At 48.2% G+C, this 66,304-nt stretch overlaps 3 protein-coding genes across 8 annotated transcripts in view; 1 reads left to right on the forward strand and 2 right to left on the reverse strand.

Annotated features, from left to right (window-relative positions):
* Positions 1 to 5,755, reverse strand: part of ADI1 (acireductone dioxygenase 1) — an 11,196-nt gene extending 5,441 nt beyond the window's left edge. The window contains exons 1-2 of the mRNA XM_021697347.1: positions 5,491 to 5,755; positions 2,052 to 2,171 (exon numbers count right to left, since the gene is read on the reverse strand). Of these exons, the coding sequence (XP_021553022.1) occupies positions 2,052 to 2,171; positions 5,491 to 5,610 (240 nt within the window). The 5' untranslated portion in view covers positions 5,611 to 5,755. The remainder of the gene's footprint in view (positions 1 to 2,051; positions 2,172 to 5,490) is intronic.
* Positions 5,756 to 17,987: 12,232 nt separating this feature from the next.
* On the reverse strand, positions 17,988 to 39,568 carry RNASEH1 (ribonuclease H1). 6 transcript variants are annotated; one of them, XM_021697380.2, is made up of 9 exons: positions 39,375 to 39,568; positions 38,353 to 38,468; positions 34,596 to 34,754; positions 32,405 to 32,504; positions 31,418 to 31,472; positions 30,997 to 31,081; positions 30,282 to 30,406; positions 28,211 to 28,329; positions 18,350 to 18,423 (listed from the first exon to the last, which is right to left on the reverse strand). In XM_021697380.2, the coding sequence occupies exons 1-8, from the start codon at positions 39,503 to 39,505 to the stop codon at positions 28,243 to 28,245; spliced, it is 858 nt and encodes a 285-aa protein (XP_021553055.1). In that variant the 5' UTR covers positions 39,506 to 39,568; the 3' UTR covers positions 18,350 to 18,423; positions 28,211 to 28,242. The 6 variants fall into 6 exon arrangements, with proteins under 6 accessions (XP_021553053.1, XP_021553058.1, XP_021553055.1 ...); XM_021697381.1 differs by lacking the exon at positions 18,350 to 18,423 and adding an exon at positions 23,757 to 24,194; XM_044918555.1 differs by lacking the exon at positions 18,350 to 18,423 and adding an exon at positions 27,572 to 27,878.
* A 12,437-nt stretch (positions 39,569 to 52,005) lies between these two features.
* On the forward strand, positions 52,006 to 58,156 carry RPS7 (ribosomal protein S7). The gene is made up of 7 exons (XM_021697317.2): positions 52,006 to 52,111; positions 52,343 to 52,426; positions 52,654 to 52,725; positions 53,512 to 53,655; positions 54,303 to 54,367; positions 57,312 to 57,462; positions 58,048 to 58,156. Exons 2-7 carry the CDS (start codon positions 52,352 to 52,354, stop codon positions 58,123 to 58,125), a joined length of 585 nt encoding a protein of 194 aa, XP_021552992.1. The 5' UTR covers positions 52,006 to 52,111; positions 52,343 to 52,351; the 3' UTR covers positions 58,126 to 58,156.
* Positions 58,157 to 66,304: the final 8,148 nt, after the last annotated feature.

Here is a 66,304-nt window from a genome sequence, read left to right on the forward strand (position 1 = left end):
ATCCTGGCAAACTGCAGCAGGTTGAGTGTGCACCAGCTCGAAAGTGAAAAACTCCTGGGAGCCCAGTATTAAGGGAGCCCCACAGGTCTGTGGCTTTTATATCTAGAAACCCCACCAGGTTCTCTTGATGAAGATCCCAGAAATACCCTTTCACGGTGCAGGCAATGGGAGGGGAAAAGTAGCCATTTTTGAAAACTCAGAGAACATCCTGCATACCAAAGGCCAGTACTCCCAGGGAAACAACTGTACCAGAGCCTTATCTGACTTGCAAGAAGGCCACCTCCAGCCCCCTCCAGCCTAAAGGGAGAATGAAAAGGCCACAACAGAAAAACTAAGCCCACTAAAAACTAGACTGAATCGTGAAATCACAAAGCACTTTTCCTCCCCAACAGCTTACCGCGTGACAAGGCTTCAGAAGAATAATAGTGACTTAAAGCTTTGGAAGAACCATGAGACACAGAATCTATGTGAGGAAGAGTGCTTGGAGAAACAAAGACCTCAGGGGAGAAGAAAAACAAGGAAACTAGAAGAAACCAAACCCCTGGCACCAGCAACAGCAAACAGGACTCCCACCCAGGTAACACAAACCCTCACACTAAAGGCCGTCTTGCCTTGGTTCCTCTTAACAGACACTACACTCTGGCTTTAGCCAAAAATAACAGGGCATGTTAAAAGTTAAGAAAAAATCCGTCTCCAGAGACAAAGCAAGCATGAGAACCAGACAGGGATGTGACACACATTTCGGAAACTGAAGCCCAAGGTTACATAGCTAGTAAGTACTGGAGACAGAATTTAAAGATTTTATTTATTTATTTGACAGAGAGAAAGAGAGCACAAGCAGGGGGAGCAGCAGGAAGAGGGAGAGGGAGAAGCAGGCTCCCCACTGAGCAGGGGGCCCAATGCGGGGCTCGATCCCAGGACCCTGGGATCATGACCTGAGCTGAAGGCAGACGATTAACCGATTGAGCTATCTAGGCGCCCCGAGAATCCCACTTTAAAATAAAGACACAAATAGGTTAAAAGCAAACTTGGAGAAAGATACACCATGTTAACAGTAATCAAAAGACAGCTCAGGGAGCTATATTAATTTCAGACAACACAGACTTCAGAACAAGGAAAATCATCAGGGATAAAGATGGATGTCATGTAATGACAAAACAGTCAAATCTCTAAGAGGACATGACAATCCTGAACATGTATGCGCCCAACAACAAATATCAAAATACACAAGGCAAAACTAACAGAATGAGAAGAACACATGAATCCACTATTTTAGTTGGAGATTTCAACACCACCCATCAATAAACAACAAGTTCAGCTTGCAGAAAATCAGAAAGGAACAGTTGTTGAATAGCACCACCAATTCATAGAATGAGTCAACCAACAACAGCAGAATACACATTCTTCTCAGACTCACATGGTGCATTCACGAAGATAAACTATATTGTGACCCATTAAAACCGCCTCAATATTTTACAAGGACTCAAGTCTTTCAAAATATATTCTCTGATTACAGTGGAATTAAATTGGAAGGCAATAAAAGAAAAGTCTCTGGAAAAGTCCCCATATAATTAGAAACTAACATGTATCAAAAAACCCACATGGGTCAAAGAAGAAATCAAAAAAATTAATTTGGAGGTATTCTGATGAAAATGAAAATCATTTAAAATTTGTGTGATGCCACAAAAGCAGTACTTAGGGGAAATCTACAGTACTAAATACCTACATTAAAAAAGAAGGCTGCAAGTCCATGACCTCAGCAACCATGTTAAGAAATTAGAAAAAGGATGGCTCAGTCAGTTTAATGTCCAACTCTTGATTTCAGCTCAGGTTGTGATCTCAGGGTCCTGAGATGGAGCCCCGTGTCTGGCTTCCTGCTCAGTAGGGAGTCTGCTTGGGATTCTCTCTTCCTTGCCCTCTGCCCTTCCTCCCCCCACTTGCATGCTCTCTCAAATAAATAATTAAATCTTAAAAGAAAAAACAAAGAAGCTTGTGTTTAATAAGAGTGAATATAACGATTCCCCTCTTCAAAGAATTTAGAGTTACCTTACCTTTTCTTCATAATTTGGTAGTTTATCCTTGCATATGGTTATTATGTCCATCCAGGAATAGTTTCTCTCTTTTCGGATCTTTTCTAATTCTGGATCATTCTCATATTTGTCAGCATCCAACTATTAGAGTTTAAACAACAACAAAAAGGAGGTCACAGGAATGCAAGGAAACAAAGAAGTGTTCTCTCTCTGGATCTCCAATATGATTGCACTCCAAATTTATCATCCAGTCCTCTGTCAATTGCAAACTAACCTTCCTTCCCCTCTTTTCCCTATTTCTCTGGAGGGTTTCCCAATTCTCCATTATAGCTAAGGAGAGTGCAGTTGTACTTAATTCTTGCCTCCCTTCTCCCCAGCAGTTCTTCCTGGGGGATTCTACATCCCCATTCTAGTCCCACTGCTAGGAGCCCAGGTGAAACATCCATGGCCAAGCCTGTCCAAGGTCACCAACCCTGTCCAAGGTCACCAACCCCACCTCCTCCCCAGTCCTGTTCCTCCAGCACCAATCCTCTGCAGGTCTAACTGATCCCTCTATGGCATCTCTTTGGTCAGCTGTTTCCCTTGGCTGAAATGACTGATGCTCTGGAAGCCTACAAATAAAACCCAAATTCATTAAACTGGTATGAGAGGCCTTCCATCATGTGGCCCCAGCTGCCTTTTCTACTCCTCTGTCCCTATCACCTGTTTTTTTTTAAAAAATCTACATTCTAAACCAAATAGGATTATTTGCTACTCTCCAAAAGATGCCTCACATCCCCACATCCTTGCTCCTGACAGCTTCCTACATCTAGAAATCTCCTTCATTATTTTCATTTATCACAACCCTATCTCTTCTTCAAGGTCCCATTCTAACACGTTTGTCATGAAGCACTCCCCTAGGACCCCAGCCAGAGTTATCTGCACTCCTACTTCAAACTATTGGCAACGAATTTAGCATACCTTGCATTATGTTGCGATAAAATGCACATTTTATCACAACTACTGAACAGCAAACTCCAGAATATCTTAAAATACTGGTCATCAACACATTAAGTTCTACAAAGATGACTCCCAAAATTATCAAATCCACCTCATGATATGCACAGTACTGCTCCACACTAAAACAATCTAACTTCAAATTATGTGTATGAGACAGAGCTTTTTATCACTCTGCTGTGTCACTGATACCAGATATGAAAAAATGCTCCATTTGTTCCCACTGACCAAGAACAGTTATTACGAAGGAAGTATATAAAAATACACAGGACATGAAAACCACAGAATAAACATTATTTACTTATTTAAGTATACTCCATGCCCAACATAGGGCATGAACTCATGACCCTGAGACCAAGAGTTGGATGCTCTACCGACTGGGCCAGCCGAGCACCCCTAAACATAATTTAATATTGATAGCCCTTTGACTTATCCAGAGCAGAACTAGAAAGTAGGAGGCACTGGGTCTGACCCCATGGAATAACTAAAAGATGCCTTTTAAAATGTGGTATTTTATCCTTTGGATACATTCACAAGTTGACCAGTATCTCATTCTTGCTCTTAAACTGTAAAAAGCAAAATGAAATCCCCAAAGTACAGTAACTTGACTCTTCTAATAGTTTAGATTGCAGATAAATTGATTTTATGATAAAACAAAATTTATTTCCCTGTCATAATAGACATTATATACCATTTGATTGCCTCAAAGACGGTACTTTCCAGTAGGTTAAGTGTTAAATCTTGGGCTAGGAAAAGATAAATAATCTGTAAAAATTAACATAGGCCCAAAATCTAAGTGTTTAGTAGAGAAGTCCTCTTAATGGCAAGAAGGCTAGCCCTGGCTTCATTTCCGCCCACCGTGAACGAAAAGGAACCCTGTTTACAACGGAGCCAGGGGACCAGCAGGGGCAGCCCTTACACCCAGCGCTGTGGGTCAAGGGCAGACCCAACAGGAAAAGCCCCACCTGGCAGGTGGATGCCACTTTACCACAGCAGGAGCAAGGAAGGGTTCCTCTGCCCAGCAACAGCCCAGCTAAGGAGACGCCACTAGTCCAGCGGACTTGTTGTAACAGCCCACCCAATTCCACCCCCCATTTTTTAATGAAAGATTGTTCATTTATTAGGGGGACTTGCCTATGGTTTTTGCTGTGGTTTGCTTATACTGGATTGCAATTCTCTGCTATTCCTAAATAAACCCATTTTTGCTGGTGAAATAACTGGCAGCTTTCTTTCTTTTTTTAAAAGACTTTATTTGAAAGAGAGGGAGAGAGCACAAGCAGGGGCAGCGGGAGAGAGAGAGAGAAGCGGACCCCCCACTGAGCAGGGAGCCCGAGGCGGGGCTCGATTCCAGGACCCCAGGATCATGACCTGAGCCGAAGGCTCACCGCTTCACCACTGAGCCCCCGGGGCCCCGGTGGCAGTTTTATCTAGAAAGTTAACACTAGGGGCGCCCGGCTGGTTCAGTCGGTAGAGCCTGCGGTGAGTTCAAGCCCCACGTTGGCTGTAGAGATTACTTAAAAATAAGGGGGGGGGGGAATCTTTAAAAAAAAAAAAAAAGTTAACACTACTCAACCAGAGGTACCATGGAAAACCGTCTCGCTTCTCCTCTAAGAGAGACCAGACGAGGTCTAAAGAGCTGTTGGGCTGGCACATTCTCTGAGCCTGTCTCATGGGGGAAAAGCGCGGCTCCGCGCACACCGGAGTTCACTCCACTCTGGCCCCAGATGGAGCAAGCGCCTTGGGAGCGGACATCACAGCGGGCTCGGGCAGCGGGGACCCTGCAGCCGGCGGGGGGTGAGGGCGGTCCCACGCGAGGAGACCCTCACCCCGCACCGCTGCGCGCACCTCGCCGGGAGAGCGCACCTGCCGCCTGCGGAGGAGGCCGGCGCACCACGGGGCACCGCACAGGGGTCCTGGGGACGGTCTCCAAGGTCTCCCGCCCCGCTCTCGCCCCGCATAGTCCACTAATAATGTGCCCGGCGCGAACCCATCCGTGTCCTCCCGGCGCACCGCGTCAGACCAAACACCCCGGCCCCGAGGCCATCTCAAGTGCCCGATTCCAGGCCCCGCCTGTCTGCAGAGCACGCGCAGGGAGGCCAGGCCGCCGACCACAATGCTGAGCATGCGCACGGCGCCCGGAACGCCTAAAACCGGGCAAGCGCAGCATGCCCCGGACGCCGACCACCTGGACCCCTACTGAGCATGCGCACCGCTCCCAGGTGGAGGGTCCCGGGCGCCGCCGACCACCCGGCCCCCCTACTGAGCATGCGCACCGCCCCCAGGCGGAGGTTTCCCGGCGCCGCATGTCCCGGGCGCCGCCGACCACCCGGCTCCCCTACTGAGCATGAGCAGCACCACTCCCCACCCCCGGCCCTGTTCCGGCCGCGGTCCCCACCCGCTGCAAGTTGGGGTGTGCGGGGAGCACGGGGGACCCGATGGGGGGACTGCCCTCGGCCCTGCGTACCTTCCAATAAAGAACCCCGAGCCGGCGCAGCTGCTCCAGGCCGACCGGGCGGTTGGGCTCGGCGCGGTGGGGCCGCCTCGGGTCGTCGGCGGACTCGTCCATGTACCAGGCCTCCACCATGGCGGAGCCGGGGCGCCGCGAGCACCCCCTGCACGCCCGCCCGGCCCCCGCCCTGACCCTGGCCCGCGGCTTTGGGAGGCAGCGGGGGAAGAGCGGGCGCGCCGCGCGGGGAGGCCCTTATCCCGGGGAGGCCATGCGGGGCGGGGCCGGCGCGCCCGGAGCGCTCCCGGCGGGGGGAGGGGCGGCGGGACCGGGGGCAGCTGCGAGGAGGAGGGGGCTCAAGGGGGCGGGACGGAGATGGGGGAGCAGCTGCGGGGAGGGGGGTCCAGAGGTCATCTTGACTAGAACAATCTGGTGAAACGAGCAATACTGACATGAAACAATTTATACTTTAGAGGACGGAGATTAAGTGCCACCAAAGAACCCACGCCACCCATGTGGGGCACAGCGTGGCTTCAGGTCAGGTCGCGTCACCACAGAGGACCCAGGTGTCACTCAGGGTGGAATTCCGCGTCCTCTCCATTCCCCCCATCTTTGCAGTATCAACAGTCTGCTCTGCATCTCCCTTCCCCATATGGCGGGTTGTGTTCTAGGGGAAGAAAGACAAGCCTGCCCTTCCCATTCCTTGAATTGATCATCTGTTTAGCAGATTAGGAAAAAAAGGTTCATTTTTTCAAAGCAATCAACCAGAAAAGATCGATCATCCCGCCATCCAGCACAGCCTCTACAGGGAATCAAGTAACTGGGAAGCGCATGGGACTGAAACTAGACCTAAGCCGGCACATCTCCAGAACCTACAGCCCACTCTGAGCTCCAGGAACACTGTACACGAAGCACACGTACACTTTGTGTCGGGTCCGCTGCTGCAGTCCCACCTCTCCCTCTTCACATGCGTGACCAGCTGCTGCTTGTCCCCCAGGGGGACACCTTCCACGTCACTGCCCATCTTCTCCTGTGCTTCATGACAAGGCTTCATGACCTTGTCTCGGATGGGGGTCGCACCCCACCAGTAAAGCTGCAGGGCTCACCCCTCCCTGCAGACTGCTCACACAAGGTGACCCAGGACCCTGAGTTGCCGGATCCGATCACGCACTTCTGGTCTGATCTGCTGTTGCCCACAGCTGCGCCCTCCCTTCCCCAAACGCTTCCTTCTCACTTGCCTCCAGCTCCCTCCTGGTTCTTCTCCTTGGCGTCACCGCAAAGTGGACTGTCCTGTCCTCTGTCCACACACACTCCAGGTGACCTCATGCAGTCCGGGATACGCGTTGACTTCCACAGCTATCTCCAGCCGGGTCCTCTTGGAGACCCGGCTGGGTGTCTAACTCGGCATGGCCACACCTGTGGCGAATCAGCCTGTCAAACCTAACTCAGCCAAAGCAGAGCTCGATTCCCGCACGTCCAGGCAGGTCTCTCCCCAGCCTTTCCCAACCCTGTCAACAGCCGCACCAACCACCCAGTGCCTGAATCCCAAAGTCTAGGGGTTTTGTGTTTCCTCTCTCTTACCCTCAGCATCCAACCAAATCTAGCAGCAGCACAAATCCACTCACTTCATCCCAGCTCCTTCTGCCCTCTTCTCCGGACTGGTAACACTGACTTGAGAGATGGACCCCTGCTCCCACTCGTGCAGCACTGCAGGCCGTTCTCTGCAGAGCATGTATTTTAAAAATACAAATGGGGCTGCCTGGGTGACTCCATCAGGTGGGTGACCAACTCCATCTCAGCTTGTCATGATCTCAGGGTCGTGAGTGCAAGCCCTTCACTGGGCTCTACATGGGGCATGGAGCCTACTTAAAAAAATTAAAAAATAATAAAAAGTAAATAAAAATACAAATGGGATCTTGTCGCTTGTCTGCGTCCCTCTCCTTTCCTGACTGCCATGGCTCCTGACCACCTCTCCAGCCCCTCTCCCTCCCGCCTGTTCTCTGCCCTCCACGCACTTGGGCTTCTCAGCGTCTGACCCTGATGTGCTCCTACGTGCCCTTCTGTTCTCAGCTGAGATCTCCCTTCCTTGCAGAGGTTGTCTAACCCCTCCCTACACCTCTGGGGGGGTCTCCCTGTTACACTCTGGTGCTGGCGTGTACTGCTTTGACTGACGTCAGCCTCCACCTTAGGACTGTCAGCCCCAAGTGAATTTGTACTGCCAATGACAACTTGTGTCTGGGGTCAGCGTGTGTCCTCTTAGTCTTCCAGGGACCTCGTATAGGCAGTAAAAGAAAGTTTGCTGAATGACTGTGGAAAGGATGTGAAGAGAACACCGCAGAGTTTTCACAGCATTACCGCAACTGCCCTCCCGACGCAAACCAGATCTTGTGCCCTAGGACGGAACAGCTCTGTGTGCTGGGTAATCTTACAAAGGCTTCCCGAGTGCGGTCTCATCCAGGCTTACAAGCAAGGTGGGCGAGACTTACCACCGACCTATTAAAGACGAGACAGCTGGGGCACACCCAGCTCCAGTGCCTCGCTGGAGGTCCCGTGACCAGGAAGGAGCAAGGCTGGGATTTGAGCCAGGAGCCAGCCCCAAAGCCTGCAGACGTTACCGCGGCAACCCAGCGAGGGAAGGAGCAAGGCTGCTCTCCTCCAGGTGGGAACGACTGCTTCTTGGAATGGGGACAGTGCTTCCTGCCTGCTGGGGCTGCGGTACAGACAATCACGCGTCACCATTTGGGGGCCTCCGTCTTGAGCAGACTTGTTTTTTCCTATTAGGGAGGAGAGAGGGAGCTGTGTTATATTGTAAAAAAAAAACTTTGGAAAAGCAAGACCATCGGGATGCCCTGAAGAATTGTCACGGAGCCCAGCACTTGCAGCCAGAGCCCATTCAAGCAGGCAGACTCAGATCAGAACAGCACTCATTATATTCCTATGACCGTTGCTGGCCCACGGGATTGCTCCTTTGAAGGGAAGTCTTTTGAAATTGAACTACTCCTTCCAGAAGAATAGCCAGCAGCAGCCAAAAAATACGTTTTGCGACCAGAATTTATCACCCTAAAGTAGGCAACTCGGGAAGAATCTATTTAGATGTTCTGAAAGACAGATGGTCCCCGTCGCTGCAGCCCTGCCCGCGAGCACCGTTCTCCACCCCGGCTCTGTGAAGTGCTCCCAGCCCAGGGGCCCGCCAGCCAGCGGGGCAGGGCAACGGCACAGCAGAAGGCCAGGGGCCCCGAGACGCTGGAACATGAAGGATGTGGACGCTTCCTCTGCGAAGGCCCAGGGAGTAGATCTTTTAGGCTTTGCAGGCCAAGAGGCAAAATCAAGAAAAATAGATCAGTCCTTCGGTAACAACCATTTTAAAGTGTAAAAACCATTCTTAGCTCACAGAACATACAAAAACAGGCAGCAGGCTGGAACCTGCTGACCCCATTCTATCCCATTAATGATATTCACATTTCATCTGGTCACCAAGTACTTTATTCCCCTGGCCTGTGGGGAGAGCTCTGAAGGGTTTGAGATTTCACGCTACTAACGAGCTGTGGAGTGAGGCTGCCGTCAGCTCACCAATGCTGGCAGAAGACGCGAGTTTCCTGGGTCAGAGGCTCAGTGCGGGGATCAACTGCAGGAGTCGTCGTCAGCATGTCTGACGGGTTCCCAAACACCGGTTCCTGCTGGGGACACCAAGAGGCTGAGAGACACCTGCGTGCTCCGCGAGTTGCATTATAGGCAAAGGACCTTGAGCTTAGGACCCAAGACCTTTACGTGCTGGGCAGGAAGTGCAGCTGCCCTTGCTCCAGGAAGATACTGCATCTGTCTCGCAAGGCCATTCACTAAAGAAATCTCCCTGACAGGCCCTTTAGGATCTCATCTGTGGCTGCGCAGAAATGTCAGAGACCCACGGAGAATTGTCTCCTGATGTGCTCCAGGGGCTTCTGTTTTATTTGCATTCAATGGATACAGTCTAAGCCATGTGGCAGAGGGCTCCCAGCCCTGCACGTCGGAAGTGTGGGCACAGCGGCTCTTCCTCTGCTCGGTGTCCCACAGGCTGCACTCAGGGGTCACTGGGGCTGCGTCCTTTCTGGAGCATGGTTGTTGGCAGAACTCGTGTGGTAAATCTGAGATCCCCATTCTCTTCCTGGCTGCTGGCCAGGAGCGGCTCTCCCTGTCCAGAAGATGCCCTCAGTCCTCTGCCCGTAACATGGAAGCTCAGTTCTCTAAGCCAGCAGGAAAGGCTTTAGCCCTTTGAATCTCTTCTTCTAAGAAGACCTCACCTGATTAGTTCAGGCTCACCAAAGATAATCTCCACTTTGATTAGCTCAGAGTCCAGTGGTTTGGGGCCTTAATTACATCTGCCAGTAATCTAACCAGTGGTCAGATGCACCGTTCCACCTGCACTCAAGGGTCTGATACACTGGGGGGTGGAAATCTCAAAATGCTGCCTACCACATTAGTAAGTCTATGAATTGTCCTTATTCACCGTTGCGGTGCCTGAGCAGAGACTGAAAATGGTTAAGACCAGTGGCACCTCTCTACTTTTATTTATTTACCTGAGTCCATGTTTTAGATAGAAGCACAGTGAGTGAATATCACTGTTTCGTTGGAATTAGGTTAAAAGACAGTAAAATGAACTCTACGAAAGCAAGTAGAATCACCTTTAGTCAAGCTTAACACTTGCTGAAGCTTCTAGGTAAACCTTAGAAAATGACCACACATTTTTTTTGTTGGAAGGGAGGGTTGTGCTCACTCCGAAGCCAGTGTAACACTGTCCTTAGCAAGAGTGGCTTGTTTAGTGTCCCATGTCTGGCCCAAGCCCGCATGCCCAGCTACTGCCAAGGCGCTGAGTACGGTCGGACTTTGCCATGGCGGCCTCACACAGTCCGTTCTTGAGATGTCTGCCAGACACCCTCGCTGGAACACCCATGGTCATCTGGTGGCTAGTTGGGCTTGCAAGTCCATCGTACGGCTGTCTCTCCTAGCCACCATCACCCTTTGGTTTACAGTAGAAATGCTTTCTGTATGCCTACCATTTTGTCACAGAGAATATTACAACATGTCCACTCAAAGGTCAAGATTTAATAAAATTAAGTTTTACGGCTTCATCCAGGACATTCTATTTTTTTTTTAGGATTTTATTTATTTGACCGAGGGGTGGGGAGCACAAGCAGGGGGAGTGGCAGGCAGAGAGAGAGGGAGAAGCAGGCTCCCCGTTGAGCGGGGAGCCCGATGCAGGGCTGGATCCCAGGACCCCGGGATCATGACCCGAGCAGAAGGCAGATGCCCAACGGACTGAGCCACCAGGGGCGCCAGGTGGCTCAGTGGGTTAAAGCATCCAGGACATTCTTGAGAACTTGGGCTTCGTGTTTGTTGCTGCACGTGTGTGCAGAGCAGTGACCTCGGGCGGGCCCTCCACGGCCTTTGCGCCCTCACCGCGGGCTCAGCACAGTGAGGCAACACAGCACCCCAGCGTTATCACAGAGCTTGTTTTGAGAAACATGCTTTAGGAAGGCAGCTCTCATCTCTACTGTTCTGGGTATTCGGGCTGCAGGAGACATGAGTCCAGCTTGCTAAGCAAACAAAACAAGGATGTGTTGGCTCAGGAAGTTGAGACTGCTAGGCAACCTTGCCAGAGCCTGGTAACAGCTCCCTCCTTCCCTGCCTCCACTCTCTCCTCTGTGCCCGGCTCAATTTCATCTACTGTAGTGAGCTTTCTGTAAGTACAGGAAACACGGCCACCAGCAGCTCAAAACCATGTAAGTACAGGAAACACGGCCACCAGCAGCTCAAAACCATGCTTGCTTGGAATTCAAGAAAAAGGAGCTCTTTTATGTGGTGTCTGGAGATCCGGTCTCATGGAGGATTCCAGATGGCCCAGTTAGAACCACGTGTCCGCCCCTAGGATCTCTGCAGAGCCCAAGGTCTGCTTGGGTGGCCATGTGGGTGGCCATCAGGGGAGGCCGAGCCTCGCAGCCCCTTGGAGCCCTGTGATGGGTGCAGGGAGAAAGCCAGGTCCCCGAGAGACGTGCTGGGCAGACAATGGGCGGATGTTCACTAACACTGGACTGCCAGGTGTTTCTCCCAAAGAGAGCATGCGGGAGCTCAGCAAACTGCTCTCGACTTAACGCTGCCCCTGTGTCCTCAGGCCCTGGGCCTCGAGGCCCCTCCTCGCTGCTGAGACCCGTCCGTGCCAAGGAGAGCAAACCAGTCCCCAGGGAGCCCGCGTCCGAACTGCTTTCCTGTCAGAGCCAACACTCAGCTAACGTCTTCTAAATGGAAAGCCTGGAGGGCTTTCTGGAAAATAGAGCAAATGTTAAGGGAGAATGGGTGTCATAAATAATGGCAGACATGCCAATAGCTGGAAGCAACGCAGGAGCACCTGGATAGAAATTACTGTTTCAGGGCATTTTGAAAGAAAGAGCTGAAAATAAGAGTTTGCTGTGACACACAAGGGCCCGTCTATAAATAAACAGAGGGTCGACACTAAGACCTTGGAAATGAAAACCAGTGGGACTGTCCCAGATCCTCCACGTCAAGAAAACCTGGCAAGTTCACTGACAGAGACTTGACTACAATGAACCTGGGTGACAGAGACATATGGACATTCATGAAACTATTCTTTTTGTCTGTATATCTGAAAAATTCCAATGATGTTTACAGAAAGTTACGGTATTTTGAATTAAGAAACAAGCCATCTCTGCATGAAATTTTCTTAACTGAAAAAAGGGAGTATGGGCTGCATTTCTTAACCAGAGGAGAAGCACTCAAACATCGCTGCCTGGAGGCCACAGTCAGCAAAATCTCGTTCACACTAATTAAAGGAGAGCATTTCTCTCGGTCTTAATACATCTTTGAAATAAGACAGAAGACATTCATAGGACTCTAGGCTCTCTTTCCCCGGGGACAAATGCAGGCTTATTTACAGCCTTTCAGTGAATTTTCCCACATCTCTGTGCTTCCAGGATGAAAATAAAACCGCATGTTTATTCCAGTGTGTGGGCACCTGGCCCATTCTCCAGTTGTCAGTCACCGTATCTGGGATCATACTGTCCCCCCGAACACTTGCTCCAATAAAACTCTTCCTCAAGCGTGTTCCATGTCACATACATTGAAAGAAATGATTAGCAAAGAGTGTTTTGAGGTCAAAACCTTTGAGGAAACTGGAGCGTCTCGGTGGCTCAGTCCGTTAAGTGTCCAACTCTTGATTTCGGCTCAGGTCAGGATCTCAGGGTCGTGAGATCAAGCCCCATGTCAGGCTCCACATAAGGCATGGAGCCTGCTTGAGATTCTCTCTCCCTCTGCCCCTCCCCCACCCACCCGCATACATGCTCTCTCTCTCTCTCTCTCAAATAAATAAATAAAACATTATTAAAAAAAAAACTTTGAGGAAACTTCCTATGCTGTCTCTCTTCTGAAAAGTGGTAAGGTTCATAATGAAGAAATTGCTTATGGGTAACAAAACTTTTCCCCATGGGGTGGGGGTGCATGCACTAATTCCAAAAGTGTCCCACCCAACAACATTCTTTGGTAAACACTGTCAAAGGTGCAGTGAATCACCGAAGCAGTAATTAGTAGAAGTTTACTGGGCATACACCAAAAAGACCCTTTCCAAACTGTGAGCACTTCACCAAAACAAGGACGGGGCTCAGGGGGTGAGGAGACAACGACTTCCCGACTCACAGGGAGTGGTTACAATATTAGAATTTTACAGAATTGAGTAGTGGTTACCTCATACCAACTTTTGGGAAACAGCGTAATTTTCGCTCACGATTTCCAAGGGCATAAGGGAGAAATTATTCAGGTCAAGCTAGTCTTGCAAAATAAGCTAAATTAATCTTTGTTCGTATGACCAAACTGGTTTTGTCTGCTCAGGGAATGTTCAAGGCTGGTCTCTGTTTGCTTTTGATTTTAACCCCCACCAATGCTGGGGGGCAGGGAAGCAGAAACACGAGAACACCAAGCAACTACAATAAGGGTTAGGACTAAATCTTCTTAGTAATAAAACCCACAAGAATGTATAAATAATAGATACTGAAATTTGGACTATAAGGATAGTTTTTCAGAAAGCCAATCTCACTCTGATGGAAAATAAACTTTGACCAACATCATAGTTTCTCACGGGTCAAATACGGCGCAGCGGGGATCCCTTGACTTTGGCACATTTGAGCCGTTAGACTAATGTCCCAGACACTGGAGCCAATGGTCCCAAGTTACTCCTGGAGGAGTCAGTGGGGGAAACTGGTCTGACCTCAGGGCCTGCCCTGTGTCCCCTCCCCCTGCCCCTCCCAGCCCCCCCTCCATTCTCAGCCTGCTTGCTCTGCCCAGGGTCCCACTTCCCGCGGAGAGCCTAAACCCACTTTTCTCCTATGCTCAGCCCCTTCGGACTGATGCTTTATCAGTCCCTTCAACAAATATTTACTGGGTCCCTGCCCTGTGCCAGGACTTGCTCTAGGCTCTGGGTAAGCAACAGAGAGCAAAGAGAAGAGCCACACACGGTAGGTCAGAGGGTGGTGAAGGATAGGTAGGAGCATAATGCAGGGAAAGAGGAGTAACAAGTGACCGCTGGGGGGGGGGGGGGGCGGAATGATCACACTCTGGATCCGTTTTGCACGAAGGCTAACCAGAGCTGATGATGCAGTGATGGGAGGCATGGCGCGGGATGGTCAGGGGCATTCCCGGGGTGCAGCCTGAGCGCCTGGAAGGATGCCGCGGTGGCGTGCTGAGGCCCAGGAGCCCGTGGGCTGCGCTGATGGGGTGGGGGCGGGGCTGTGAGGTTGGATTTGCAGATGTCTGAGTGGAGATGCTGTGGGATGAGGGCAGAGTCCAGACTGGGTGCCCCTGTCTCGCAGAAGTTGGAACAGTGAGTGGGAGCTCCACCCTGGATGGGTGCAGACGGCATGGTCGAAAGGACTCGTGTGGTCGGATGTTGAATGTGAGCTACCCACGATGGGCATCTGTGCTGTCTCCCTTGGAATCTTAAGCCACCGGGGAGCATGCTGCGAGTTCCCTGCAGCACGCTGGGGTGCCTCGGTGCACACCTCCAGTGGGCTCTGGTTGACCAGGCTTCCTTGGGCAAAGGGGGTCCTCTGGGGCTATGCAGCACGGTGGGCAAGGAAGGTCCCCTGGGTGTGGAAGAGTAGAAAGAGCATTTCAGGAGCAGAGGGGAGGCTGGTGCATGCAGGAAACCAGGTGAAGCCAGATTCAGAGAGGGTGGGGAGGCAGAGGCTGGAGGTGAGGGAGAGGACAGCAGGAGCCCAGGGGCCATGGAGCTTCAGAAAGCCTAGTTACTCTATAGCTGTTCTTTGTGTAATGCAACCACAGAAAAACCCCACAGTGCATTTTTGGATGGTGGGGATATGCCAAAGATGAGCAGGAGACAGCACTAGATTTTACAAGGTTGAGAAGCATACGTAATTGAAAATGTTTTTGCTCTGATGCATTCCATCACCAGTTTGTCACCTGCATGGGGAATGTTCAGGAAGTGCCAGACGAGGCAATTAGACATGGGGCTGTAGTAAGGAATGTAAGGACAGGAAAGAAGAAACGAAATGTTTTTTTCTTAGCAGATGACAGGATCGTAAAACCATGGGAAAGAATGGGAGCAGTTTTAGAAATAGTGGGAGCCCGATAAGTTGGTATTACAAAATTAATGTTAGGTAAGACCAAGGCTTTTCTATATACAAACAATAGTCAGTCTTAATAACTGCATTAAAAGCAGATTAACTTGGAATAAACTTAACAGGAATTTTGAAGATGCCACAGAACACTGTTTTTCTTTTTTTCCATTTATTCATTTAACACATTCTGTTTGCATCCTCTTCCCCTGGCTTTCCTGAGGCATAACTGACAGGTACGACTGTATGTATGTAAATGTATGTGATGTTTAAGAAGACTTTATTTTAGAGCAGTTTTAGGTTAGGAGGAAGGTACAGAGATTGCCCCTCTAGCCCCCTCCCCAGCCAGACTCCCCCGCCAGAGTGTAGATGTGTTACAACTGAGGGAACGTGAACTGAGGCATCATCATTACCCAGAGTCCAGAGCTGACATTAGGATTCACTCTTGGTGTTGCACGTTCTGTGGATCTGGACAAATGGTAACAAAGTGCATCCAACGCTATGGCCTCCCAAAGACTACTTTCACGGCCCTAAAACTCCTGTGTGCCCCACCTATTCATCCCTCCCTCCACCCCCACCCCACCCCCAAAACCACTCATCTTTTACCTGTCTCCATAGGTTTACCTTTTCCAGAATGTCACATAGTTGTAACCATTCAGTACGTGGCTTTTTCAGATAGGCATCTTCTACTTGGTAATGTGCATTTCAGACACTCCGTGTCTTCATGGCTTGATGGCTCACTGCTTTTTAGTGAATATGGATGTCCCACTGTTCACCCAGTCACCTGGTTGCTTCCAGCAGGTTTTGGCAATTACAAACAAAGCTGCTATAAACATCATGTGCAGGTTTTTGTGTGGACCTAAGTTTTCGATTCCTTTGGGTGAAGACCAAGAGAGTTACCACTGATCGTATGGTGAGAGTATGTTTAGTTTTGTAAGAAACCGCCCAACCATCTTCCGAAGCGGCCGCACCACTTTGCGTTCCCGCCGGCGATGAGAGTTCACGTTGCTCCGCATCCTCGCCAGCGTTTGGAGTTGTGAGAGTTCTGGAATGTGGCCCTTCTCCCGGGTGTGCAGTGCTACCTCACTGTGGTTTTAATCTGCATTTCCCCGATGGCATGTGATGCCTGTGCTCACTCTCCATCTTTGTACCTTCTTTTGTGTCTGTGAAGGTCACTAATCTATTTTTTAGTTGGTCGTTTGTGTCTTATCCTGGAGTTTTAAGAGTCCTTCGGATATTTTGGATAACAGTCCTTTTGCAAATATTTTCCCCTGGCCCGTGGGTTGTCTTCTCATTCTCTCCACGTCTTTCACAGAAGTTTTTTATTTTAACAAAGTCCAGCTCGTCAGTCCCTTCCTGGATCGTGTCATTGGCGTTGAAGCTAAGAAGGCACCGCCATGCCCATGGGCATCTGGGCTTTCTGCTACGTTCTCTTCTAGAAAGTTTTATAGTTTTGCATTTTACATTTAGGTCTATGATCCATTTTGAATTAGTTTTTTTTGAATGGTGTCCGGTCTGGGTCTAGATTCATTATTCAGCATGTGGATGCAGTTTTCCAGCAACATTTGTTGAAAAGACTACCTTTGCTCCATTGTAATGCCTTTGCTCTTTTGTCAAAGATCAGGTGACTATACTTATACTTTTGGCCAATTGATGATTTGTGTATACATTGTAAAATGATTATCACGATCAAGTGAATTAACACACGATGATGACTTCGCAGGTAACCTTTTATTTGTATGTGCGTGTGACAATGCTTAAGATTTACTCTTAGCAAGCTTCCAGTATACAACACAGTATTATCAACTGTAGTCACCATGCTATACACCTGTTTCCTTTTCTGAAGAATAAATTGATGGGAAGCCATATATACAAGTGACCAACAGATTTACGGAAAGATGATGCCCAACTTCTCCAGAAATCTCTAATGTAAGTCAGAGCAAGGAGTCTGGTAAGGGCCTTGGCAAAGAGAAAAAGAGTATTTCCAGTGAAGGTCTGGGAAGACTTAATATTAGCAAGGGTGCATCTTTACAGGCACTCTTTTGGAAAAATGCAAACTTGTGTCAAGTTTTCTGAAAAGCAGTATGGACACACATACACACACTGTACACTTGGCCTGGAGCTGCCTCGCTCTCTCTGGGGATCACAGAACAATGTAGGGTGTCTTCCCTTAGAGTAGATGACCCAACAACTGGCCCTCTCACGACATCCTTCTAGACAAACTGTTCTCCTGCCCTCATTGCAGAGGCTAAGGAGACCCTCAACTCTCGTGTCTTGGTGTTACCTTGGTGTGCATTCAAGGGACAGGTACCACGGGGAGTTAGTAGGAAGAGAGACATCACGTCCACCAACCACAAGCTAGTTCATGATGTCGTTCATGGACAGGTCCTGTGTGAAGCCTAGCAAATTCACTGTGACCAGCAGTGAGCCCCAGACGGATGCCCTCCTGAGGGTGGGTCAGCCACATAGCCCTAGGAAAAGACATGGGTCACGTTGAATCATGACAATGTGGTGGCCAAGGAGCCCTAATTGAATGATCCAAGAATCTTTTTCAGAGCCTTTTTAATAAAAACCATAAAGGGAGGGGTGCCTGGGTGGCTCAGTCGTTAAGCGTCTGCCTTCGGTTCAGGTCATGATCCCAGGGTCCTGGGATCGAGCCCCACATGGGGCTCCCTGCTCCGAGGGAAGCCTGCTTCTCCCTCTCCCACTCCCCCTGCTTGTGTTCCCTCTCTCACTGTGTTTCTGTCAAATAAAAACAAAACAGAACAAAACAAAAAAACATAAAGGGGGCGCCTGGGTGGCCTAGTGGTTAGGCGTCTGCCTTTGGCTCAGGTCATGATCTCAGGGTCCTGGGATCAAGTCCCACATTGGGATCTCTGCTCAGTGGGGAGTCTGCTTCTCCCTCTCACTCTCCCTCTGTGCTCTCCCTCTCTCTCTAATAAATAAATAAAATCTTAAAAAAACCAAAACCATAAAGGATGTGCTTCTTTGGGGTATTATGGGGAGAGGAGCCACATAACCTTTTAAATTCTTTAATTCCAATTTCTCTTTTTACATTTCATTCTCTTGCCATCCAATAATCTCCATGCAGGACTTCCCCATCACATTTTAACAAACACACAAAAAAACCTCATTGCAGGAAGTGACAAACGCCCTCAGCGGGGAGACTCTGGATGAAGCCCTCTGCTCCGAGGGGATGGCAGGCTTACTGAGGTTGGGAGGGAGGTTTTTGAGTGAGAAATCCGTTTCCTGACCAACTGAAACTCCTCTTGCAGTCTTCTGTCTTCACAAAGTCCTGCCATCCTCTGTAAGACTCTTCAGATCTGGTGAGCTTCCTCTGGAAAGAAAAGCAGTATTCAGTAATACTGAGGTGATCAGAGAGATTTTTAGCATGTGTAAACATTTAAGAAAGTCCCTGAGAATTTTTTTTGAGAGAGCGAGCACACGTGTGCAACCCGGGGAGAGGGGCAGAGGGGGGTAGAGAGAGAGAATCTTTTTTTTTGTTTAAAGATTTTATTTATTGGGGCGCCTGGGTGGCTCAGTCGTTAAGCGGCTGCCTTCGGCTCAGGTCATGATCCCAGGGTCCTGGGATCGAGCCCCGCATGGGGGTCCCTGCTCTGCAAGGAGTCTGCTTCTTCCTCTCCCTCTGCCCCCGCTTGTGTTCCCTCTCACTGTCTCTGTCAAATAAATAAATAAAATCTTTAAAAAAAAATAAAGATTTTATTTATTTGACAGAGAGAGACACAGCGAGAGAGGGAACCCAAGCAGGGGGAGATCATGACCTGAGCTGAAATCAAGAGTTGGGATGCTTCACCGACTGAGCCACCCAGGCACCCTGAGAATTAACTAAAAATTGAACAAGATTATTTACAGCACGCACCAGAGCCAAGAAAGGTCACTGGCCCCTTGTCAAAAGTGCAGCCATTCAGGGCCGGGCCAGCAGTGCCTTTACCTGCACTAGGGTGCTGGGTCCTGGCTGACAGGGAGGTGCCACAGCCCCTCAAGGGCGCGTCTCAAGAGATGGGCCCCTGGGCCCTCTGGGCAGCTGGGCAGGGCCCCCGGGCCACCAGCAGCTCTGTGCAGAGATCGTGGGAGGGATCAGGCAGCCCCGGAGACCCATGCACGGGGCAGGTCACAGACGGGGTCCCAAGGGCACGGGCGGCCTCTCAGCAGCTGGCCCCAGCGCACATGGTGCCCTCAGTCGCGGGCCTGGGGCTGCTGGACATGAGGGGCCTGGGCGGCCCTAGAGGAGTGATGTCATCTGACGTTGCGGCTGTTGCGTGGCAGGTGGGAGAGGGCAGACCTGTCAGGAGCTCCGGCACTCATGCAGCCGGAGCGGATGTGCCCGCAGTAGGCTCAGAGGGAGGAGCGAGAGGTGCCCAGACTCTCCAAGTGCTCTGAAAGCCTCTGCTGACAGAATGCCGGGGGCGGTCCCCACGTCCGGTCCTCCAAGCCTGACCACAGTCACTCTGGTGGGCCTCAAGACGGGTTTCGTGTGCGGCTCTCAGGTATTTAAAACAAAAAGCGGAAGGTCACCACCAGAGGCCCAGACACCAGGAAGGCTCTTGGTGCTTATCAGTCCCTATCTTCGAAAATGGAAAACAAGGACTTGCTGGAAAGTACTCATTTCACTGATCTCTGCCTCTTAGTTTTCTGAAAGTCTATCTGAATAACTTTAAAAAGATCAAGCAACTAACTAGGGCCTGTCACAGAGAAGGAAGTCCCCACCAATGCTGAGATTCCTGACTCTAAATAAATAGACATTTTTCTGGTTTAAAAAAAAAGTCACAGACCAAACATAGGAGTAATAATTTTGTTTCTCTACAGTTCTATTAATTTTTATTTTTGTTCTTCTGGGCTTCAGCAAAACGATGTGGATGCTATGAGCTTAACAATCCCATTCAGGAAAACCTGTCACCCAACAAGGCAAAGCTGTCTCACTGACACGTTCAGAGCGGAAGCCTGCGCCCCGCCTCCGGAGTGGGGTAACGCAGCCCCGCGGCCAGCAGCGAGGACAGCCAGCACCCGAGGGGCAGACGACCGGACCGCGTCACTGCCTCCCCAAAAACGAGGAGACTGGACTTCGCCAGGCGTCCTTCACTGGGGACCCAGCTCAGACTGCCATTCACAATGCCACCGGTGGGTTGGGGGGGGCCTTAAAGTATTTATTTCTCACAATTCCAGAGGCCAGATCCAAGATCAAGGTGTCAGCTGACTGGGTTTCTGGCTTCACTGTGTCCTCACATGGCCTTTCCTCTGTTCCCAGTGGCAGAGCAGGGAGGGGGTGAGCTCATTTGACCTTAATTACTTCCTCAGAGGCCCCATCTCCAAATACAGCCACACTGGGGGTTAGGGCTTCAACACAGGAACTTGGGGGGGCACGGTCATTCAGCCCATCACAGCTCGGACTCAGGTGTTGGCCTCTGGGTATTCAAATGTTAGGTTAAAGCAGGTTGTGTACCTAGAAGAGGGACTATGCTTGTTCTGTGCCTCCCAGTACAAAGGACGCCAGGGCCTGAGGAGCCTGTGTGGCTCCAGTGGATGTGGATGAGAACACAGAGGCCCGCACTCAAACCCTCAGCGAGCCCCACCCCGCTGGACCAGGCTTTCTGCCAGCAGGAGTCCTTCGGGCGAGCGTACCATTCCCTCCCGTTCCCTAGGAAAACAGACCTCTCCAATTGTTTCATTTTTGAGCAGGCATTCCAACATGATTCAAAATCAAGACAACATGCAGGGGTTTACACGTGGAGAGGTGTCTTCCCGGCACCTGCTCCCGCCCGCCTCGCACCCCCTCAGGGTACCGTCTCGGTCCTCCAGCATGAAGGTCATATCCCACCCTCCTGCACAAAATGCTGCAAGCCCTCCATGCTCTGCTTCTCGAGGGGTCAGGGGACCCACTGTGAGCCGCCCGTGGCCACTTTGGCGAGCCCCAATACCATTTCCTTTTCAGATACTACAAACCTCGTCTTCTATTTGGATGTCTGCAGGTGTATCTGCAGTGCAAATCTCAAAAAGTGGCAAAGGGCGGATGAGAGGTAAGTGCCCTCATCATTTCAGTAGACAGGGCAAACTGTTTTCCATTTTGTGCTCGCCACCACAGCACGGAAGCGCATGGTTTCCCAGCAGCCTCACTGACTTCTGGATTTTTGCTAATAAATCCTACACTACGACGTATTAACAGGATACAGAAAAACGATGTCTCTGTGGTGTCAATTTGCATGCTCTCAGGAGTGAAGCTGCGTATCTTCTCCTTGCTCAAGGGCATGTGCATCTGAGTGATTTATGACTGGCCCGTTCTTCTATAAGGCGTTTTCTCACTTTCCACAAGTTCTTTATGTATCAGAGAAATCAGCCTCCTGTCATAGCAGTTCCAGATTTTTTTCTGAGTTTGTCTATGCTTATGGCTTTTCAAAGTCTTTTCAGTTCAAGGGGCACCTAGGTGGCTCAGTTGGTTAAGCATCCAACTCTTAATTTTGGCTCAGGTCATGATCTCAGGGTCGTGAGACTGAGCTCCACCTTGGGCTTGTGGAGCCTGCTTAAGATTCTCTCCCTCCCTTTACCTCTGCCCCCCTCCTCTGTGTGCATACACACTCTCTCTCTAAAAAAAATAAAAATAATAAATAACAATAAATAAAGCATTTTCAGTTCATAACTTTTTGATTTCTATGTAGTCTTTACTTTTCTTTTATGGTTAATGGTTTTTGAGTCCTAGGTAAAAAGGCTCTGTTTACACCACTGGTGAGTTACTGCCCTTTATGCTAAATTCTTGTGTACCTTTGGGATTAAGAAATAGAGCTTATGGGGCGCCTGGGTGGCTCAGTTGTTAAGCGTCTGCCTTCGGCTCAGGTCATGATCCTAGGGTCCTGGGATCGAGCCCTGCATCGGGCTCCCTGCTCTGCGGGAAGCCTGCTTCTCCCTCTCCCCTCCCCCTGCTTGTGTTCCCTCTCTCACTCTGTCTCTCTCTGTCAAATAAATAAAATATTTAAAAAAAAAAAAGAAATAGAGCTTATAAAATGGGGACGGGGCTGGCACCTGCCAGTCCTCTCTCCCACTTAACTGATCCTGTTTGTGTCTATCTAAGATCCTTCCTTCCACTGTGGCTCCCCAGAAAGCACCAGGGAGGAATCCTAATTTTGAGGCATATTTTGATGAAAGCTGTTCTTTCAAAATCGTAACTCACGTCAGTGTTCAGACCAGAGTGGTCCTGTGCCGATCTCTCTCCCTTCCATCCCCTTGGTGGACAATTAAGAACCACAGCTGTGTCCACAAACTGGCACAGGTTTTCCTCAAGTATCTGAACACCTTCCATGCGCCGGGGACAGGACACCAACAGGAGCACCCTGCCCGCGAGCTCCCCTCCCGTGTGCCCCCCTACTGGAGGCAGCGATGAACGCCAGAGCCGCAGACCGAGGGACAGCGGTGCTACAAGACGCTCCGTGCCGACGGCCTGCTCTCACCCGGTTCTGTGGGTCCGATCAGCACGGTACATGGCAAGGGGCTGTTACTGCGCAGCTCCCGTCCTTGTTCCAGAACTACCAGGACATGAGCATGAGGAAGACATCTAGACATGGAGGCCGAGGTCTTCCTTTGAAGGCCCCAGGCTTGTCTGACTCGGGATAAACATCACTGGAAACGAGAGGTGCCCAACGGCCAGAACTGGGGTTTCGGTTTGGTTGTGTTTAGCTGGTATTTCATGTGCCTGATCTGAGAGACTGCACAGATCCTCTCGATTTTCTCAAACCCCAGCAAGGGAGTCACCTCATCGCTCTGGCGTGGAAGCTACAAATTACAATTCAACAGCCTCCATTTGCAAAGCATTAAGCTCGTATTTTGAGAGGAGCTGCAGCTGAGAAGCTTCTGTATTCCACGACACAGAGCGTATGTTCTATACCGTAGTCCTGAGCTTGACAAAGCTGACAGAGTGACACATTTCTAAAGCTGTTATGTAGCTACTTTTCATTTATTTTTTGAGACAGAGAGAGAGAGAGAGAGAGGGAGAGAGAATCTCAAGCAGGCTCCACGCTCAGTGCGGAGCCTCATGTGAGACTCGATTTCACAACCCTAAGGTCATGACCTGAGCCGAAATCAAGAGGTGGCCGCTGAACCGACTGAGCCACCTGGACGCCCCAATGCTGCTGGTTTTACATAATCAGTAAGATGTTTTCTGTTAGTAAGAAGGAGTTTCCTGTACCTTTATTATTCCCCTTCTCACTAAAAGTGGCTGGGCTTCATCTTACCTCAAGCACCATGCACTTCCTGTTCTGTATGGGTATTACTTGCATTGGTGCAAATCCCCTAGTACACTGGAAAGTTTTGGAAGGCACAATCTTTCAACTCTGTACTTCCAATCTTGGGCACATAAAGAGGAACTGCCCAATTAAAAAAAAATCAGATTTTTGGAGGGTAGTGGCAACAGTAAGAGCACTTTTAGATCCTCCCAAACCTTCACCTGAAACAGAAACGCAGACGTCTGTAACAAACCTAGGTGACAAGTACCACTGACAGGGATGGGGAGCACACTGGAACTCTCCTGCCCTGTTGATGGGAAAGTAAAATGGTAAAAGATGTTGGCTGGTGTTTCTTAAAGTCGAATACACACCTGCCATGTGACCCAGCCACTCCCCTCAAGAGAAATAAAAGCACATGTTCAGGAAAAGACGAGTACATACATGTTCACAGCAGCTTTATTTACAACAGCCCCACATTGGGGACGACCAAATATCCATGAACAGGAGAACGGGCGCACAAACTGTGGTTACCCATACAATGGATACTCCTCAGCAATAAAAAGGAGTGAACTACTGATAGACACAGCACGCGTGAATGCCAAAATAATTACACTGAGTGAAAGAAGCTCCTGACTGAAAAGGAGTTTATACTGTAGGACTCTATTTATATAAAATCCTAGGAAATACAAATTAATCTATAGTGACAGGAAGTAGATCGGTTGTCGTCTGGGGATGGGGTCAGGGAGGGAAGGATTTCAAAGGGGCATGAGAAAACCCCGGCGGGGGGTGACACGCAGTTCTGGCGGGGACTTCACAGGGGAATCCATAGCTCACTTTACACACATGCCATTTGCTGTCCGTCAAGCACACCTCCATAAAGCTGTTAAAAAGCAAAACGGTATGGTGACTCCAAAAAGCTGACACATGGGAATGAAGGACAGGGCCTTCCCACCACAGCCTGCACACCTGTGGGGCAAAGCACAGTGGGGCCCCTGGGCCCCTGACAGACCCCTGAAAGGACACCCCAAAGGGGCCAACAGGTGTCCACTGCCAAGTGTGGCGGGCCAGCCTGAGGCCAGTGGCTGGAGCAGGACAGCTGTCCCTACCCTGGGGGTGAATGGGTGCAAGGGACCCACTGCAAGAGGGTCTGAGGGCTGGAGCCGTAGAGCCCAAGAGCCACCGCAGCTGACCCGCAGGGACCCAGGTGGTGGTGACAGAGCCAGCACCAGCAGGACAGGGACAGTGGAGAGAAAGAAGGACTCGATGCAGGTGCGGTAGGGCCAGAGCTGGGAGAGCTCCGGAAACTAGACACCATATTTCTAGCCATGATTCAAAATTCAATAGGAAAGAGAACTCTGTGAAGTGAGGAAAAACTCTCAACTGAATGTTTAGGAAAATGAGTGACGGTAAAGTATCAATCCCACAGAGAGCTATTCTAAGACAAAAGAAAAAGGAGCAGAACAAACACCCCTACATACAGCGAGGGCATGCCAGAAAGACGTACCCACCAAACAGACCAAAATTAACTGCTTCGAAACATCAAAATATAAGATCCAAGATGGGAGGATGACACATGGGCATGAGAAAATATCAGAAATAAGGTGACAGAATTCAAGGAAACTAGAGAGACAAGAAAATTAATTTCAGAAATGAGAATCAAGAGCAAACAGAGACAAATAATGCCTTTAGAGATGGGACATCAATAGGAGGACAACTTTTAAAAAACAAAATAAACTTAAAAAGAGATGAAAGACAGTCAAGAAAAAGTGGAAAACACAGAGGACGGACAAATCAGATTTCAACACAGAGATACTAAGGTCCCCCAAAACAGAAGGCCAAAGCAAGAAAAACAGAACACTAAGCCGCAGTTCAGGAAACGCTCCTGAAATAGCAGATGTGAACGTACACACACAAAGAGCCTACCGTGCTCCTGCAAACACTGACCCAGGGCGACCAACACACGACACAGTCTAACACAACTTCGGACTGGAGAAGCAGGAAACCAAACCTCGGGACATTGAAGCAAAAAGGGGACATGACTTGTAAGAAAGAAGGAAAGACTCCTTGGGCTTTTCATGCTGGAAAAAAACCGAAATAAATACTTCAGACACTCAAGGAAGGAAAATGTGAGCCAAGGGTTTCATACCCTAGAAAACGGATTTCAAACATAAAACAAGCAAATTAAGGCCAACGTGGGGAGCTCAGGGAGTATGGTTCCAAGATGACACTGACCAAACGCTGGTTGTGTGACCACTGAATACACAGAAGAGAGCTGAGATGAGGGTAAGGGGGGATTTTACTGTGTGACGGCGGACCATGGACATCCAATGCTGTCTCACCATCCCAGCAGAACATTAGTATTAGGACCCACATACTGCACGTTACAGTGGGATGAAGCAAGAGCATAATTAGGGAGCATCTATCCCAGGATTCTCAGTGTAGGACACACAGACGTAACACAGAAGAGTTAAGGACTCTGAAATCCTGAGTTTCTACTGGAAATATCGATATGAGCTCAAATATTTTATCTTTAAATGTGTGTACATGTGTGTATGCTTTATAATTCTGTCCACTGAAAAGCCCTAGAAGCAATGACCAACCCCATAGCGACCAGCACCAAGCATTTGAAACACCTTTTCTGCCATTAAAAGAAATTGGGATTCTAGGGCATCTGGCTGGCTCGGTCAGAGAAGCATGTGACTCTTGATTTTGGGGTCGTGAGTTCAAGCCCCACTTGGGTGTAGAGCTTACTTAACTTAAAAAAAAAAAAAAAAGAAAGAAAGAAACTAGAGATTCTTAGAGAAATAGGCAATTCCAGATCTGGAGCAGGAAAAGTACAAGAAGGGTCTAGAGTACCTTGACACACCAGACTGCAATGCAGCTACTGATGACTGGGTGCACATGCGTGCGTGGTCTGTACACGTATGTGTGTGAGCCTACGGTGTACACCTGTGTACAGGTGTGGTCACTGCATGTGTGTGCATACATGAATATCAAAAGAAAGAAAGAGCCGAGCTGAAGAGCCCCCCCCCCCCACAAGCCCTAGAAGATACAACTTGGGATCAATAAAGATAAAAATTGCAATGCCCTGAAACCTATCCAACAGCCTTAGGTAGATGAGTTCATGACACATAAGTGTTATAAAAACATATAAATAAAAAAACCTTAAGTGGCCACCTTCTAAGGATGACAGGGAACCAATTTACTTTGCATTTATCCTGCCTTTCTTAAATGAACACTACCACTGGGTAACCAAATAGCAGACGAGAGGAAGCGTCTTTTTCTAAAACCATCCCAGCCAATATTTATTTTTATAAGCAAAATCACAGAATATCACCATCTTGGAACCTCCGAATCATTAACAGACCTAGGCACTGAGCTCCTGCAGCCGCCAATTCCAGAAAAATGCAGTCTATGCCTGCTGATGAAAGCACGTGGCCATCTATCATTCGCCGAAGGTGTGGAACCTGATTCTGATCAAGCCTCTGGGACCAGCTGCCAATTTGCAGGAAGTACAGAGGCCAGAAGAAAATGCTGGACTGTGCCAGGAGAATGCATGTGGCAAACCTAGACTCTGGGAACCAACAGGACAAATGGCCCAGATTCCTCAACAGGTAAACCTTACAAGGAGACCAATACATGCAATAAAGAGACTTCAGAAATACCGAGTCTGAAAAAAAGTAGGCGAGGCTCAACTGCCATAAAGAAACACAAAGAAGTCATTTTTATAAAAGTCAGGATTCACTTTGGAGGGAGGGAGGGGCTGGGGTTGGAGGAGCACATGGAGAGCCTTCTGGGGTGTCTGGCAAAGTTCTAGTTCTTGCCCTGAGTGGTGGTCATAAGGGTATTCACCTTATAGTAATGAAACTCAATGAGCTAAACATTCGTGTCATTTTCTGTACCTTTTTATGATAAAGTAGTAAAAAAAAAAATTGGGGCGCCTGTATGGCTCGGTCAAAGTGTCTGCCTTCGGCTCGAGTCATGATCCTAGGGCCCTAGGATCGAGCCCCACATTGGGCTCCCTGCCCAGAGGGGAAGTCTGCTTCTCCCCCCACTCTCACCCCCCCCACCTTGGGTGCTCTCTCGCTCACTGTTTCTCAAATAAATCTTAAAAAAAATGATCATATCAAACTTTAACTTGCATAGTGCTTTTTTTTGTTTTAAGTAGACTCCTCCACACCCAGCATGGAGCCCTATGTGGGGCTTGAACTCATGACCCTGAGATCAAGACCTAAGCTGAGATCAAGAGCTGGACGCTTAACTGACTGAGGCACTCAGGGGCCCCTGCTGGCATAGTGCTTTTAACAAAAACAGCCAAAGAAATTTTAGAAGATTTATTTATGCATCTTGCTCTGTAAGATATTTCTATACAACAGTCAAGCAGCCAGGGCTATGTGCAGGCTTGCCTTGTACACAGGTGCCAGCCTGTGAAGACTCAGCCCACATTCCCTTGGCTGAGGTGTGGGCCCTGGCATGGGCTGTAGCCACCAAGGGAGCACTGCCTTGCTCTAATCCACGGGTACGTACAAGTCAACCTGAACATTCTGAGACTCAATCCTGCCAACTAGAAGATAATGAACACTTTCAGAATGGTTCCAGACCCTGTCTGCATTTTTAAACCACTACTGTATTCATGCCTTATTAAATCAAAGTCCTAAAATTTCTGTCCAGACTACAATAAAACTAATGAGAACAGTGTCAAACCCAATAAAGCATAATGCTGAAATTTCAAATAATGCTCAAATCTCGAAGGATGCTCAATTTATTATAATTTAATGACTTTTTATCACAGGATATCACAGAATGACTGATTTACTTTTGCAAGTTGTATCTGCCCATCTACTGCAAATTTTATTTTTCACACCAGTAAGGAATGGTAAGAAAATAGTCACTCACTCAAGTTTTTCCAAGAACTAAAATTACTTCGTTCAGTCTTCTGATTGCTTAGCTCCTTCTCTTGCTAATCTGTCAGCTTCTTCATTGCCTATAAATCCCGAATGACCAGGAACATGCATCTGTTAAATAAATATTTTTCCCTTTTATCTTTACTGGTTTTTTACACAAGCAACACACAAGCACATCCTCATTAACTTCCCAGTGGGCGGAGTGGGAGAACGCTCCTCCCCCCAAGGCCCCTCCCCCCAACAGTTCTAAATGGCACAACATGTATGCCCAGTGGATTGATGCAACGCAGGCATTTACAAAAATCCCATTTTGATTTTCCACAAACTGTACTGTTTTTATTGATTTTTTCCACCTTAATGATGGGACTTGGAAAGTTTTCCAGGTAAAACATACGTATGTATAGATGGGGACAAATACATATCCAACACACATACTTTATTTTCTTTAAGTGCTGTCAGAAAGAGCAGATATACTTATGTGATTAGTTTTTGTTTTTTTTACTAAGTAGGCTCTACACCCAGTACAGCCCCGACGTGGGGCTTGATCCCACAACCCTGAGATGAAGACCTGAGATCTCAATCCAGGGTCAGACGCTTAACCACTGAGCCACCCAGGCGTGTGCTTCTGTGATTTAACCACTGTTTACATCTACATTGCTGAAGGGCAGATTTAAACCTTACATTACCAAGCTGTTCTCAGTGGTCCTGAGGCGGAAGAGCAATACAGGGTTAAGAAATGGTTGCAGTTTAACTTGCTCTGTATTGTTTGAAAAAAGGTTTTTTTTTTGAAGATTTTATTTATTTGACAGAGACAGAGCGAGAGAGCATGAGCAGGGGGGAGGGGCTGTGGGAGGGAGAGAAGACGACTCCCCGCTCAGCAGGAGCCCAACATAGGGCTCAATCCCAGGACCCTGAGATCATGACCTCAGTCGAAACCGAGAGTCGGACACTCAACTGACTGAGCCCACCCAGGCACCCCCTGAAAAAACAGTTTTAATAAAAACTATCTATTAATAAGAAAAATATTTCCATTTTGGAAAAAAAAGTCATGTTACTAAAGTCTTATCACACTTCATTTTTAACAAAATACCTTATAAATTAGTTTTATTTTGACATTATGGCTGATTCCAAAGAAACCAACAGGTCGACTATTACGAAGTCACTTTAACAGTGATGAGGTTAATGAAGGATAGGGGGAAGAAAGGTGGGCAGGGACAAGCCCCCCGCCCTCCACCAAGAGGAAACAACCATTAAAAGGATTTTACACCACCCTGGAAGGAGCCCTCTACCCTTTCCCACGTGATAGATGACAAAAACCTGACTGGGTGACAGGCTCAAGGAGGGTTGATCAGATTAAAACAGCCCACCAACAAGCCCATTAAAAACCCCTAGACTTAGACACTCTGGTGGCAACCCTCTCAGGTCCCCCCCCACCCTCTTCAGGAGCTTTGTACTATCACTCAATAAACTTTGTTTTGTTTCCCACCACTCTTCATCTGGTCCACCTCTTCATTCTTCAAAGTGGCATGACCACAACCGCGGGCACTAAAGAAAAAGAAATCCTGCAACAAGGTGAGCCCGGACGAGGCACTCCTAAGCACTGCCAAGAGAATGTGAGGAATCCTGAGCACCCCTAAAGTCACACTGCCCCAACAGTGTGTTCTACACACAATCACACCAATGATAAGCAGCATTACTTACACGGTAGTCAAGACTCAAATGAGTTCCAATTTCTAATACGCACTATGATATTAATTTCATGTAAATGGTTACCTTAAGTCATTAAATCACTTACAGAAAGCACTAATCTTTCCAGTTAATTTAGAATATTTGGTCCTGGGCACCTGGCTGGCTCAGTCAGTTAAACGTCCAACTCTTGATTTTGGCTCAGGTCACAATCTCAGGCTGGCTCCACAGAGCCTCACATCAGGCTCCACACCGGGTGTGGGGCCTGCTTGAGATTCTCTCTCTGCTGCCCCCCTCCCCCACCTTCTCTCTCTCCCCCCTCTCAGAGTATTTGGTCCTCACAGCCATGTGACAGGACTGGTTCAGACAACACGCACCCACTGGATGTCCATGCCCTGGATGAGCTGCTCCAGCGCCATGAAGTCCTCCTTGTTGATCACCTCTTTCCCTGTGCTCGTTTTCCACCCATTCTTCTTCCAGCCTTGAACCCAATTAGTGATACCTACAAGAAATGCACACTCACAGCCCACTGAGCTTGAATGTCCTGGTCTCTTCCTCCCTAGCCTTCCCTCTTCTACCCGCTCTACTCATCTTCATGGTGGCGTGTGGACCTGCCACTGGCCCACAAAGGCTGTACTCTGACAGGAGGTACAACCTGGCACACTCCTCTGCTTGTCCCTTTGCTCGGACTGGTGTTGACCCACAGCTCCCAGCCTAAGAGGACGCGTCCTCCGCCTCTTCAACCCCCTCCCCGTGTCCTAAACATGATTATTTCTCAAAGGAGCCATCAGCACGCCACCTTAAGTTACTTACGCGTGTTTACACTCGAAGGACCACGAGAGCAGGGACATATCTATCTTGCTGCCCTATCTTAGGAGCCTGGCAAAGACATGTCTATGTGGCAAACTCCAGAGCAGCAGAACTGAGCTCCAGAATCCCCAGCCTTCTCTTTATACCTGACAAACCCACTGCTGTCCTCATTTACCATTTGGGTCCTGCCCTGATACAATACTTCCTACAGGGAAAGGAAATACCTATTTTCCTTCATGTTTACTAGAAAAACACTAGAAGAAGTAAAATGTAAAAACTTACCATTTATAGTAAACATACTGTCCGTATATAGAACCAACTTCTTGATGTTTTGAGCCTTTGCTTGCTCGATGGCTTTGCAGGCTGCCTTGAAGAAACGACGAGTCAGTCATCATGCTATAGAAACTGTTCAACTTTCAATGTTACTGATGTTCAAAATCACTTCACCATTTAAACATTTTTTTTCTGAGCTAACTGTAATGATTATATGCTCTGTGTGAAATAATGCTACACACATAGTTCTGCTTGCACACCTATTTGAAGTTACTTTTAAAATTTTTCTGGAAAATTCCTATTCATCAGAGTCATTAGTAACCCCAAACCAAGTTTCTTCTGGACTCTGAGTATCTTGTGCACACAGAGAGTACACAGTTCACTGCTATGATGGACTTACTCTCAGTGGGAAATGTGTCTGACAACTTACATGAATTTCTGCTCTTTGGTTGGTCTGCCGCCCAGGAAGCCTAATGCCTACGTTCCTGGGATCGTAAAAAGGAAAATGAAATCAATTAAAAGAGCTAATTCTCAAAGTGATTCCTTAAGCTTCTCAACGGACGATAGGCTTGATACACTTTTTTGACATATGAAAGCATCATACAAAAATACAGCCTTTAAAAATCAAACCAAGAGCACTAACGTTTTATGGAAAAGCACCATGGGATGGTCTTGTGAAGAATACTGGGCCAGAATTCAAAAGCAAACTTTTATTTCTGGCCCTGAAATACATTAGTGTGTGGTCTTGGGTGAGCACTAAGCCCGCAGACACTCAGTGCCACACAAGCTCGCCACTTCTTACAGCGTTTGAAGCTAAAATGAGATATCAAAGGGAAAGAACTTTGTAGACCACAAGTCGAGAGAAACATAATCTTACTGTTACTGAACAGTTTATGTTACATTATGCCCAACAGTGCTGTGGGCACCTGCAAATGCTGGAGACAAAGCTCAGAACTGATGTGGCTACTTCACAGACTCAGATCCCTCTTTTACATTGATTTTTAGGCTGCCCAGTGTATCTGAATGATCACACTTTGCATCACTCTGGCCTTGTGCCTGGTGAAAAACTAGGAGTCGCCTCTAAGCTCACACGTCCTCAGAAGAGTCGTGGGGACATGACGGGTTCCAGGCCTGGTGACCTTGACATCCTTGCCAAAACCATCCCACAGGAGACATGTGACTCTCCTAGGGGGCAGGGAAGTCATTCTGGTAGATGATGTCATCAGCGGGACACAGAGACTCGTCAAGATTCAGGGTAAAGAAAGCAATGCCGGGGTCTTTTAATCCTGAAGAACAAAGCTGTCAGTGTCGACATGACTCGGTCCTGCGCTCCCTCTGCCAAAGCTAACCAAACAGTCAGCAGACCTTGCCTCACTCCTTGACAAGCTTTAGAATGCGATTCACTTCGTTTACTCACAAAGGATGGCCCGGCCCCCAGTAAACGCCGATCCCTGCTCGTGCCCTCCTCCGCCCGTTGCTGGAGCAGCAGCCGTCAGTGTAGACGACGACAAACTCTCCTGGAAAAGGGGACTTCCTGAGTGCCACTGCATCCAAAGCACCCAATTCAGTAAGCCCACATTCACATTTTAAACTGACAAAGTACTGTGCAATGGAAAACATTACCGATTCCTTACACAGGGGCCCTCGACCCTTTCTCATTAGCATGCACTCCTATTTCGGTTCTGCATGACAGGCAAATTAAGGGTAAAGGCAGTCATTTTGTGAACCTAGAACCCCCTGCAGCGAGAGCTGCTGCTGCCTCCCCCACTACAGAGGTCAGAACGGTGCCACTACCCCTCTCCCCGTGGGGGGCAGGGCTCACACTCACTCCCAGGAGCTGTCCTGGCAAACAAGCAGTGCCTTGGCATGATAAGGACCTGTCCGCCAGAAGGTCTAGTTCTCTGACAAATGTTGATCTAATTTTTGTCTTTGCTTCTTTCCGTCAAGACAGAGGGTCAGGGGCACCGTGGTTGCTCAGTCGGTTAAGCGTCTGCCTTTGGCTCAGGTCATGATCCCAGGGTCCTGGGATGGAGCCAGCCGCCCCCCACCCCCACCCCCAGTCGGGCTCCCTGCTGAGCAGGGACCCTGCTTCTCCCTCTCCCTCTGCTGCTCCCCCTGCTTGTACTCTCTCTCTCCCCGTCAAATAAATAAATCTTAAAAAAAAAAAAAAAAAAAAGAGGGTCTGACCAACATAACAATGCTGTAAAGAAGTAGGTAGAAGAGATCTGATAGGAGGCCACTCTAAGGCCACTGATGACTAGAACACTCTTAGCAGGGGGGCAGGAGAAGTCAGGTTGGCAGATCTTGAAGAGTAGGGCCATGGGGGCAAATAGAGGCTTTGCTTTGCACTGTTTCTCAAAAGGATTATAGACTGGACAAGGCAGAGGCAAAGGGAAGAGGAGGGAGGATGTTAAAGGAAGAACATGTTCCTAGCCAGAATGGGGATGGGAGTGTGGAAAAACATGGGTGTTGGGCAAGAATCCTTGGTTCAACCGAAATTGACACCATCCACACAACAGCCTTTCTGGTCACTGAATTCGGTCTCAACCTATCAGGCACTGTGTTAAATGCCACTGTACTTCAAGCCACTGTTAGTACCTTGGAAACGGCTCATCACCCAATCACTCCCCACATATGTGCTCTGATTACTACTGGCAAGTAACCAAATCCAGAACATTTGGTTTTTTTTTTTTTTACACAACTGCAAAATTGATTTATACAGTTTTAATACAGCTTAACAAAAAACATTTTCTATTGGTTTTCCTTGAATTATAAGTTTTCTTGGAGAAAACTTGGAACCTACAAACACACTGATTTATATAAAAATCCTACTTACTAAAAAAAAAAAAGCTACTTACTCCTATTTTCTGTTCATATGTATAAAAAACAAAAAGGAAATTTATATAACATAAGTAATTAAATATAAACCGATCCCTGGAGTTAAAGGTAGAGGAAAAATTCAGACTCTTTTGCTTCTCGGGACTAGGTAAAATCATTTATGTTTTGCAAAGGCTAAATGTAAATGGTATTAAGATACTGGTTCTAAAAAAGAGCTCTGTCCGGCCCTTACTTCTTCTTTTTTAAAGATTTATTTATCCACTTGAGAGAGAGAAAGAGAGCGCTTGAGCACATGTGCAGGGGAGGGGCAGAGGGTGAGGGGGAAGCAGACTCCCTGCTGAGCACAGAGCCTGACATGGGGGCTTGACCCTGAGATCAGGACCTGAGCACAAACCAAGAGCCAGATGCCTAGCCAACTGAGCACCCCAGGCGCCCTCCAGGCCCTTTCTTATTTGAAGAAGCTGAAGCCTCTGCATTTTCTCATAGTGACCTGAAATGCTGTGTGCACGAGAGAATACTAGGGTTTCAAAAGATTACGGTTTTTCATTTGTAGGCCACATAATGCTTTTCTGATGAATGTCCAAAGTTTTAATAATTCTGCAGTTTGATCAACTATAAAATAGTAACCTTAGAAATTTTTAAATAACCTTTTCAGATGAGAATGAAAAGGCTAAACATTAGCTCAACTTTCCCCTATTAAGTGGGAAACGTTCTTACACTTATTTTCACGATTATTATATGGAAAACTTAAAAATCCAAGAGAGATATACCCATATAAGAAAATGAGTCTTTGTTAACTGAAGGCACGGATTCTGTGTTCTGTCTCGCATGCTTCACACAGGGCTCTGCGTTTTCCTCTCCATCCGAGGGTTCACGGAGTCGCTTGTTGACTTTCACCTGTGATTCTTGTTCATGCTTATTTTCTGTCCCTGAAAGATCGAGTCTACTCATAAACCAGGAAAAAACAAACATAACATGAAATGCTTAAGAATCCAGAAACTCAGTAAGTGATTTAGTATCACTAAATCAGACTTACATACACTTTGTCTGTGGCCCTATAGAGGATATGACTTAAGACAGTCCACACCGTGTCAGATTTTGATGTTCTATGAAATTACTCTAAATTTTCCATAAGCTTGATTAAGGGCAATATGAAGACAAAACAACATTTCTATTAAAGTAGAAGTCTGCTTTTGACAGAGATAGTAGAGATACCAAAGGTTTTGAATCCTACAGGGATGGTGGGCAGTTTGACAATCTAAGGGACTCTTAACCCAGAAAGAAAACAAGGACTAGAATTTTGTAGCTACTACTACTCTAGATACTTCAACTCCATCAATGCCAAGTCGAGAACCTCCAGGGAAGTTGAGAGGGCATGGGTAACTGGACCTTAAGTAAACCGACAGTGGGCTACACTGAGAAAGGAAAGTAGAAACCAAAGAGCAGGAGGGACTGGGTTCCTTCAGGGCGGTAGCTGCAGAGCTTTCCTTCAGGAGCTCAGCCAGGGGACGCAGGATTAATCCCAAAGGCTTCTCACACACTCTCTCAGGTTATGTGGGAGCAGCTTTTCCTACATTCTCATTTTATGGAGTGGGAATAGGGGCACAGAAGGAGCAACTAATTGTATTTCCAAAATAACAACAAAGCCCAACACTACAGAGTTCACTTTAACCTCATCCCTGAACCAGGGATGGAGAAATGGGGCTCCAATGTTGACTGAACATCTACCACTTGGGTCCAAGCCAGAATGTCCTGCCTGGAGTAGCTTCTCCACCCACACCTGTCAGAAGACTGCTAAAGGTTATCTAAGCAAAATCTGAGTGAAGCCATTATGGAGAGCAATGTTTGGTTTTCCACTCTGCTGTATTTACCTTTAAAATATTCCTCTAGGGGGGCGCCTGGGTGGCTCAATGGATTAAGCGACTGCCTTTGGCTCAGGTTATGATCCCAGGGTCCTGGGATGGAGTCCTGCATCAGGTTCCCTGATCGGTGGAGAGCCTGCCTCTCCCTCTCCCACTCCCCCTGCTTGTGCTCTCTCTCTCTCTCTCACTCTATCTCAAGTAAATAAATAAAATCTTTAAAAAATATATATTCCTCTAGGGACTTTACATAAGTAAACCCAAAACACAAGTATAAGTCAAAGGGTAATTTTGTAGAAGTTTAATATCAATACAAATATTGATTTCACTTGTAGTAACAGAGAAAGTTAAATTGGAATGAAAGTTTTTAAAGGACAGATAAGACTTGGAAGGAAAAGGAGCCCATAGCTGTCAGATAATTTTCCCTTCACAAAACTTGGTTAAGTTAACCCCAAATCAGTTTTCATAAATCATGATAACTGCCAAATAGCTCAAGAATCACAAAATAAAAATATATGTCACATTAAGAGAAAATTTGGGAAAGGGGCTAACACTTCTGCTTTGACAGAGTTCTTGAACATTAGAGATGTCAAATTCCAGTTTATATATATAAGTCAGTAACTTGGAGGTCTCTGCAAACTTTTAAGAAAGGTGATTCATAGATATTAAGAACTATCTTGCCTTAGGATTTAGAGTATTTAATATACAGAAACATACTTCTATTCTTCTGTTGGAAGAATTGAAGTATAAATAAATTACTATTTGGTTAAAACAAAAGAGCAGTGAAAAGGAAGCATTAAGAACCCAACTAAGACAAGAGCCATACTTGCACATTTGTTTTCTGTCCCAAACTGATTTCTCCATCAGGGCAGAAAATGTAATGGTCACATCACAACTTCCTTAAAAGCTGCTCGGGAGACAGGGTGAAGCAGATGCACAGTGAGTGAGGTTCTGCCCTGCTTCAGAAACTTGTCATGCAGGGTAGATTCCTAAGCGTGATTGCCTCTCCCTGAATTCTGCTTTGACTGCAATTGTTACGGCCTCCCAAAGGAGCAGGTGTTCAAAGCTTGAGCATCTCAGTGGGATTGTAGAGAGCCTGCTCAAAAAAAGTGGACTCAAACTATTGTCTCATCTTAATCCACTAGTAAAAATATTTGTGAGTAAAGCTAATGAGACACAACTTCTTCAAAATAGGTTAAGATATATAGTTTGCCCCCAAACAACGTGGGGGTCTGACGCCCTGCTCAGGTGAAAAATCTGAGTACAATCTCTGATTCCCTAAACACTTAACTACTACTGATAGCCTACTGTTAACTGAAGTCTTACTGATGTGAACAGTTGATTCACACATATTTTATGTATGTCTTTATGTACTGTAGCCTTACAATAAAGTAATAGAGAATAGAAAATGTTATTAAGGGGCACCTGGGTGGCTCAGTTGGTTAAGCGACTGCCTTCGGCTCAGGTCATGATCCTGGAGTCCTGGGATCGAGCCACGTTGGGCTCTCTGCTCAGCAGGGGGTCTGCTTCTCCTTCTCCCTCTGCTCCTCCCCCTACCCCCCCCCCGCTCATGCTTGTGCTCTCTGTCTCTCTCTCAAATAAATAAATAAAACTCTTAAAAAGAAAAGAAAAGAAAAGAAAATGTTAAAATCCTAAGGAAGGACACCTGGGTGGCTCAGTCGGTTGGGCGTCTGCCTTGGGCTCAGGTCATGATCCCAGGGTCCTGGGGTCGAGTCCCACATCAGGCTCCTTGCTTGGCAGGGAGACTGCTTCTCCCTCTGCCTGTCCCTCTCCCCACTTGTGCTCACTCTCTCTCTCCCCGACAAATAAAATCTTAAAAAACAAATCCTAAAGAAAATCTATAATAAATGTATATTATATGATAAATGTAATATAATGAAGTCCACATATAAGTTTACCCACGCAGCTCAAACTCATTGTTGTTCAAGGGTTAACTGTATTTTAAAAATTTTGTGCTCTCAAGCAGTCACCCTTAGTTCTGCATACTTGATGTTCCTTATACTGGGACTTAAGCTTCAATTAATTATACCTTCTGCAACATGTGAAACTGTAGGAAATTCTGATTGTGTGACCCTGTCCTAAAAAAGAAGGAAACACCATACAGGTGCATGCCAGGAAACAAACTACATTCAACACTTTAAAACTGTAGCCCATTCAATTTGATAACAGAACAAGTATTTTTTAAAAGATAGAATTAGGGGCCCCTAGGTGGCTCAGCTGGTTGAGCATCTGCCTTCGGCTCAGGTCATGATCTCAGGGTCTTGGGATGGAGCCCCATGTCTGGCTCCCTGCTCAGCAGGGGGCCTGCTTCTCCCTCTGCCTGCAGCCCCCTGCTTGTGTGCTTGCTCTCTGACAAATAAAATATTAAAAAATAAAAATAAATAAAACAGAATTAAATAGAGTGAGGACTCCAAATGAACATCAGATTGGAGCCCCAGCTTATCTCTAATACTGTTACTAACAGAAACCACTAAGCTAAACCATTAAGCTAAACTACTTCCTGCCTGTTTCCTCATCTGTAAAATAGAAAAGTGGAAACAATCATCACATCTTCTGTTTAGAAGACAGCTATACAGACCAAGTGACGCTGGGGTATGCAAGGTTTTGAGCAGGTTAAAACGCCATAGTGACAAGAGCAGTTGACTACCTTCTGAGCCATCCGGGCTTGCAGGCTTTCTGACAAAGGCCCAGGCCTCCTCCTCCGTGGGAAATTTCTTAAATCTGGCAGCAGGAAACCGGTCCACCTGGGCTCTACATTCGCTCCTGGAATAGAGTGCGGGGTTACTTCCTTCCTCCCTTGCTGGTCCTCTTTTTAACAGATTCCTTTCTTAGGTTGGGAATAGTGTGAAAAGGTTGGGGCTGTCAGCTCCAACTGGACAAACGGTCAGGGCTGTTTGTAATTTTGTCCCCTGCCCAAGCCTTCACCCTGTGGTGCTATGTACCAGCCAGACAGGACACCAGCATGTCAGTTTCCTCAGTCTGAAAACATACTAGAAATTTGGGGTCTTTGAAAAAGGAAATCCTATCAACCATTTCATTACAGCTAAGGTGAGCTTCTGAGATGCTTCTGCCGCAGCACCATAGCTACGAAGGGGAACAAGTGCCCGCCCACACACAGATAACAAACCCTGCTACCGTATGGCGGGGACGGTCCTGCTCGTGGAGTCAGAGCGCGCGGATACAAGTCCTACCTGTGCCACTTACTAACCCCAAGAACGTCCTGACCACAGTAACTACCCCTGAAAATAATAAACCCACCTCAGAGGGCCGTCACAGGGATCCAGATTCAGTTTATAAGAATTTCCCTTTTTAAAAACACAGGGAAGACTGGGTTAGGTATTATCAGAGTTTGACTATGTGTAACCATTTGGAAATTCTTTCCCGGAAACAGAAAGGAAGGATTAAGTTGAGGCCCCGGCCACCCTTAAACTACATGTGGCATTTCTGATACTGCCAACAAAAATGAAACCGAGTTGGAGCCTGCGGACGGGACCAGCAAGCCCACGTCAGCGGAGACCCGCGGCGGCCGGCCCGGGGTCCCCACTGCCCGGCCGGCGGCGGGGCTCCCACGCGCTCCACCCCAGGCCGCCAGCCGCGAGCTCCGGGCCAGTCCGGAGAGCCGCCTGCGGCCGCCCTGCCCTCAGCCTTGGGGAGTAGCAGCCCACTCACCAGGTCTGGAAGACCCCGGCCTTGCGGCCCCTCCTCACGGCATAAAACATGCTGAGGCCGCTGCTGCCGTGGGTGCTGCAGCGCACGGCGGCCAAAGCAACTCTGCGCGCCACGGCCAGAAGCCTGGTCATCGCTCACAGCTGGCCATCGCCCAGCACCTTAATTCCCCGGCTCCCGCCACCACCACCACCACACAGACCCAACTTCCGGCGGCGGCGCGGGGGAAATGACGCGCGTCCCCGCAACGCCTGCGGGGCGGGGCCTAGGGGCCTAGCGCCCAGCGCTTTTCCGGCTCAATTTTCCGGAGGTCAGGGAGAAAGTCGGCCCTGGGCGGTCCCGGGAGGGGCGGCACCTACGGAGGTGGGTGGGGACTAGGGCGGGGCCGGAGGGGAGGGCCCGCCTGAGGGGCGGGAGTCTGGGCGGTCCCCGGGGGCGGGGTCTGGGCGGTGTAGGCAGGGAGGTGCTGCGTGAGGGGCGGGGCCTGGGCGGTATGGGAGGGGAGGTGCCTCGTGAAGGGAGGGGTCTGGGCGGTAGGGTCGGGGTAGGGCGGGGCGAGGGGCGGGGCCAGGGCTATGTGGGCGGGACGGGGGCCGAATGAGGGGCGGGACCGTGCCTGTGGCGGGCGGGGTCTGGGGAGGAGCCGCGCGAGGGGCGGGGTCTGGGCGGTGTGGGCGGGAGGGACCGCTAGAGGCCCCTCCTCTCGCCCCTCCTCGGCCTCGCCCCGGTTTGTGGGGCTGTCCCGGGCCCTTTGTGTGCAGTCGGGGCTGTCCAACCAAAGAAATAGGTGCTTGCGTCCTAACTGTCGTAGAGGCCGGAAGGACTGGCATTCCGCGATGAAAAAGAGAGCTGAGGCCGGAGGGAAGGGGAGCGCTCCACCCACGTGGGTGCGTGACCAGCAGGGTGTCAAAACCTAATGCACTGGGAACCAGGGAGAAAATTTAGTCGTAAAGGCGATTTGTTAGAATTCTGCCCGATATTTGACTTTTTGCTCTGTAAGCAAAACAACTTCTTTGAAAAGTCCTGTCCACTGGCAAGAATTGCTTTTCAAATTAACTTTAAACGACTTTAATTTTCTCTAGGTGTTCAGTTGGGCAAACCTTACCGAACACCTACTGCGCGCTGCCCAAGCCCGGGGTATGCACGGTTGAGTAAGACAGTCTGAGCACCGAGAGGAACCGCCGAGATGGGCACGTGAATGAGGAGACGACAGTGCAAAGCCACCAGTTTGAGAAGTGCGGGGCGGACAGTGAGACTGCGTGGGGGGTCCGGGACACGGTTTTGAAGGACAGAAAGTTCCTTCTCATGCATTAGGCAGAGCGAAGGAAGAAGGAACAGCAAAGGGGAGACAGACCTTGCTGCGGTCCGGTGTGTGCTTGTCTGTGAACTCAAAGAACATCCATTTAAAAAATTTCAACTTTCCTCATTTAAATTTAAATTGGCTAAAGTCCATTCCTCATTCCTATTTTTATTGCACTTCAAGATAGCTTCTTAAAAAAAATTGTCCTGGGGACGGACACCTGGCTGGCTCAGTTGGAAGAGCGTGGGCTTCTTGATCTCTGGGTTATCAGTTCGAGCCCCATGTTGGGTGTAGAGATTACTAAAAAAATAAATAAGCTTAAAAAATAATTTAAAAATTGTCCTTGGGCGCCTGGGTGGCTCAGTTGGTTGGGCGACTGCCTTCGGCTCAGGTCATGATCCTGGAGTTCGGGGATGGAGTCCCGCATCGGGCTCCCTGCTTGGCGGGGAGTCTGCTTCTCCCTCTGACCCTCCTCCCTCTCATGCTCTCTGTCTCTCATTCTCTCTCTCTCTCAAATAAATAAATAAAATCTTTAAAAAATAAAAAAAATAAAAAATAAAATAAAAATTGTCCTTAAAAATCATTAATGATTGATCATGCTATCTCTTCTGGTGTAGCTATGAAACCCAGAGATGCCCTGGCCACTGCTCTCAGGATGACTGCAGCCCCTCTTTCTACTGCAGTTCGTTCTGTCTTTACTCAAGGCCTTGGAGCGCCATGGGCCTCTGAGTGAGCTCAGGCTAGACCTTGGACAATTTATTTCTAGACTTGCTTTCTTCAGAGACATCACTAGCCCATCCTTTCCAGGTGACAACAGGTTCAGTTATGGACACAGATGGCACTGGAAGACCTGGTTGCAGGTTAGGAGGCTGAGTGGAAGTAGATCAGGGTAGTGGGCCAAAAGCAGAAGTCTTCACTCTAAAACTGTGAGCTGGGATGGTCAGTCCACTCTGAAATGTTGACAGTAGTACAGATTATAGACACAGCTGCACTCACAGTGTTCCCCTGAGGAGGAAGGAGGCTGGGCCCCCATCAGAGTTCGGCCCACAGCTGCTGCCCCTCCCACTGGCTTGATGCTGGGCTCAGACCCACTTGGGACTTGCTTTTCCATGTAAAGTGGCTGGCTGTGGTCCTTTAGCACAGGGCGCTCATCATCCCTGTAAAATTGTAGGTTAGAATTATCTGAGTATGGTAAGAAAATCACCCATGCGGCTTTCTGTAATTCCAAAACTGTTTCTTCCGGTGTTTCATTAACCAGTTACTCGTCTGAAAATCTTTTCTATCTTAATCTCTGGCTCCAAGTGTATGTGACTTTACCTATCCTGGCAAACACTGGCCCATTCTCAATACGGTACTGAGCACTGACCCAGAAAGTGAGACTCGACAGCATTCAAAATGAGTGAACTAAGTTTCACTGACACACACAATTATGGATAATTATTAGCAATATGATAGTAAGTGAATAAAGCAAGTCCCCGAGTGGAGATAGGACATCCTTCTTATAAATCTAAAAATGAAAATGAAAACATGTACTCCTTGAGTTACACATGCATGCAGAAAGCAGTAAATCTAAAGGAGAAGAGAGGCATGTCCTCTAGGCCAGACATTACCGACATTTGCAAAAGGTAAATCAATGCTACTCTTCTCACTTTGGGGGCGAGGGATATGGTTATTTTTATTTTTATTTTTAAAGATTTTGTTTATTTATATGACAGAGAGAGACACAGCGAGAGAGAGAACACAAGCAAGGGGAGTGGGAGAGGGAGAAGCAGGCTTCCCACTGAGCAGGGACCCCGATGCGGGGCTCGATCCCAGGACCCTGGGATCATGACCTGAGTGGAAGGCAGCCGCTTAACGACGGAGCCACCCAGGCGCCGGGATATAGTTATTTTTAATAAGATAACTGATATTAACTTGAAATGGGTTTATTGTTTCAATGAGTAATTTAAAAATTTTCTCCATTTTATGTTGCATGCGGTAAATATCAATAGTCATAACCTACAAAAAAATTCCTCAAGGCCTTCAAATAACTTTCAAAAGTCCAAAGAGTCCTGAGGCCAAAATCCTAGGAACTTCTGACCTAGAAGATAATTACAGATCAACACAGGAACACATGAAAAATAATACATTCAAACTGTGTCCTTGTAATTCCAATTTACATTTTTCCTGCAAATTGTATTTTTTGAGTCAAAATTTCTACCAGTCTGCAACATGCTTCTGTAAAACACATTAGGAGTTCCCAAAATGTGTAATTTGGGATAGATAACAGTCTGAAGCCGTCCCTTGCTTCAGAAGTAGCACATTTGTTTATTAGCACGCTGCTGTGTGCAGACACCACGGAATCACTGTACATAGTCAGAACGGACGTTCAGGAGGCCGGCACGATGTCCCAGGCACCGTGCTAAGTACTATATACACACAGCTCTATCTGATCTGCACGTACTAAAGTCATCCCGTTTACCGACAAGAAAGCCGAGATTTCGAGTGATCAAGTACTTTGCCTGCAGCCGTGAGGACAGGCAGGGCTGTGGCCAGGACTCCGACCCCGTCCAGCACCCATCCTGGTAAACCTAAGTCACGGTTCTCACAGTGGGGCCCTCAGACCAGCTGCAAAAACATCACCTGGGAGCTTGTTAGGAATGGGAATTCTGGGTCCTGCCCCACATCAGCAGGATCCAAACTCTGTGAGGAGAGGAGGGAGGGCGGAGCCCAGCAGTGTGTGTTTTAGCAAGCCCCCCCCCCCCCACTGCGCCCCGTGGTTCTGCAGCACACTCAGGTTTGAGGACACCCCTCCCCGCAGTAGCTGGCCACGCTGCTTCATTTCTGTGACTCTGTTCACTTCCCACCTCAGTCCTGTGAGGTCAACAGGCAGACCTCAGGTTTATTTGACAGAGAAACGGGCTCAAGGAGTTTTTGATGACTTGCCCAAAGTCACCTAGTTAGTTGTGGAACTGGAACGTGATCCTCAATATTCTGGCTATCAGTCTGAAGCGGAGATCAGCACCAACGAGGAATCCAGGGCAGTTGGGTGAGAGCAGAAGCCAGCGAGCTCATTTTGCTGCCTTTTGTCAAGGAAGAGAGGTGAGCCCCAGGGCAGGGGTTCCCTCCATGGGCCCGGCCACTCTGATGGCAGCCCACCAGACTCCATCCCCTATAAGCCATGCACGGGGCACAAGGATCACCTGCTGCACTGAGGATCTTACAGCTCACGCCTGAGGTCCTGGGGTTAAGACAGTCACCCCTCGAAGTTCCGTCCATCCAGAATCTGCATGAGGTGTGGTTTGCTGCAAGAGTCAGTTCCTCATCTCATTCCTTCACGTTCCGTCCATCATCCCACAGCCTCCTCCCACCATGATACCAATGGCTGCGTGGTGGGAGCTTGGCCCTGCTGCAGGTAATATGGGGTTGCCTTTTCTGTAGAGAATTTTAAAATAATAATAAAACTAAATCAAAACTTTCTAAATGTTCTAAGTGATAAATGCACCATCCAGAAAAAAACCTTTCTTGTTGGTCTAAGTCTAAACAACCAGTTGTGGTATACTGAGTTTTAATTGTGTGTGTGTGTGTGTGTAGTTACCCATTTTTATTATAATTTTTTTTTTTTAAGATTTATTTTAAGTGTGCATGAGTGGGAGGGGCAGAGGGAGAAGGAGAGAGAATCTCAAGCTGACTCCACACTGAGCGCAGTCTGACTCGGGGCTTGACCTCAAGACCCTGAGATCTGGACCTGAGCCAAAACCAAGAGTCGGGCGCTTAACGCACTGTGCCACCCAGGCACCCCTATTATAAATCTTTAACAACATTACATTTTACGTGGACCTCCCAGTGCCACGGCTGGCTCCAGCCTGCCAGCACTCAGCGACAAGCACGCGGGCTCAGGAGCTCTGGTCTTGCGGCAGGCTCGGCTGCGTGCGGCTCGGGCGCCGGGCTCCCGCGTTTGGACGGTATGTCTGAGGCCAACAGCGGCAGCTCGGTGACTGTGAAGACAGAGAAGTCGGACTGGAACTTGCATTACTTCACAGTGTCATTCCCTGTGATCACTTGTGTTATCAGTTAGACAGTAAGTGGCAGTGACAGCTCCAAGGTGACAGATTAAAGGGGCGCCTGGCCGGCTCCGTCGGAGGAGTGTGCGACTCTTGATCTTGGTTGTGAGTTCCAGCCCCACGCTGGGTGCAGAGATGACTGAAATAAATAAAAATAAAGAGCAGATTTTAGTTTGTATGTTAAATAGTTTACTGAATTTGAACGATGTCTTTAAGATTGAAATTTATTCTTTTTAAATATTAATGATTGATTTTAGAAGCGTGAATTAGGAAGATAATGATGACTATGACATGGTGATAACTGAAAACACTTTTGACTGGAGAAGGATGCTAACAGTAAGCCACTCGGCATCACACAGGCGGGGGATGCCCCTGCCCCCGCTAGCCCCTGACACAGGCACCCAGGTTCCTACTAGTTGTGGGTCGTATTCCCAGTCTCAGTCTGAACAGTTGCAGAAAATGCCCCCATGTAAGCCCCAGGAGCACGATTACCGAGCTAAGGACATTTCAACTGCAGTCTTCTAGAGACAAGTACTTCTGTTACTTCCCTAGAGGTGACCTGTTACCAAGAACAATCCCAGGCAAAGTGTGACACCTGAGGATCATCAGGTCCGCAGGGCTTTGTCGATCGACTTCCCGGACCTCGGACCTCCGGAGGCCCTTGGCTAATGGGGGTGGGGTTACTGGTGTACTAGCACTTCTGAGAGGCTGTGGACTTCTGTGGAGTGCACGGGATGAGCATACTGAAGGACCGAGGGTAGAAATGCAGCGAGTGTGTGACTCCTATCCCCCAGACCTCTCCTGTTCTCCCCCAGCCCTGACCTGTGCAGCTCACACACACTGACTGCAAATTCCAGCTCTGTAATTTACTAGCTGTATACATTTGATGCGTTCCCTAAAGTCTCTGTTCTCTCATTTGAAAACGGGGGATAATGACACCGTGTATGGTGGCTGTGAATACAGTGTGCAGCCTCTAATCTGGTCTGATACACAAGCGTGTTCCCAATGTCACATTACTGCTTTCATCCTGTACATGTTTCATGAAGGTTCATGAGAAGAACTGTGTTGCTTTTGGTGAAATATATTGAAGATGAGCAAATTATCAGTTTATGATAAAAATCAAGTGCATTCCTCTGTACCTTAAATATTAATATTTGAACAATTACCATTCATCCACCTGATAGGTGACCCATGTCTACAGATCAGATACTGTTACATAGGAAGAGTGACTTTGAAACTTTCCAGAAGAAGCCAGTGACCTTGCTTCATTATACGCAGTTGATTTTCACATTCATCACAGGCTTGCACCTTCATTTCATTCCCATGCTCCCTACTGGCCACCGGGTAATAATTATGAAAACCCTGGCAGCTGTAAGTGGTGGGGAGAGACAAAACCTTTCGCTAAATTCAATCCATTAATTCTTGATCAGCCAGACAGGTCCATAAATTCGTTTTACTTGCAAGGACTCTGCGGTAACTCTCCTTCTGTCACTTTATCATTAACTCCGGGAGCAGCAGTGTGGAAGGGAACAACTTTGCAGCCTGGGCGCGCTCATCTGTCTGACCTCGAGGCTTTCTGCCTCAGGTGCTGACATTCTACATTCCCAGCATAGGGTCCTTTTTAATGGGGGACTTTACACAATGTAGAACTAATATATATATTAAAGGAGAACAGATCTTGGCTGTTTAACTTCATCCCCTCCCAGACGGTATTCTGTCCTGGACCAGAACTACCCAGGCAGGGTCTCTTGGTCCCTCCAGGTCAAAACTGTAGATTCTCTAATTCATTTCCTTCATGCTGAAAGGGATCTTTCTCAGTTCCGTTACTACATCTATTGTAATTCTTCTCGACATCTGGTCCGTTGTTACTCAGTGTGGTCACTGGACCAGCCTCATGGGCATCACCTAGGAGCAAGTTAGAAGTATAAAATATTGAGCCTCAGCCCACAACTTCTGAAGTAAGAATCTGTATTTTACAATGATCACCAGGTGATTCCTTTGAATGTTAAAGTTGGAGAAACACTGATTTTTAAAAAATATAATTTTGTGTTTTAGTGACAAATGAAGAATGCATAGTTGGGGAATTCAGGACATGACATGTTTGATTTCAGGTAAGCATTTTCTTCTTTAAATAGCTTAAGATTTATGTAACTGTGATGTAAAACATGGGATTTAAATTGCAATGTATTGCAATTACATTGTTATAATTATACATATTGGTGTTTTTTATGAAACAATTCTAGCAGGATTCAGACAATCTGAAAATAATGTAAACCTATGGAAAAATTTCCACTTGAAATTTTGGGTATGATTTAAAGGTATAATATATAACATATTTCCCAGTTATTTAAAAATTTTGATTTTTATGTACTGATTATACTTTATAACATAATTGGCTTTAGGAAGTTTCAACTGGATTAGCGTTAAAGTAATAAATACTTATGTTTACCCAAAGTCTTCTGAGAAATCGAAGTTCTACATTTATGACTTTTTTTTAAAAATATTTTTTATTTATTTATTTGACAGAGACACAATGAGAGAGGCAACACAAGCAGGGGGAGTGGGAGAGGGAGAAGCAGGCTTCCCACGGAGCAGGAAGCCCGATGCAGGGCTCGATCCCAGGACCCTGGAATCATGACCTGAGCTGAAGGCAGACGCTCAACGACTGAGCCACCCAAGCGCCCCTACATTTATGACTTTTTAAAGATCTGAGGGAGAAAGAGCACACACACGAGTGTCAGGGGGAGGGGCAGAGGGAGAGGGAGAGAGGGTTGTGTAAGAGGTATAGAATTCCTATGCCATGACATGCAGGTTTTTTTTTTTTAATTCTCCTCCTAGAAAGGACCTTAAGGTTACAGATACACAAGGAGGGCTAGTAAATCAATCATATGAACTTAAGAACACCTATTGAAGATCATCATGCTAGTTATGAAGATCAAGGCGGCCTCAAGAGTACCCCCATGAGGTACCCTCGTGCCAAGATTCTGGTCTAATACCATTTTTCCAATAAAAGGAACCAAGTCTTTTTTGGAGAAAGGGTTAATCCCATGTCTGAGACGGACTGGTATAAAACTAGCCTGGATCACTTTGTGCTAGAAAGCAAGGTGTTCGGGGCGCCTGGGAGGCTCAGTTCGTTAAGCGTCTGCCTTCGGCTCAGGTCATGATCCCAGGGTCCTGGGATCGAGCCCCACGTCGGGCTCCCTGCTCCGCGGGAAGCCTGCTTCTCCCTCTCCCACTCCCCCTGCTTGTGTTCCCTCTCTCGCTGTGTCTTTCTCTGTCAAATAAATAAAATCTTAAAAAAAAAAAAAAAAAGCAAGCAAGGTGTTCACGGATGAATGGAGATGATGGGGTGTGGAAACTCATTAAGAAGGTATTGTTTCTGGGGCGCCTGGGTGCTCAGTCGTTAAGCGTCTGCCTTCGGCTCAGGTCGTGATCCCAGGGTCCTGGGATCGAGCCCCGCATCAGGCTCCCTGCTCGGCGGGAAGCCTGCTTCTCCCTCTCCCACTCCCCATGCTGTGTTCCCTCTCTCGCTGTGTCTCTCTCTGTCAAATGACTAAATAAAATCTTTAAAAATAAATAAATAAATAAATAATAAATAAAATATTTTCATAATGATTTTTTGTTTTACATTTAAGTTTTTATTGTTTCTGGGGCGCCTGGGTGCTCAGTCGTTAAGCGTCTGCCTTCGGCTCAGGTCGTGATCCCAGGGTCCTGGGATTGAGCCCTGGGTTGGGCTCCCTGCTCGGCGGGAAGCCTGCTTCTCCCTCTCCCACTCCCCATGCTGTGTTCCCTCTCTCGCTGTGTCTCTCTCTGTCAAATAAATAAATAAAATCTTTAAAAAAAAAGCGGGGCGGGCTAATGTTTTAAACGTCTTCTAAAAGTTCTGCTGGCCAAAACCGAGTGTGACAGTTTGAACATCAAAGCGAAACACTGGCAGAGGCTGACTGATAGACCGTGTATCTGAGCAGTCATGAGTCCGTAATACACACAAACAAAATGGCTGACAAAGTAAAAGTGTGAAGGGCACAGATTACATCCCTCTTGAGACTGGTGACTCAGTCCTGTTGGTACTGATTCATTTATTGCACAGTTAAATAAAGAAACCAGTAAATACATAAACACCAGTTAGTAGGCATTTCCTAACATGGATGTCAGCAAAGTGATCCATAGTTGTGACTTAGAGCCTAAAAACACCTGCTAAATGTACACATGCAGCATTCTATCAGGTTCCAAGTTTTAAAAATTCAGCATATTCCATCAGGCTTATAATAATGTATTGATTTGAAGGTTCTCTGTGAAATCTACTTAAAAATATGCCTAAAAAAAGTTAGGAACACTAGAAGGATAATAAGAGAATACTATGAACAACTCTACTCATGTAAATTCAACAAGTTGAAAGGGAGCAATTCCTCTAAAAACACAAACTGCCAAATCTCATTCAACATGAAATAGATAATTTTAAAAACCCCTAAAAAAGGAAATCTCCAGGCCCTGATGATTTCATGGCAGAATTCAAGTAGATGCTTGAAGAATTAACAACAATTCTCCACAACCTTTTCTGGGAAACAGAAGATGAGGGAACACTTCCCCATACTTTCATTTTATGAGCTGGTATTAACCTAATAACAAAACCAGACTGTAACAGTAGAAAACAGAAAACTATAGATCAATGTCCTTCATGAACACAGACACAACAAAGTCATCAACAAAATATTAGTAAATGGAACCCAGCAATATTAAAAAGAATGATATTCCATGACCAAGTGAGGTTTATTACAGAAATTCAAGGTGGGTTCAATACTTGAAAATCAGTTAATGCAGTCCACCATATTAACAGGCTAAAAAGAAAAACACATGATCCTAATGATTGATGCATAAAAAGCATCTGACATACCACTCAAGAAAAAAACTCTCAGGAAAATAGGGATAGAGGGGATCTTCCTCAACCTGATAAAGAACATCCACAAAGAAACCTAATGCTAACATCACACCTATGATGAAGGACAATGCTTTCCCCGAGATGGGGAACAAGGCAAGGAGGTCCCTCTCTGACCACTCCTACTCAACAAAGTACTGGAAACCAGAAAGAACATCACTGAATACACCTCTGCACTACTTTGGTAGAGTGGGGAAGGGATGAAAGGACAAGAACATGGTTTAGCAAGCATGTTCAAAATGACTGCCCAGGTAAGATTAGAAGAGCAGCTCTACTTTTCTTTCTTTCTGGAACAAGTTTCAAGTTGACTTTTCATTTTCCAAGAAGATAGTGGCTTTTTTTTTTTTAGCATTATTAGCAAAACATATCTAACAAATCTGATGAACGTGGGGCACCTGGGTGGCTCAGTGGGTTAAGCATCTGCCTTCAGCTCAGGTCATGATCCCGGAGTCCTGGGATCCAGTCCCGCATCGGGCTCCCTGCTCAGTGGGGAGCCTGCTTCTCCCTCTGCTCCTCACCCTGCTCGTGCTATCTCTCTCTTTCAAATAAATAAAATCTTTAAAAGAAAATCTGATGAACGCAATCATACCTATCACCTAATGTAATGTTTTCAGCATTTTTCAGTGCTTGGCCCGTAGGGGACAGTGACTGTTAAATCTGACAGATGAGGAAACTGAACCTCAAGTAGATGAAATTCTGTGACCACAGCCAGAGAATCTGACATAAATTTTTCCCTGTCTGGAAGGCTCTTCTCCCTGGTGAATAGCTCCTACTTCTCTTCTACATCTCAGGTTAATTCCCTCTTTCAAAAACTTCTCTGACTTCTCAAAGCATGAATCCTCCTTGTCCCCTTTGATATGGGAAACAAAGGCAAAAGAAAAATTAAACTTCCTTACTACTTACAGCCCAGTGACAAGTCCTTAGAACAGGCAGAGTGACCTTCCTCTGGGAGCTTGGCTGCCATGATGTTGACACTTTGCTAAGGGCAAAGTTAGCCCCACCCCCCAGGATCCTGTGAGTCTAATTTAAACATAAAGAAATTCCTTTGCAATTTCCCCCAATATGTATGCTGACAATCATCCCCGGGGAACATGGCCCACCGATACACATCTGAAGGGTCTCATGACTCAGGTTTTATTAGACAGTAATAAACGACCTTTTCCCAACAATAGCTAGCCCCCTCAAGGTCCTGGAAACCTTGCTTCCAAATTCCTTAGAGACTAAGCTATGGCTAACCCTCACCAAACTTGAAAGTATATAGTGGGCCACTCCTCATGACCCCAGTGCAGCTTTCTGCCCACAGTCCCTGTCCGCGTGCTTTAATAAATCCACTTTTTTGCACCAAAGACATCTCAAGAATTTTCTCGGCCCTTGGTTCCAGACCCCAACATTTCCACAACACCCTTCACTCATTTTACTGCTTGTTCCCATAATTTGTCGTTATATATGTATACCACTATGTGAGGTCTTCTTTACTAAAGGGTAATCTTCCCGAGGGCAAGGATTCAGCGGGTTCCACTCAATCACTAGCACCTAGCGCAGTATTAGCACAGAGTACATCATACGTATTTGTGAATTATGTTTTCAGTTCCTCTCTAGGGCACAGAGTCCATCTCTACACATGAATGTGAAGTGACAACGTGGGCGCAAAGGTAGGCACTTTTCCAGTAAATGCGTTTTTGTTGAACCGGGTTTTTGTGCCATCCCCCAAGCTTTCATCAGTGTGCTGGCGCTTGGTCAGGCTCTGCCCAGCTGGACAAACCCTCTCCGCGCTGGGGACCCCCGAGCCCGTCAGCCCCGGCTGACTCCGGCTGTCCATCCCCGGTCCACCCTCCCAGGCGCTCTGCCCCCGCCCGCGTCGGGGACCCCCGACCCCCTTACCCCCTCGCCCCGCCCCCGGCAAGCGTCGCCGCGAGCCCTCCCCAGAGCGTTTGCGGACGTCCCGCAACTGTCCGCCGCACCGAGCCTCGGACCCGAGGGCTAAGTGTTTACGGCCTGAAGAGCACGTTTAGTCGTAAAGCACTCCGCTGCCGAAGCGCTGACAAACGTTACGCCATTTGGTTCTCTAAAGGCTCAAACGGAATCGGAATCTCAGGTCCTTTCATGGCCTCAGCGGGGAGGTGAGAGTCTTCGGGTTAAGTGGGTGTTTTTTTAAACGTCCTCTCTTCGGGGCGGAGTTGCTTTTCGCGGGGCCCCGACTCCCGCCCGAACTTCTGCAGCTGCCCGGACCACGTCAGCCAATCACAGCAAAGAGGAGCCGCGGCGGTCGGAGGAGAGTTACCAACGCCCTTGTCCCCGCCCCCACCCGGCCTCTTCCTGGGACTCTCTAGGCTTCGACCACTTTTCAGCGGTTCTTCCGGTTTCTCTGCTCGCATTGTTCCCGCCTCTTCCCGTGCGCCGTCGGGATTTGAGGAGCTCTCGCGAGACTTGGGCCTCTTCCTAGGCCGGCGCTCTTAACAAGGTATGTTGGTGGCCTCCTCTGTGTTGGACTTTTCAGCCGACTCTGAGGAAACCACGTTTCGGAGTCCGCCCTGGACCGGCGGGCCCTGCTCAGCGGGCGGGGATACGGCCGATTACCCAGGCTGTGTACCCCGATGGCTTCTGCGGCGTGGCGCGGGGCCGGGCCGGGGGCCGGAGGGGGTCTGCAGCTCGGGGCCGCGGAGACCTCAGCTAGGACGCTGTGTGCTTGCAGGAGAAGGCCATGTTCAGTTCGAGCGCGAAGATCGTGAAGCCCAATGGCGAGAAGCCGGACGAGTTCGAGTCCGGCATCTCCCAGGTGAGGGGGGCAGGGCCGGCGCCCCGGCGGCGTGTCAGCCCCCGGCCCGGCTCCTGTCCCCCCCCCCCCGTGTCCCCCGGCAGCCTGTCACCGCCCCCCCACCCGCGGGAGTCCCGGCGCGCGTCCGGGAGGAGCCCACGAGCGCCGGCGGAACCCCGCGTGCGCGGATCGGGGCCCCCCGCCGGCCGGCCGGTCCCTGAGGGTCAGCTCCTGCTGTTTTCCCCTAGGCTCTCCTTGAGTTGGAGATGAACTCCGACCTCAAAGCCCAGCTGAGGGAGCTGAATATCACGGCTGCCAAGGTGAAGTTGACTTTACTGGGGGGCGGGTGTTCTCTCCACCCCACGCCCGGGACGGCTGCTTGTCAAGAATGTCTGCAATCACGTTTGGGAACTTGCATCCTGGCTCGTGAGCACGTGTCAGAGCCACCGGGCCTGTTGTGCAGGGGGTGGGCTTGCAGGATTGGGGGGTGGCCGCGGGGCTTCCTAGCCCCTGCGCTGTGGGCTCGGAAGGGGAGGCCTGCCGCAGTGGAGTAGGGAAGTGGGCAGAGACAGAGGGTCTCTGAGGCTTGCTCCTCTGGACTTGGCAGTGCGTGCGTCCGCGCCCCGCACAGCGTCACCTTCGCTCCTCACCTGGTTGTAGCGTTCACTCTTCCACTTTCCCCAGCAGTTGTACGGTGGGCCTGGTGTACAGATGATCAGAAGTTAAGTTTCCCAGATTCCTGTCTTTGGCTCAGAAGCTGCCCTGTATTTGCACAGACGGAGAGTTTGCAGAGAACAGCCAGCCTCATTTTGGGTTGCAAGCAAGTTTGTGTCCTGTAGTGCAGTGTTAGGCTTGCATCCTTTGGCAAGTTCATGGACTTGTGTGTGTCAGATCTGCCCGGCGAGAGGAAGATGGACGGTGGGGTTGTACCAGCCAAGGACAAAGAGCTGGAAGATGATTTTTTAAAGGACCTCTTAGGACAGAGGTGTCTAGTGCACATGACTGATAGTGTTCACGTTGAGTGTTTCACTAGGGTTGTACTTGAATGGAAAGAATGGAGGGTATGAATTGAAAATAATGTTGGTTTTTTTTTTTTTTTTTTTTAGGAAATTGAAGTTGGCGGTGGTCGGAAAGCTATTATCATCTTTGTTCCCGTTCCTCAGCTGAAATCTTTCCAGAAAATCCAAGTCCGGCTAGTCCGTGAATTGGAGAAAAAGTTCAGTGGGAAGCATGTTGTTTTTATCGCTCAGGTATCTGTTGTACTGTTGAATGTTTTATTGTGGGAATTTTTAAAAATCACCATGTTTGAGGGGGAAAAAAATCACTTTGATTTTGTGCTTGCCATATATCAAAAAGATGAAGTACAGTTTTGGTGTTTAATGTAAAAAGGTTTTTTATGCCCATAACGGCAGAAATGTAGTGGGTTGTTTACAGAGGAATCAAACTAGATGTGTGCTTGGTCTGAGCCAAGGTTTTTCTGCTTGCGATCCACACTGGAAGTGCGTCAGTCGTGGACTTCGGGAGGCGAGCAGAGGCCAAGGAATATAAGTTCAGATCTGGCCTCGGTGCTAACAGGTCTATGGGAATGCAGGGCCAGACTGATGAGGAATTCAGTAGTGTTCTGGCTTGGTAGGCATGTTTCCTCCACTAGGCAGCGGGCCTGACGGTGTGGTAGGTGTGCAGGCTTCAGGGGATCAGTAGGAGCTACTGAGAAATCAGGAGTCATCAGAGGACTTCTCAGCTTGTTTGCTCTGGGTTGGTTGACTTTCACACACTTTGAATTTATTTTGTTACTGCCTTTTTTTTTTTTTGGCTTTTAAAGCATTTTGACAGTTTTTAGCTTTCTGCCACCTTAAGGTTTTTCTTTTTTTTTTCCATGATAATTTTTACCTTACAGAGGAGAATTCTGCCTAAGCCAACTCGAAAAAGCCGTACAAAAAATAAGCAAAAGCGTCCCAGGAGGTGAGTATTTTATCAGCATCAAAAAAGTGTACTGTAGGGGCATCTGGATGGCTCAGTGGGTTAAGCTTCTGACTCTTGGGTCTCTGCTCAGGTCATGAATTCAGGCCCTGTGTTGGGCCCACTTTAGCCTGTTGGGCTCCCTGCTGGGTGTGGAGCCTGCTTTAAAAAAAAATAAAGTGTGTTGTAGACCATTTAGTACTGACTTGATTTGCATGATTTTTTTGCAGTAAGAATTGCAGTAGGTTTCTGAAATTAAACAGTGATAGTTTAGGAAAGCTGTTCACATGGGAATTTTTACTGAGTAAAAATTGTTGTGTTCTCTGTAATTATGTATAAATGTATTAAAATTCTGGAGGTAAGAACTACGTGTATTTACGTAGGTAGTATAAAAATAGGTCACTGGGATCTCAAAAGGTGAGACTCTTTCCTCCGGTTCTTTGGGCAAAGGATAGGAACAGTGAGGGGATGGTTCGTGTAGTGCTGAGGGATTAAACGCACCAGATGTAGTACAGTGTGCTGGGAGGTGTCTTTTACTTTTCATTTTTGCTGTGAATTAAGGCTAAGAAATTAGGTGGATTTTCCTGTTGCTGATGTTACAGTTTGAAAGTGTTCCTGCAGTTGTAGATGCCAATGGACAATGTTCTTTAAGCTTGATTGACTTAAGTTTATCTGAATAACTCAGATATTGAGCGTTGTTGGTTCCTTGATCTGGGCCTTTCGGTGTTTTGTGGAAGTGTGGTTTCACAGAGTTGGATTAGTGGATCCCTGCAGGCCCTGCCCTGGGGACCAGCTTGGGAAAAAATATTCTAGCGTCTCTAACTGCCAGATAGGTAACAAGCTTATCCAGTCTGGACTTTGTATTACTTGTCCTAAAAGGATAAGGAAAAGTGATCCAGGGCTTGGAAAACTGCTATTTCAGCTAGTGCTGGTAATGCTGGGATTTTAAAAACTCAGTCTTGTTTGTAAAACCACTAGGAGTTCGTGATGGGACTCTGGTGCTGTGGCCAGATGAGTGTTGGGGGAGACTGGAAGGACAGGTGCCAGAGTTTCTGGAACTTGAGACGTACAGTTCAGTACTTTGAACCTCTTTTTTTTTTTTTTTTAAGATTTTTTTGTTTATTTGACAGCGAGAAAGAGAACACAGGCAGGGGGAGTGGGAAAGGGAGAAGCAGGCTTCCTGCGGAGCAGGGAGCCCGATGTAGGGCTCGATCCCAGGACCCCGGGATCATGACCTGAGCTGAAGGCAGACGCCCAACAACTGAGCCACCCAGGCACCCCTACTTTGAACCTGTTTTATGGGCAGTTGGAGTAACATAAGAATTTAGGGATTTTTTGGTATTCTGGATAGTTTGTGAGACACCAAATATAGGAGATAACCAAGCGCGTCTAGTCTGTTAGAGCCCGAGTTTGTACTTCAAGTATGAAAACAAACCCTGGCTTTGCATCCAGTGGACTCGCCCATCCAAGCCCCTCATCCCAAACTTGTGTTTTCCACATTTTCTCAGGTGATGATGTCACTGGGTTCCTGGTGACCTAGTCTCCACATTGGAGGCCTTCTGTTAACGTAGGCCAAGCTCTGGGCGGCAGGCGTAGCGGTTCTGCCACTTCCCACTGCCTGCAAACCTCTTTTCCTTCGTCAGTACTTCGCTTTCTCCTACACGGGTTAGATTCTGAGATTTACTTGTTTGGGTTTCTAGACTGTAGCAGGGTTTCTGTTACTTTTCCTTTGAGGCATTCAGTTCTCTGGCTGGTGATTATTAGAGTTGCATTGCTGTGGCTCCCCCCTTGTAAAAGACGGTGTTGGAATCTGAGAGAAGATGCTAAGGCTAGCTTTGATGCCATTCGGATTTGTTTTAAAGGAGACGACAAATTCCGTATTTGTGTGCCTTCCTAGTAATTTAATTAATGGGTAGCAGTGATCAGTCAGTGATCAATCAGGCCATCTGTGTCATTTGCTTTCTGGAAGGTGATGTAGGCTTTAGGAAGTGGATTTCCCTTGAGCTTATTCTCTGTGGCCGTGGAACGGAAGACTTTTGCAGGCATTCGAGAGCCCCTAGAAAGTGTGTGGTGCGTGTAGGAACTGCTGGATCTAAAATGCAAAGGAGTGGAGTGTAGTATCCCATCTGCTGAGGGTAAAACGACCTGGGTGAGTTCCCTACTATAAGGTCGCTCTGTAAACACTGGAAATAACCACCTCTTCACTCTCTCATTCTTGGCATCTTGGGGTACACGGCAGATACCCCCATAGTTTGGAATATGTTGAATCTTGCTGTTGTCAGGCAGCCAGATAGAGATAGGTTGTGAACTTGAAGTGCCACCAGGAGAGGAGTGAGGTCACAGCAGCAGTTTGTGTGATGGGGTGAAAATGGGGGCCCAGGCAGGGCTGCATCACAGAGCTGGTGATAGAGCAGTGCCTCCCTCCTCCTAGAGAGTGAGAAGGAATCTTAGAGGTGTTTTGGAGACCATGGAGAGCTCTTGAAGGATCTTTTCCTAATAGGTTGGTGATCACGTAAGTTTTAGATTAATTTGACAGCATTGGAGAGGGATGGTTTTGGAGATGAGCGAGTAGTAAAGGGGCTCCTGTAGCAAGTTGGTGGAGAAATCATGAGTGAAGATAAACCTGAAGAAGTGCGTGAAAGTGAAAGACCTCATTAATCTCCCCTTTCCTGGAGATGATCACCTGGAATGGCTTGGTGTGTGTGTGGTTTGTAAGGTTTCACGTTTAATATACCCCAAGCTTTTGAAATAAACAGAATGCTTGTTACCCTGTCTAGTTTGGCAGTGGCTCTGGTATGATCCATTAAATGTAAATAGCCTGTTTGAAAACTGGTGTTAACTTGGTTTCAGAAACCGGGGGTTTGCTGTTGATGTTTTTGACTTTTGAGGGGCTCCCAGGAGGGCAGGCCTTCCCTGATGTCTTTCTTTTGTCACTGTATTCTTTCAGCCGCACTTTGACAGCCGTGCACGACGCGATCCTGGAGGACTTGGTTTTCCCAAGTGAAATTGTGGGCAAGAGAATCCGTGTGAAACTGGATGGCAGCCGGCTGATCAAGGTTCATTTGGATAAAGCACAGCAGAACAACGTGGAACACAAGGTAAGGGGTGGCTCATTGCCGGAAGCTTCAGACACAGACGAGGGGGAGAGACGGCATAACCCCTCTCCATGTACCATCAGATCCAGCGGTAGTAAACTCAGCCAGCTTTCTTTCCATCTGGACCTCAGCCCACTTCCCTTTGGATTAGATGTCAGGTTTTATGGTGGGGGATGTTTTGAAAATTAGGATTCTCTGCCTTTTAAATTATTAGGAAAATAGAAGTAAAATCCTCTTAGTGAGATGGTATATCCTTTGGGGGTGGGATGGTAGTGTTAGAATCCGGGAGGACTGTCCCTTCGCTTCATTCTCGGTGAAGCGTAGCGGATGTGGACGACAACTGGGCTCCCTCATGGACTCTTGTCTGTGTGGCCCAGAGGAGCACCAGGCTCTGGCACCACGACGTAGATAGAGCCCTGTCCCGCAGCACTGTGGGTGAGCTTGTCCCCAGGCTTGTATCTTCTTCATCTACTGAGTACCTGGTTGCTGAGGGGAAAAACCATGCAGGACAATCTCACAAAACCGTTAGGCTTTAAAATGAAAGCGTGTGCTTAAAAGTTTTGTGATGAATTCTTTCTTTCCTTGTAGGTTGAAACTTTTTCTGGTGTCTATAAGAAGCTTACAGGCAAGGATGTTAACTTTGAGTTCCCAGAGTTTCAGTTGTAAACAAAAATGATTAAATAAAACTTTCACAGTATTGTTTTAGGCGTCTTCTTCAAAATTTCAGAGGTGTCACTGTATAACTGTCTACATTACCAGCAGCTCCCTGCGTAGGCTGGAAGGTTTGAACAGAGAGGGTCCCTGTGGGTTATACCAGGCAGTTAGATGCACGGGGGGGATATATTTGTATCCGGGGATGTTGTAAGAGGTATAATCCTATGGAATTGCCCCAAGTGGCTGAGTATTGGCACTTGGACAAGTTCAACCTCTAGACCACACAGGTACTGGAGCCATGGATGACAGGATAACTTAGCCTACGGCCTGGTCCCAGCGCCGGGCTCTACCTGAATGCTGGGTCTCCTGGGAAGCCTGCCTAAAAGTCCAGCCTAAGAGAAAGGACAGGTTTCAAGATTTTTTTTTTTTTATTTGAGACAGAACAAGAGAGAGAGCACATGAGAGGGGGGAGGGTCAGAGGGAGAAGCAGACTCCCTGCCGAGCAGGGAGCCCGATGCGGGACTCGATCCCGGGACTCCAGGATCATGACCTGAGCCGAAGGCAGTCGCTTAACCAACTGAGCTGCCCAGGCGCCCCGAGAAAGGACAGGTTTCAGAAGCACCTGAAATCAGGCCAGCAGTGGTTCCTTGGAAACTGTGTGATAGAAAGTTCTCCAAGAGCAAAATCTGATAGTGTTCTCACTGAACTTTTTTATTGTGAAAGACCCACGTACAGAATTTACCATTTTATCCTCTCAGTTCAGTGGCCGCTAGTGTACTTGTCTCCGCTGTGCAACAGACCCTGGAGCACCTGATGGTGTCGGAAACTGCTGGTGCAGCAGCCCCTTGTCCCTCCTTCGGATTCCCTGAGTTCACACATTCACCATCGGTCCTAGGTAGACGGGACCAGTCAGGTGTGAGGAGATGAGACATTGTAGTCTACGTGTAGCCGCCCGACTACTGAGTGGAAGCACAGCCGATGATGGGCTTGCGTTTGCGTCTTCCCTAAAGGGTCTTCGGAGAAGCCTTTTATCCACATGGCAAGTCTAACGGACACCTGGTGAGCTGTGTTCTCGTCACCCAGCTCCAGCTGGTGCTGTCTTACCGACCCTGTTGAATCTGCTCCCACCCCCTTTCTTTGCTGGGGATTTTTGAAGCAGTAGACGTGTTAAGTTTAGTAGGAGTCTTTTTTTAGCAGATAATTATTAAAATCCAGTATCAAGTGAGCCAGTTTTTAATTTTTATTTTTTTATTATGTTCAATTAGCATACATCATTGATTTTAATGTAGTGTTCAACGATTCATTAATTGCGTATAATACCCAGTGCTCATCACATTATGTGCCCTCCTTAATCCCCATCACCTGGTTACCCCATCCTCCCTCCCTTCTGTGACCCTCAGTTTCAGTTCCCGGAGTCCAGAGTCAGGGTTTGTCTCCCTCTCTGATTTCTTCCCATCCAGTTTTCCCTTCCTGCCCCTATGGTCCTCCATGCTATTCCTTATGTTCCACATATGAGTGAAACCATATGATAATTGACTTTCTCTGCTGACTTACTTCACTTAGCATAATCTCCTCCAGTCCCATCCATGTTGATGTAAAAGTTGGGTATTCATCCTTCCTGATGGCTGAGTAATATTCCATTGTATATATGGACCACATCTTCTTTATCCATTCATCTGTTGAAGGGCATCTCGGCTCTTTCCACAGTTTGGCTGTTGTGGACATTGCTGCTATGAATGTTGGGGTGCATATGGCCCTTCTTTTCACTACATCTGTGTCTTGGGGGTAAATACCCAGGTGTGCAATTGCTGGGTCATAGGGTAGCTCCATTTTTAAATTTTTGAGGAACCTCCACACTGTTTTCCAGAGTGGCTGTTTTCCAACTTGCATTCCCACCAACAGTGAAAGAGGGTTCTTCTTTCTCCACAACCTCGCCCACATTTGTTGTTTCCTGTCTTGTTAATTTCTGCTATTCTAACTAGTGTAAGGTGGTATCTCACTGTGGTTTTGTATTTCACTGATGGCTAGTGATGTTGTACATTTTTTTCATCTATTAGCCATTTGTATGTCTTTTGGAGAAGTGTCTGTTCATGTCTTCTGCCCATTGAAGAACCAGTTTTTTAAGTTGCTAAATCACAAGACATTAAACCAAGTTTTAAAAAATTAATCACGTGGCTTTCACTAAAACTAGTATTTATTCGTGTCCATTTATTTTTTTTATTTTTATTTTTTAAAGATTTTATTTATTTGACAGAGAGAGACACAGAGAGAGAGGGAACACAAGCAGGGGGAGTGGGAGAGGGAGAAGCAGGCTTCCTGCCAAGCAGGGAGCCTGATGTGGGGCTTGATCCCAGGACCCTGGGATCATGACTCGAGCCAAAGGCAGACGCTTAACGACTGAGCCACCCAGGCGCCGCTATTCGTGTCCATTTAAAACGCTGTGTTTATAACCATATGCGTGCTCTTTTACTAGTGTGCATTCTATAATTTTTTTTTTTTTTAAGATTTTATTTATTTGAGAGAGAATGAGAGAGAGCATGAGAGGGAGGAGGGTCAGAGGGAGAAGCAGACTCCTTGCTGAGCAGGGAGCCCGATGCGGGACTCGATCCCGGGACTCCAGGATCATGACCTGAGCCAAAGGCAGTCGCTTAACCAACTGAGCCACCCAGGCACCCCATTCTATAATATGTTAATGCCCACACAAGTACTGGAGATAACCTGCTCAGAACTTCTACTTGGTGGGCTGCACAACGAAATAGTTCAGGGACTAGTGTGCTAAACGTCACCACAACTTTCCTTAGTAAACTTAGTAAACTTGCTGTTACACAGTTGAACAACACAGGGACCAGGGGCACTGACCCCTATGTCGTTGAAAATCCACTTCCTCCGAAACTCAACTATTCCGCTTACTGTTGGCTGGAGGCCTCAGTAAAACGGTTAGCACATTTTGGCTGGCTCAAGTCAGTGGAGCATGCGACTCTTGATCTCGGGGTTGTAAGTTCGAGCCCCATGTTCAGTGCAGAGACTACTTAAAAATAATAAAATCTCTAAAGTTATGAGCAAATTTACAGTGTCACACTGTATTCATTAAAAAGAAAATCCATGTATAAGTAGATCCTCCCAGCTCAAACACGCTGTTCAAGGGCCAACTTTACAATATTCTTGAAGGGCTAGATCTTAAACCTGCAAGAATGGATGTTCATCATTTATTATAGAAAGTGATTGTGTTTAAATCTTCCTTTTCCCTCCTAGTTGTGTATCAGCTCTGGTCTTTTCTCCCTGACTGATAAAGGTATACGAAGTTGCAAAGCTCCTAAAGAGTAGAACCTTTTGAGCTCTTCTGAGGCACTGAGATGCATAATTTTAGATCTCTAATATTACACTTGATATTTATAAAAATCTGTAACCAAACAATAAAACCACCGGTCATGGCAATAGAGACCCTTCAGTTCCAGGATGGCCCTGGTTACGGAGACTCCTGTTTGGAGAAGCTGCTGGTGCCCTCAACTCTAATCAATACAGCAGCAGCGGTGGGTGAGGGATAAGGTTAGTCTGAATGCTTCTTTGGCAGTTACATTTTTACCCAAAATTCTACACTGATACAATCAAGTTCATGCTCTGTGGGAACATATTTAAATGAGACTTCCATTTCGCATAGCGGCTACGTGCTCCTCAAGCAGCCTTAGCACCCCACTGAAACGGGACAAAGCGCTGCGCAGTCTTTGGTCGTGACCTGACAGACCAGCACGCCCCACGGACGGTTGCTGTTCTGCTCGTGTTGTTCGTAACTGTCTGGTGGTTTGCAAGCCTGGGGGAGCCGAGATGGGCCAGTTAGGGCCTGAACGCGGCGCGGACCAGCGGTCATGTTATAGTCCACTGCGGTTAGGGTCTGCGCCCAGGCGCGTTACGGTCATCGCGGGGCCTGGGGCTGCCGCCTTCCGTGAGCTGCCTCGTTTCTGTGACTTTAGTTCTCATTTGTAGGACGGAGGACTAGCCTGGACTAGCTAGGTTCTTCTGGTGGGAAAGTTCTAGTTCTTCCAGTGGGAAAGGTCACGGCCCTGAGTCAATCAATGCAGACTCCCTCTCAGCCCCTGTCAGGGAGGTGCGTGTGCTTAACAGAGTGCCTGCCACAGAGTCAAAACTTAATGTTTGTTGAAAGAATATAAGAGCTTTCTGGGGTGCCTGGGTGGCTCAGTTGGTTGGGCGTCCGACTCGTGGTTTTGGCTCAGGTCATAATCTCGTGGTGGGGATCAAGCCCCGTATTGGTCTCCACACTCAGCGAGGAGTCTGAGACTCTCTACCTCTCCCTCTGCCCCTCCGTCCACTTGAACTCTCTCGCGCTCTTTCTCTCAAATAAATAAATAAATCCTTTTTTAAAAAAGTTTAATTCTTTTTTTCAATTGGTTGCTTTTTCCATTTCATGCTGTGTGGCTTTCCTGAAGTCTTTCAATGTCCCTGGGCCTCGGTGCCCTCTTAGTAACATGAGGGGGTTGCAGAAGGATAAGCTCTTAAAATCCCTGCCCGCTTAAGGGACACGGTCTGTGAGGTGGTATCCGAGCTGGGGTCTTACATCAAGGACCTGTCAGGGAAGCACAGAGATGACATGCCTGTGTGTGTTCGTGATGGGCGTATTTCAGACAAGATGTTATAGTTAGTGGTCAGTATATATTGATGACTTTGGTGTAATTAGGATTATCGACTCACAGCTGGCCTGCTCGTCACCATCAGATACAGCCCTGATTGAATGGCGTACCAGCACCTAATGAAGATGGGGGGTACGCCTCAGATCCCCTTAGGTTGTGAAGCTGGCTCCATGCCCGGTCCTCTGGTAGACCCAGGAAGTTACGGCCTCTGCCCTCGAAGGCCCGCAGTGCCCAGCGGGCGAGGCAGACACGTAAGGCAGTCAGGAGACAAGGCGGCGTTGACTTCTGTCACTGAAGGGACGCTTAGAAGGCTTGCTTTCCTGTGGCTCGCCGAGTCCGTTCCTTTGACTTAGGTTTACCCCGAATGAGGTGCGCAGGAATGGCTTGGGAGGGAGCACACAAACACCGAGGACCCGGCCCAGGAGCCCCCGTGTGGAGTCACCGTTTCCAAGGAACCATTGCTGTCCCAGTCACGAGCTGGGACAGCTGCCCTTGCTGTTCATCTTCATGCTGTTTTCCTGCCGCAGGAAGCCACCTCACGGGCCGCTCACCTCGGACCCGTTGATGGGCCCGACCGTGTGGTTGCATGGTTGCTCCTCACGGCTCCCAGGGGCTGCTGTGTGGACAGGTGCTACGGCCAACAGGTCTTCCCCTCCTTCCGTCAGGGGTTAATTTGTTGGCTTTCGGTTCCTGTGCTGGAGCAAGAGTGTGGTCTCTTGGGGCATCCAAGGAGGCGGGGAGTGAGAGGTGCAGGACAGCGCCACACGTGAGTGCCCGTGTGTCAGGCGCTGCGGTGGGCCGCCTGCTCTGTCGGTGCCAGGCCTTGCAGCGCCATGAAGGAGGGAGCGGTTCGCAGAGAGCGGTCCCTGGACCAGCAGCCCCAGCATCGCTCATCGCCTGGGAACTGGTTAGAAATGGAGGTGCCCAGATCCCCCCACCAGCCTACGGACTCAAAGTCTGGGGTGGGGCGCCCGGCGGCGTGTGCTTTCCGAGGTCTTCTGGATGGTTCTGGTGCACACTCACATTTGAGGCCCGGTGATCTTGGGTGCAGTAATGACCTTGGATGGCACGATGTGCTCAGGTGAGTGGCGTTCACATCGTCTTGCAGGCGAGCCACCCTGGGAAGCCAGAGCTGCATCTCCCGGTGGGCGCGGCGGGCTCCAGCTCTGACATGCGGGCACTGGTGCCCGCACTCCCTGACCGCCCGGGGACCGTGTCCGCGAGGGGCCAGTGTACTGAGAGGATGGGAGGCCCAGTGCCGCTCTGCGGTGTCAGGGAACTCCGGAGAAACGGAGCCGTCAGGCAGGGAGGGGTGGCCCAGGTTAACGTCCTTAAGGACAAAGTATTCAGAGCTATGAGGCCTGGCTGGGTGACCTCCAAGGAAAATTCCCGTCCAGACACAAATGGGCTTGATCTGGCTCTTGGGTGCAGATTTCTCCGTTATCTCTGAGAAATGTAAATAGTCCCTGGGAGCTGAGCCAGATTCTCATCCTGACCCGCTGAAAGCGGCCAGGCTGCTCGAGAGGGCAGAGCTCAGGAGGAAAAGCCTGCGCCCAACGGCACGACTTCTGTGCCCGTCAAGAAGAAACAGGGAAGGAGGGAGAGGGGGGGAAGGGAGCCAGAGAAGGCCCGAAGGGAGAAGGACCTACTGGATTCTCGTGACTTTTTGGTGCTTACTTGCGAGGCAGGTGTACACATGATTTCTAATTGAAAAACGGTTCTAACTGACAATCTACTTGAAACAGGTCAGTTAGTATAATATTATCACTTACTCTGTAACCGAGAGTAATTCTCAGGTTTGGACACTTTTTTGAAAAACCCCTGAACAGTTCGGGACACAAACCAAAAGATAAGTGCCTCAGGTTGGTGGTGAGACCGGGGGAGGGTGGGATGCAGCCTGGAAAGCACAGCTCTGGGGAGACAGGGTGGGCCCCGACCTGGCACGTGCCCCAACTGTCATCTTGGGCAAGTTAATTCTCTGCCCTGTCTCTTGAGCTCTAGCTGGAGCACAGGTGGCTGGCTGGCCGGGCTGGTTTGAGAACTGAGTTCGGGGCTGACTGAGTGGTCCTCACTGGCACCCGGCTGCTGGGCCTTCACCCCAGAGGGCATTCAGCATGGGCCGAGGGGATGCACCCCCACGACACGGTGCGGGATCAGTTACGACTGCTGTCTCAGGCCTCGGATCGGGAGCTGTTGGAGTAGCCAGAGGTGTCTTTGGGATCCGGCTACGGGGCTCCCACGTGAGCACTCTGGCCATCTGGGGCCTGGTTATTCTTTGTGGTGGGGACCGTCCGGTACACCGTGGGACATTTAGCAGCATCCCTGCCCCTGTCCCCAGGAGCCGGTACTCCGCACCCCCAACCCCACGGTGTGACAGTGTCTCCAGAGTATCGCCACGTGTCCCCAAGCAGGGAGTGGGGGCCAGGTGAAGTTGAGTTGGGGTTGTATTCCTTCGGATTTAGGTGGGTTAAGTCGTTCTGACACCTGCTACGACACGGATGAACCTTGAGGACATGACGCTCTGTGAAATAAGCCAGCCATGGGAGGACAGATACTGTTGGATTCCAATTACATGAGATACTTAGAATAGTCAAAATCATAGGAAGCCAGATAGTAGTGGCCAGGGGCTGAGGTGGGGGTGTAATGGGGATTCAGCGGTATGTGGACAGAGGTTCAGTTTCACAATATAGAAAGAGTCCTGGAGATGGACAGTAGGGCCACGGGACATTAGGAATATAGTTAATATACTGAACTCTACACTAAAACGTGATTACGATGGTAAATTGTATGTTATGTGTATTTTATCACAATAAAAAAACCTTAGGGGCGCCTGGGTGGCCCAGTCGTTAAGTGTCTGCCTTCGGCTCAGGTCATGATCCCGGGGTCCTGGGATGGAGCCCCGCATCAGGCTCCCTGCTCAGCAGGGAGCCTGCTTCTCCCTCTCCCACTCCCCCTACTTGTGTTCCCTCTCTTGCTGTGTCTCTGTCAAATAAATAAAATCTTTAAAAAAACAAAACAAAACAAAAAAACCCCCTCAAAAAACCCCTAAATCAGTTGGGTATGTTTGTGTGGGTTCTCTGGTCTGTCCCACTGTATCTTGAAAGTGGGCAGACTGATCCCTCCTACTTTATTCTTCATCTCAGAGTTGTTTTAGCTACTTGCTTCCTTTGTCTTTTCATATAAATTTGAGAATAATCCTGTCTCTATCTTCAAAATGTCTTGCTGGGATTTTAACAGGAATTGTGTTAAGCTTGCAGATCACTCTGGGGAGAATCGGTGTCTTCCCCGGGTGCTGAGCCTCCCAGTCCGGGAGCGCGACTTGGTTTCTTAGAGCTGCTGTGATTTTCCTCGTTGGCACCTTGTGTTTCAGCACTTAGATCCCGACATGTTTTGTTAGATTTACCCCGAGGCATTTCATTCCTTTGAGTGATCGTCATTTTTGATTTCAGAGTCTATGTGTTCATTGCTAGCTTTTAGAACTACGCTTGATTTCCGTATGTTCATGTTGTGCTCTGAGCCTCGCCGAGCTCCCTTCTGGGTTTTAGGAG

This window comes from Neomonachus schauinslandi, chromosome 10, assembly GCF_002201575.2.
Source record: "Neomonachus schauinslandi chromosome 10, ASM220157v2, whole genome shotgun sequence".
In the NCBI taxonomy this organism is placed as follows: domain Eukaryota; kingdom Metazoa; phylum Chordata; class Mammalia; order Carnivora; family Phocidae; genus Neomonachus; species Neomonachus schauinslandi.

Bases quoted from the DNA above. Each gene is read 5' to 3' on its own strand.
- RNASEH1 (XM_021697378.1), bottom strand. From the start codon at position 39,505: ATGACCAGGCTTCTGGCCGTGGCGCGCAGAGTTGCTTTGGCCGCCGTG. The intron at 32,505-34,595 runs GTATATCTCTCT...CCCCTTTTCCAG, and splicing joins AGACTCATTTTCTTATATGG to GAGAGTTTGTCGTCGTCTAC. The intron at 18,424-30,281 runs GTGCGTGTTGTC...TTTTCTTTCCAG, and splicing joins AGGGCATGGACATCCAGTGG to AGGAAGCTCACCAGATCTGA.
- RPS7 (XM_021697317.2), top strand. From the start codon at position 52,352: ATGTTCAGTTCGAGCGCGAAGATCGTGAAGCCCAATGGCGAGAAGCCG. The intron at 52,427-52,653 runs GTGAGGGGGGCA...GTTTTCCCCTAG, and splicing joins TCGAGTCCGGCATCTCCCAG to GCTCTCCTTGAGTTGGAGAT. The intron at 53,656-54,302 runs GTATCTGTTGTA...TTTACCTTACAG, and splicing joins ATGTTGTTTTTATCGCTCAG to AGGAGAATTCTGCCTAAGCC.